General features: G+C 35.4%; 7 protein-coding genes, 1 long non-coding RNA gene and 1 other non-coding gene across 12 annotated transcripts in view; 8 read left to right on the forward strand and 1 right to left on the reverse strand.

Annotated features, from left to right (window-relative positions):
- The window catches only part of LOC113709856 (probable xyloglucan galactosyltransferase GT12), a 2374-nt gene extending 222 nt beyond the window's left edge, over positions 1–2152 (forward strand). Inside the window, exon 1 of the mRNA XM_027232709.2 lies at positions 1–2152. This exon is cut by the window's left edge and continues 222 nt beyond it. Within this exon, the coding sequence (XP_027088510.1) occupies positions 106–1833 (1728 nt within the window). The 5' untranslated portion in view covers positions 1–105 and the 3' untranslated portion in view covers positions 1834–2152.
- A 97-nt stretch (positions 2153–2249) lies between these two features.
- Positions 2250–2320, forward strand: TRNAG-UCC (transfer RNA glycine (anticodon UCC)). Its single transcript has one exon. It is a non-coding gene; the product is annotated as a tRNA-Gly (tRNA).
- Positions 2321–3691: 1371 nt separating this feature from the next.
- On the forward strand, positions 3692–7133 carry LOC113709876 (uncharacterized). Of its 3 annotated transcripts, none has more exons than XM_027232730.2 (7): positions 3692–4016; positions 4116–4178; positions 4287–4373; positions 4905–5145; positions 6280–6364; positions 6495–6593; positions 6864–7027. In XM_027232730.2, the coding sequence occupies exons 1-6, from the start codon at positions 3786–3788 to the stop codon at positions 6571–6573; spliced, it is 786 nt and encodes a 261-aa protein (XP_027088531.1). In that variant the 5' UTR covers positions 3692–3785; the 3' UTR covers positions 6574–6593; positions 6864–7027. The 3 variants fall into 3 exon arrangements, with proteins under 3 accessions (XP_027088531.1, XP_071916339.1, XP_027088525.1); XM_027232724.2 differs by having other exon boundaries at positions 3693–4016; positions 6280–6353; positions 6864–7133; XM_072060238.1 differs by lacking the exon at positions 6495–6593 and having other exon boundaries at positions 6280–6353; positions 6864–7133.
- Positions 7134–8480: 1347 nt separating this feature from the next.
- On the reverse strand, positions 8481–12651 carry LOC113709891 (uncharacterized). Its single transcript, XM_027232737.2, has 4 exons — positions 12136–12651; positions 10135–10238; positions 8963–9092; positions 8481–8842 (listed from the first exon to the last, which is right to left on the reverse strand). The coding sequence occupies exons 1-4, from the start codon at positions 12247–12249 to the stop codon at positions 8804–8806; spliced, it is 387 nt and encodes a 128-aa protein (XP_027088538.1). The 5' UTR covers positions 12250–12651; the 3' UTR covers positions 8481–8803.
- Positions 12652–18901: 6250 nt separating this feature from the next.
- On the forward strand, positions 18902–24852 carry LOC113709897 (oxysterol-binding protein-related protein 3C-like). The gene is made up of 10 exons (XM_027232743.2): positions 18902–19279; positions 19916–20009; positions 20718–20834; positions 20955–21027; positions 21127–21245; positions 21378–21499; positions 21967–22143; positions 22616–22760; positions 23439–23617; positions 24276–24852. Exons 1-10 carry the CDS (start codon positions 19182–19184, stop codon positions 24520–24522), a joined length of 1371 nt encoding a protein of 456 aa, XP_027088544.2. The 5' UTR covers positions 18902–19181; the 3' UTR covers positions 24523–24852.
- Positions 24853–32917: 8065 nt separating this feature from the next.
- Positions 32918–38976, forward strand: LOC113709903 (telomere repeat-binding protein 5-like). 2 transcript variants are annotated; one of them, XM_027232750.2, is made up of 10 exons: positions 32918–33297; positions 34950–35164; positions 35263–36106; positions 36185–36400; positions 36509–36571; positions 36669–36748; positions 37193–37434; positions 37773–38102; positions 38265–38328; positions 38448–38976. In XM_027232750.2, the coding sequence occupies exons 2-10, from the start codon at positions 35084–35086 to the stop codon at positions 38622–38624; spliced, it is 2097 nt and encodes a 698-aa protein (XP_027088551.1). In that variant the 5' UTR covers positions 32918–33297; positions 34950–35083; the 3' UTR covers positions 38625–38976. The 2 variants fall into 2 exon arrangements, with proteins under 2 accessions (XP_027088551.1, XP_071916352.1); XM_072060251.1 differs by lacking the exon at positions 32918–33297 and having other exon boundaries at positions 36515–36571.
- Positions 38977–39920: 944 nt separating this feature from the next.
- LOC140011432 (uncharacterized) lies at positions 39921–40936 on the forward strand. Its single transcript, XR_011818590.1, has 2 exons — positions 39921–40196; positions 40538–40936. It is a non-coding gene; the product is annotated as an uncharacterized lncRNA (long non-coding RNA).
- A 6453-nt stretch (positions 40937–47389) lies between these two features.
- On the forward strand, positions 47390–49755 carry LOC140021564 (GDSL esterase/lipase At5g03980-like). The gene is made up of 5 exons (XM_072072704.1): positions 47390–47692; positions 48341–48553; positions 48703–48851; positions 48959–49232; positions 49340–49755. The coding sequence occupies exons 1-5, from the start codon at positions 47413–47415 to the stop codon at positions 49546–49548; spliced, it is 1125 nt and encodes a 374-aa protein (XP_071928805.1). The 5' UTR covers positions 47390–47412; the 3' UTR covers positions 49549–49755.
- A 3359-nt stretch (positions 49756–53114) lies between these two features.
- On the forward strand, positions 53115–57119 carry LOC113729192 (scarecrow-like protein 14). The gene is made up of 2 exons (XM_027253516.2): positions 53115–53404; positions 54225–57119. Exon 2 carries the CDS (start codon positions 54246–54248, stop codon positions 56475–56477), a length of 2232 nt encoding a protein of 743 aa, XP_027109317.2. The 5' UTR covers positions 53115–53404; positions 54225–54245; the 3' UTR covers positions 56478–57119.
- Positions 57120–70040: the final 12921 nt, after the last annotated feature.

Genomic DNA, 70040 nt, shown 5'->3' on the forward strand with positions numbered 1-70040 from the left:
CACGAATTCAGCGGAAGAAGATGGATATCTAGATGGGTTTGACGTACCATAGCCATTGGAGAAGGGCCTTACCAAGAAATTTGTACAGGAATTCAGCGGAAGTAGATGGATGGTTCGATCACTGCAATGTTACGCAACAAAATTTGGTTTGTTTTCTGTGCTTTGTTCGTTTTCTGGTTCTTGTTGCTCTATGGTTTTGATTGGTCTTTCCTTCCCGGACTTGCAACAATATCCCACGAAAAATCTATTCAATCTCTTGATCCAAATTCTATTCGTGTTACCGATAACCATGAAGGGAAGGAGGATGTTACGTCTAATTTGATGAATGCCACGAATTTTGGAGTAGATAATTCAGGGAATACCACAAATGCTGTTGCTGGTACCAAAGAAAAAAAGTTCAATGATTGGTCGACAGAGGATGAAGTGAGTGAAGACGTTGATGATCTTGAGAAAGAATTGGAACCAATTTTTCTCAAAGATGATGCCAATCGAGAGAAAGAAGAACAACAGAATAAATGCAGAGGACGGTATATTTATGTTCATGACCTGCCGAGTCGGTTCAACGATGACTTGCTTAAGCAGTGCAAATCCTTGAATAAATGGACTGATATGTGCCAGTATTTTGTGAATAATGGGCTTGGATCTGAACTTGGAAATCCAGCCAAAATTTTTTCAAGAACCGGTTGGTTTAACACTCATCAATTCTCTCTGGAAGTCATTTTCCACAACCGAATGAAACAGTACGAGTGCTTGACAAATGACTCGTCAGAAGCTGCCGCTGTTTATGTGCCGTATTATGCAGGACTCGATGTTTCTCGGCATTTATGGGGTTCGAATGCGTCTGTCAGAGACTCTGATTCGCTGAGTCTTATAAAGTGGCTGAGAGAAAGACCAGAGTGGGACGTAATGTGGGGCAGAGATCATTTCATGGTTGCGGGCAGAATTACTTGGGATTTTAGAAGAGGGATTGATGATGATAATCATTGGGGTAACAAGTTAATGGTGCTGCCTGAATCAAAGAACATGACCATGTTAACAATCGAATCGAGCCCTTGGAACAGCAATGACTTCGCGATCCCTTATCCAACATATTTTCATCCCTGGACTGACAATGATATAGTCCAATGGCAGAACAGAATGAGGAAACAGAAGAGGAAGTCCTTGTTTTGCTTTGCAGGGGCGCCGCGGCCAAACATAGAAGATTCCATACGAGGTGAGGTCATGAATCAGTGCAAATCATCCAACCGAAGGTGCTGTTTGATGGAATGCTCCGACCAGAGAAACAAATGCCAAAAGCCAGTTCACATTATGAAGATGTTTCAAAACTCGGTCTTCTGCCTACAGCCTCCAGGGGATTCATTTACCAGGAGATCAACTTTTGATTCGATTTTGGCCGGCTGCATACCGGTCTTTTTCACTCCAGCTTCTGGTTATGTGCAGTACCTGTGGCATTTGCCTAGAGATTTCAACAAGTATTCGGTGCTCATACCCGAAGATGATGTGAAAAACAGGCGCGTAAGCATTGAAAAGAAACTGTCTCAAATTTCCAAGTCACGGGTGTCAGCAATGAGGGAGGAGGTGATAAAGCTTATTCCCAATGTAACGTACGCAGATCCAAGGTCCAGATGGCAAAAGTTTGAAGATGCATTTGATTTAACGGTAAAAGGAGTTCTTGAGAGGCTAGAATCATTGAGGCAAGAGATGGAGGAGGGGAAGAATGCTAGTCTGAGTTATGACGAAGAAGACAGTTGGAAGTATTTTACCTTCGGAAAAGTTGATAAGCATGAATGGGATCATTTCTTTTTAAGAGCTGACAGATCGAAGTACTACTAATTTGTCCTTGGATTTAGAAACAGGATTAGATAGGAAGAAAATGAGAGTTAGCATTCTACTATTCTTTGTGACTTAAATTTGATATGGTGGTTGTTAGTTTTTCTTTTTGGTAGTTTTAGTAGAGATATCGATGTAGCTTTAACAGGTGCAAGTTCTTCACTGAGTTTTTCTGGATTGTGTTACTGTTAACTTTTGGGATGATTGTTGTAGAGTGCTCGTATCCTATGCTTTCTTCCCGACATCCCATATTATCCCATGAACTGCTTATATTTTGAGTTTTGTTAATTTCAGCGCAACAAACACTCGCTTGAAGCGTGTGTCATTAAACATTTCTTGTTCACTTTGATTCATTCCGCCAACCAACCATGTGTTGCTATGTTTCTTAGTGATAGATTGTGCCCTAATAAATATCACCGGCGTTTGTAGTCCAACGGTTAGGATAATTGCCTTCCAAGCAATAGACCCGGTTCGACCCCCGGCAGACGCATCCCACATTTGGTTTGGTCCTTTTCACAATTTCCGCAACCAATGATCTCAAATAAATCATTCAAATAAACTCTTATCCAAACAAACTCATTGTTTTCATTGGATCATTTTTTCCTTCAATGCAGAAAGGCAGGAGATATATGGAAAATGACCCCCCTTCAACGGGATGGATTATATTTTTTTTATCAGTTTTGTCAATTGACTTTTGCTGATTAAATAAATCTAATCCCAGAACTAACCTCAAAAGCCGGCCAACTCTTGAGACAGTCCCAGAGACTTATCTACCCAACTCTTGGATTATATGACTACACAAAAAATTCAAGAGTTGGTGGACAAGACCGTCAAAAGCAAAGAGAAGAAAGAATGGCATAAAACAGTGGATATGCTATGCCAAACTCAACACACAGGTGAGCATTTCAGAAATAGAAGCAACTTTTGGACAAGAACAAAGGTATGTAGAAGAAGAAAATATACTGAAAATAGGTGTGGAAGTAGGATAACACAAGGAAGGTCAAAATATGGGAATTAGGGTTTCTGCTGAAAATAACCAGAATCAGTTGCAAGCAGCATGGAAATAGAGGGAAATAAGTACTAGTTCTATGATTCTAGACTACCTGCAGGCCTTTAAATTGGCCTTGAGTAACGTGAAGGAACAAGGGTGGGAGAGTTTTAAAGTCCACACATCTTGCAATCAAGTCCCAAGCCTAATCAAAGAACCATCCTCAATTGACATCAAAATTTCTACACACCTGCAGGACATCAGAGATTTGCTCAATGTTTAGGAAATGTTTATTTGATTGTTCATATATTAAACATAATAGATTAAGTAAAAGATTGAGCAAACTTGTTCAAAATATAGCTTTTGATGAGGAATTTTTAAATTCTAGGTATCTTAGTGCACTTTTGTACAGCTCATATCAAATCCTTACTCATTATTTAAGGAGGAGCCAAAGAGGCTAATATAGCTTTTGACAAGGAATTCCTAAATTTTAGGTATTTTAATACATTTTTGTATAACTTATATCGAGTCCTTACTCATTATTTTTTTCCCTACAGATAGAATTCAAACTCCTGACCTACAACACAAAGAATGATTTAATCCCTTTTTTATGGCTCTGAGCCAAAGCTCAGTGGTTGAGCCCTTACTCATTAAGTATATACTGTATATTGTACTTTTACTATTAATAAAATCTTCTACCGTTTCACGTAAAAAATTTATATTCAGAATCAAGATACGGTGCTGTAAGCTTTCCCATTCCGGCCCGACAATATCCGTTCCACAAAAATCAGATATTTGCGCGCGAAATCAAACCACAACCTCCATGGGCATAATTGTCATATTGTCCAGTCTATAAAAACAAGGCACCTTCCCCACTCCACTTATAATAGCCACTAGTTATATCCACGCTCATAAAAACATTTCGGTTTCCATTTGCAGCTTATCATTGGCTTCTGAGTGTTGGCTGATGGCCGGCACGTGCTCACCGGTCAAGCCTCACGTGATAGTATCATCGACGGCTATTGAACTTACCAGAAATTCGCGTGTCGGAGCTCCGTCATCCGTCCGGTATTCAGCTCGGAGATCCGTCTTCGCCTCGCCTGATGACCTCCTGCCCCTCGCCGACGGTCCGTCGTGTATATTCGTCGGTCCGATTGAAACTGCCAGTAAAGAAACCCTAGAAGCTCTCTATTGTCAAGTAGGTTTTGGAAGTTAGTAACTTTTTTTTTTCTCATTTTACTCCATTACTTCCAATTTCCGCGAATAATTTGATCTCTAATTTTTTGGTTACTTTTAGGCTAGGGATTCATATTATAATGGTACGCCGTTGATTGTAGATGACATGTTTGATAGAGTTGAGGTACCTCTCCCTCTACCTATGTATTTTCCTTTTTGAAAAAAAAAAAAACTTGAATTGTGTGGATTAGATTATGTGTTCTGATTTGGAAATATATGACTGCTGAAACAGCTGAAGTTGCGGTGGTATGGTTCGAAATATGTAGTGAAGTATCCGAGGTGTAGTCTTAGGCGGCAATCAACCTATGCTGACGCTGAGGTAATTTTTTAAATAAAAATAATTCGAGTTCATGGGCTAAGGCATTATGTTTTTGTGTTTGTGGAAATAATGGAAATTCGTTTGAGTCGAACGCATTTTTTTACTTGTAAGTTTAAAAAAGGTGTCTTGAGAATTGTCTGAATAAAACTTTTGTCAGCTGCTCCACTAATGTAGAATTAAGAGTATGCGAACTCTATTCAGTAAATTATTTTCACGCTCTCAAGCGTCGTCATTCATGTGTGTATGATTTGTGATGCATCTTAACTACAAACAGCAAATCCTGATTTACCACATCCAAGTTCTTGGGAAATCTTAGTTTGCTCTGTAGTTTAAGTTGCTTAATAATACTAAACTAAACAAGATGTTGTCTCTTTGATTTGATATTTTATTCTATGCGTGGGGTGGGTTTGGGTCTAGCAAGGGTTTGTACAAGCAGACTATTGTTGCTGAATATAAGTTGTAAGATGTTGGTCCTTGAGTGGAATTGTGCTTCTTCGCTTCCCTTGAATATTTGACATGGATGTAGGGCAGGAAGATCCTTCACAGGCGTTTGCATTAGCGAGCATATGGCTTTTGATTCTTGGTTTTGGTGGTTCAGTCTTTCTGCTTCCTGTTATATACACCCTTGGTCAAGCTTATCATCAAGATGCATTTCACTCTGCAACTTCACACACCAGTCAAGCTTCTATGCTACAGTTCCTTACTATACTTAATGGCATGATGTACATGGCATTGGGATCCATAATAGGTGTTCCAATTGCTTCAGCATCAGGTAATCAGTTTGGTGTCATTGGTTCTTTATGCTCGCTGGACTTCTTTGTCTGGTTTATTACGCTTGAGACTTCTGTATGAGCTATGCATATGGTTGCATTTTGTTGAAATTTAGGAATGGATGTAGTACATTAAACCCTTGTTTGGTGAACTGTCAAGTTATGTGCCTGAGTGTGCTTGCTTTAGTCTACTATGCATTAAGTCTCGTACCTTGTGTGACATTTGTTCAGTTCTGTGGTATTAATCGTGTTTAAAACAAAAATTGTATTTTGTTTCTTTACTTCCTTGAACTATTTCTCTTCCTATTAATGACTCTCTCCTCCATTCAAGTCTTGCTTTTCCAAATTGTCATATGGCAGAAACTCTTTTTACTATGGGTTTTAATCGGCTGGAATGGGAGATTTGGACTGAAAACATTCAAGCAACTTTCTTGGTTTTATACATTCTGTATCCTGACATGAGAAAAAGATGTAAAGCACTTCAGAGTTTTCTTTTTTCTTTTTTATTTTTTTAAAGATAATAGAAATTGTTGGCTGCTATAATTTTGGTTTATTGAGACAGAGTTATTAAGAACGTGAGACTATTTGCATAACAAGCAATGTAGATATATCTGAATTTAATGATCTGATATTTTGGCTTGTCAAACATGATTTGGTTTTAGTAATATTGGGCTTCAAAACTTTTTTGCTTTTGATATCCTAAGATCTGGTTGAATAAAATAATTTCCTGTAATGATGTAAGGCAGATCATAATTTACTTCCTTAAACATGAATTGTGTGGTTATTTGGATATGCATGGAATTTGATATTCATTAGTTAAGAATGGAGTTGAAGGCAATCTAAAAAAAATAATGTATTGGTTGTTCATATCTGGGATATGAGACTACATAATCTTTGTTTATTATAACTTATTGAATGTGCTTTATATTTTTCATTTCTTTTTCTGTCATCTTATCAGGCATATGTGGTAATTAATACTGTTTGCTCCTGCTGTCCAATTCTTTGTGCTTGTGGGAGAATCTTATTTTTGTTTTTAACTCTCTTGATGTATCATTAAAGGAAGCAGAAGAACAGATATACACTTGTTTCTGTCTTGTTATTCCCCAAATGTTTTGTAACTTAAAACCTTATTGCAGTTGGAGCATTGCAAGGGATTTGGAAGAATGACTTGGTCGCGCTAAAAGGGGTTTGCCCAAATTGTGGTGAGGAGGTCAGTATAAAGTAAACATGGTGAACCCTTTTGCACATTGCTTTCTCATTCAGTTGTTGGCGTGGATTTTTCGGTCTGATGACTGGACTGTACAACCATCAAATATTGCTTTTAGAGCTGTAATCGCATTCATCTTTACAGGTTTTTGCATTTGTTAGATCTGATCAGTCCAAGCTTTCCCGCCACAGATCAGAATGCCATGTGTGTGAGAGCTTCATAGAATTCCGCACAAGGGTTGAGGTACAAATAGTTTGGGATTAACAGGATGTTCTACAGAATCATGCTGCAAATTCCATAAGTGCCCTCACCCCACCTCCCACACCCTGATCAGAAAAGTCATAGGTTTATGTTCTTTTGTTCGCAACTAGGAATATTAAAGAAAAAGCCATTTGTCCTCAGCCTAAAAATGCAGCAGTAGTTCTTATATTCCATTAAACACCACTTGAAGAAAGACTGCATTTCGAACTTAAGTTTCTTGAAGCACTAAAATCTGCTCATGTTCTATTGCAGCAATCCATCTCAAGAGCAGATAGGCGGTGGGTTTATGGCCGGGTTTACTTGATTCGGCGGAGAGGCAGACGACACAAGTGGACGTAAAGGTGCATGTCAAAGATAGATGGATAGCCTTGTAAACTAATTTTTTCCCCATATCGGCAATTAGAGGACTTGGCCACGGGTTTGTGCTAATATAGAGACAACACCATGTCATGTAACACCATGTCATGTAAACATAGTTGAATTGCATAGTAAAGAGAAGCTTTTATATTCTGGAAAGAACAATCTTGTGTTGCACCCCACCCTGTTTGCGTTCAGGAGAATAGCCATGTATGTCGTCTTAGAGACTTGCTTGAATCGCTAGCGTTTGAAGTACGTTTATGTGGGATTATTAGGAATTCAAAGCAATTCAAAGGGGTTCATGCAGTCCGGTCGCACCTTGCCAAGTGTGTCTCGGTTTTGTCATATTCTCAATACAATGTTTTATCCTATTCTCAGTAGAGAATCTCCCCCGTGCGGAAAAAAAAAATTGACACACTGGAATCACCTTTCAAGTTTAGTAGGTTGCGCACACTGAGTAGTATATGCATGGGCAAGATGTTTGATTTGAATGGTGCAGGCACCATTTTTTATTTTTTTTGGGTATACATATAAAGTAGAGCAAAAGGTCAAAATAGTAAGGTTAAACTTGATCAGATGGTAGGAAGGAATGTTGCAAGCATCGGCAAGAGACCAATGCCAAGACCATATTGCCCTGACAATCAATGTCATGGGGCAAATATGGAAAGCTAGAAATAGACGACAATTTGAAGGAACAACGAGTGGAAAGTTGTACAGAAGCACTGCAAAAATGGTGGGAGTTTGAGGATGCAGGGAATGAATTGAAGGATAAGTGCATTGGTGAAACAAATCAGCCTCAGCCTCAGCCACTGCAAGTATGGGAAACACCCCCTGAAGGCGTGATCAGAATGAATTCAGATGCTGCTGTCTCAGCTCAAATGATCCGCACCGGATTGAGAATAATGGCAAGAGATTGAACAGGGAAGATACTGCAGGCATGAGGAATGCTCAGGCTGACAAAAGCTACAGCTTTAGTGGCAGAAACAGAAGCCGTTAGACGAACTCTAATCATGGCCAAGGGAGCTGAGTGGGGAGACGTACAGATTCAATCAGATTGCTAAAATGCCATTGATATGATCAACTCCAGAACCTGTGGGTAGAGCAGTATAGCTACCATCTTAGAAGACATACCGGACATGGGAGATTTGTTTAATCAATGCACTTTCTCCTTCATCAGTAGATCAGGGTACAGAGTCAACCACAAACTAGCTCAGTTTGCGGCAAAAGTTGTAAATGATGTCAAGTGGGAATTGTCTTCCCCCCTGTGGCTCTGTGAAGCGGCACAGGTAGATATAATGGCAGTTGCCCTCTTTTGTAGTTAAACTTGTGATATCAAGTGTTTATAACACTACCAGCGTTTGAAAGGAAAAAGTTTGCTTTTTATCTCATGCAACGCCTTAGAACCAACAAGTACACAAGAAGAACGACAAGGTTGTACCCGAACAGCATTAACTCACTCTAGCATCTTCAATTCCCTTGATTTATAATCGAAATATTGGAGCACAGCGCACATACAGAATTTGTTACTGTCACTTACCCGCTTCTAATTACAGAAGCAAAAGAAAAAGTATAAAAGAATTAAAGTAATTATTTGATTTGCAGAGCAAATTATCAGGCACAGCACAAAAATGCGCAAATATCTCATTGGGACGATTCTTGTGAACTAGAAACTAGTGTGTAGCTCACTGACTAATAATACAACTAAGAAATAGGCAATAGAACCACCAAGAATGTCAATTTCAGGCCATCAGAAACCAGAAATCATACATCTGATGATGGCTTCTGTACCAGGCCCTCCAGTGAGAAAAATGGTGCCACAGCTAAGAATATGGTGATCAGAAATGTGCTAAACTGTATACCAGAGTCCACGCTAGCTGGAAACAGGAAAAATAACAGTTAACACAGCAGTGAATAATTGGGTTACCCCATGATAAGTATGAAAGCACAAAAGAAAGAGATATAAAATATGCTGGGTTGAAGGAACTATAAAATACCAGAAAGAGTGAGAAAGAAGCGAATAGCCCCTCCTGGAGAAGAGCTGCATGGCCACCAAATTCCTCTTCATCAACCTTTAGTATGACAGCATAATAACCATAAACTATCCCAGAAGATAACACGAGGAACCTGGAAACCACAGTCAACACCATATTCATCACTAGACCCTTTACACACAGCAATGAAACAGTTACTGAAAACATGAGATGGAAAAGTTCAACCACCAGAATTTTCACTATGCTTTCAAGAGCAATTGAATGGTTCATTTATAATAGTCTGCATTTTCTCTTGTTCGACTTTAATTTTGAATGTGCCAGGCCCAGCTCCATTCATCCAGAAAAATCATTAAAATTTCAAGTAACAAGACGGTTTTATTATCCATTTTAAATATGGTACAAAATTTTGCACGTTGAATTAATCATATAAACCAAATACCAAATCAAAATATTTATCTTCGAGGAGATTTTGCAAGCTATATTCTGTGGCTGGATTTTTATGCTAACAAACTACACAAGCAGTCCGAGTCTAAGCTTCTCATATTTGTGTAAACCTGGTTTTCTTCACCCCAGTATATTACCATTTTCTTACATAATCCAGACCAACCACATGCATAATTGTCAAAAGAGTAAATTCATCAAACTAACAGTCAATTGCATAAAATCCCTATGAACTTTTAATTCTCCCCTTCTATGGTATATAAGTCCAATTTGTTAGACAGCCTCCAACACCCATTAAGCTCTGTCACGTGAAATAGAAGTTTTATCTCTCTAGCCAACTCAATTTTCAAAAAGTTGCTTTTTTCAATTTTGGTTGCTCCTTGCTTTTGTACCCTTTGTCTGGCAGAAGTTTAACCTACATATCCAAATGTTGCAGCTAAAAGGAAAATCCACCTCCTTTTTAAAGCAATACTTAAAAAAAAAAGGAAAAAAAAACCAAATTGAACTGTCAAGGCACAAAATACTGCCTAGAAATAATTCCACCAAAACAAGTTTGCTACTACTTTCAGCAAAAAACTTCAAAAAGGGGTGGGGGGGTGGAAGGAGCAAGGAGGTGTAGGGAGGACCAGATTTGACACTGCAAGTCCCAACTTAAAATTAACATGACAGCACTGTGGATTCAAAATCAGATCCATCAAAACATCTTCAGCAACAAAAAGGAAAAATTAACTTACAAAATTATCCATATACCCCCAACTAAAGGAATGGCACCCCATAATAGTCCACAGACCAAGGCCACCACTTGGCGAATCCAGTGCAATACATCTCCAAGTTGATCCTAAAACGAGACATGAGAAATATTCACTTCATAACAGTGATAATTGAGTGTAAATCAAAACCAATTAACAGCTAACATTACTCTCAAAATGGAAAACATAAGTTCCATATTTCACAAAAAAAGTAAATGGATGATCTCACATTATCATTATTCATAGGGTAGAAGAAGTGCATATTGTGATGTCTATTTAATTTTTACTTTTCTATATAGATCTGAAAATTGCTAAACTACATGCTTCCATGAGAATCACAGGTGGGCAGAGGGGATGCCGTAACTATGCAGACTGCTTACTCCATTGAATGATAAGAGGAATCCGACAGGTGGAATTAATCATCCAGAAATCCCCATAGGACATGGTTATATAGGAGAATTCTATTACAAGCTTTCGCATACTAAAACCAGGGTATACATAATACATTACAATTCATGAGGTGTAGGCAACAGATTTATTTCCTGTTTAAGAAATTTTTCCATATTGACATGCTTTGGAACTCTATCCACTTGCCTACAAATATGTGTTTGTATGGCATAAACATGCATGCATTTGTTTTATCCCAATGATGACATTATATATCTGAAAACTTAACTTGCTGTTTCTACTGCTTGCAATTCTCATTGGCACAGTATAAATACACTCAAACTCTGCATCCTCATGATGCCACAAAAAATGCCATAGCTATGGGATCTAAAGGCTTACCAGTTTCTTGTCTATTTCTATTAAGAATTCACACTTCCAGTTTTCTTCAGTTTAATAAGTAAAAACAGCTGACAAGTGAGTAATCTTGATTGGTTGGGAAATTTTAAAAAAATAAAAAAAAAAAAGAAGAAGAAGAAAAAGAATAAAAACACAAGTGTTTATAGGTATTGAAGTTTTTATAGTCACATATCCAGGAGAATATCAGTGAAAAAGAAGATGAGTATCTGGTTTTTGATTATAAAACAGGATGAAGCAATACAATACATAGTGAAATAGTTTTAAAGGATTAAAAGCTCCTGGTTTTTACTATCAAGTGCAGTTTTCTTTCTGTCCTATCCAGGTGATAATTATTGACAACTAGCCAACTTTCTGTTGCAGCTTAAATGTCTTTGGCATTTTTGTCAAAAAAAAAAAAAAATCACCATTTGGCTACACCTTCATGGAAGCTTCCAGTTGTTTTGGGTATTTATCGTGCCAGTCATTGCAGGGCATGATGATTAGCAAATATCACCCTCTAACACAGACTCTCATTACATGAAGTACCATTGTTATGACCTATATAGCACGCACGCCAGTCGCATACATCAAAAACTATCATTTTTATACAACTAGGGGGTTTCAAACCCGGCAGCTCTCATATCAAAGTCAATATCCTTGCCAACTCAACCGAGACGGCCAGACATACATTTTACGTAAACATATATAGTCATAGTCTTGCTTCAGCCAACATTTACAACTTTGTAACTAAATCAATTTCCCCTCTATATGCTTTATAGCGTAAAACTCTATTGAATTCGGCCGCGAAAATGAGGCAATCAAAAAGCTTACTCCTTGTATCAGTCTAACGTCTGACAATACAACAAAGCAGGAAGGGAAGGACAATCATGATCTCCTTTCCGCTCGTTTACCAATTTCAGGCACAATCTGATCCAGAAAGGTGGAATAAGACCAGACGCATTGAGCTAAAACGAATACAAATCCATGAATTACAAAGACGAAAGGACTATCCTTTATTCATAAACAGACTCAATCGAGATTTTGACTTAAAACGAGCAATTAAATTAAACAAAAAAAAAACATAAATTCCTATGTCGAACATAATAAGTATTATATATATATATAATAAAAAACTGAATATTTACATCAAAAGAATGAGAATTGAACCATAGAGAAAACGTAGAAGACGAATCAGCTTAGAACCTTGTCCCAAGAAGCATCCGGATCGAACAACTTGGCGAATTTAAAAGGAGACAAGTGACCGTTCTGCTGCTGCTGCTCTTGCAAATTAAACTTGGCCGATTTCCTTTCTCTCATGGTGAAAAAGGCAAGCTTCAAAATAAATCGCAATAATTGGGCACTCAATTCTGACTTGAAAGAATCTGAAACCAACCAGATGATTAGATGGGAGAGGAGGGTAGGGTTTTGAAGGAGCAAACTGACAGTATTTCTAGGTACAATCTGAAAGAATAGATGTGGTTGAACCAATTAAATTAAAAATTGTTGAAATAATAATTGATCTAATTAATTAATTTAATTAACGGAAGAGTGAGCAGAGTGCAGACTCGATTTAACTATTATTAATAATACTAATTATTATACTGATTAATAAGTAAGTAGCCCAAGATGGGATGGGTGGTATTAGATTAATGAAAGCTAGGGTTTTGTATTGTGTTTTGTGTTGGAGGGGAGAATTCGGTTTTCAGGAATGATGAGGATACACATCAGAGACACTCAGCAGATCAGAAATCAGAGCGTAAAGAGAGTCCCGAGTGTGACCAAGAGAACAAAAAATATAGAGCGAATTGCGCGAAATGTCACTAAACTATTTCAAAGTGCCGGTTCTGGTCACTAAACTTTTTTATTAGCGCGAAATGTCACTGAACTAGTAAATCTATACCGTTTTGGTCACTCCGTTTATTTGTGCCGTTAGGAGAGACGGAAATCAACTTTTTGAGGGGTAAATTTGTCTGCACAGCCTTTTCCTTGAAGCTTTTACATAATCAATGGTTCCATATCCGGCAAAGACATAAAGGAGATGGCTGATCTGAATGGCGGCACCATCAAACTTCAACCAAAAAATGCAGGCGAAATTTTTCATAGTTGTAAAAAAGAAGAAAATTCAAATGCTGCTGACTGCTCTGCTGAGTGAGTGACGACTGAGAAGGAAGGAAGAAGAGTAGAGAGAAGAATGGTGGCCGCCGCCTATTCGCCCTCTCATCTCTCTCGCCACCCACACCTCTTCTGTAACTCTCTTTATCCCACTCACCTCCACCAACTCAGAATCATCCCCCATAACGCCCTCGCTTTTCCTCCTCTCAAGCCCCATCCAAAACCTTCCCTCTCTATACCGGCTTCCCAACAACAATCCCCCTCAATTTCCCAAATTCCTCACCGCCCAGATGCTAAAACCATCTCTTCTTCCTCAAAAAGCTATATCTGGGTCAACCCCAACAGCTCCAGGGCATCAAAGCTCAGGCGCAATTCCTACGATTTCAGGTATGCTTCTTTAGTCCAAGCTTCCCAACAATTGGACTCGTGTGACCCTGTAGAAGCTGACGTTATTAGTATTTTGGCTAATTTGGGTGGCAAAGTTGTAGAGCAAGATGCTGCCGTTGTGCTCAATAACATGTCCAACTCTGAAACTGCGCCTTTGGTGCTGAGTTACTTTCTGGAAAGGCTTAAGTTGAAGAAAGAAGTGATTTTGTATAATGTTACCTTCAAGGTGTTTAGAAAATGTAGAGACTTGGACAGAGCCGAGAAATTGTTTACGGATATGATTGAGAGAGGAGTTAAGCCCGATAATGTCACCTTTACATACCTCTGGGGTTGGGAGTGGCGAAAATGACGATGCGGAAAGAGTGAAAAGAATGAGAAATTAAATGTAAAGTTCGGTGGTTTTGTTGCAGAAGTGGGTGGGCATAGAGAGCTCCGTCCGTCGTCGGCCTACACTAGACTTTGATGTCCATTCCAATTCTGTTGGCAGTTGGTACAATAACATTTAACAGATTAATTGCAAATCACTCCACAACTTTACATGGGTTGCAGATAGCACCCAACCCCAACTCCAACTTCAAAATTCTCGTCCATCCCAATTTTTTGGTTGCTGCTATTGCCTTTTCCTCTTACTTCATCTCCGTAGCATCCAATCTCGATGAGATATGGGACAGGTACAAGGCCAAGCAGCAGCCCCAGAGGACGAAAAGAACCCTTCTTCAGCGAATTCATCTCTTGATTCTTTGATTGCTGGTCCAATACTCCTCCTTTCCACCATAATTAGCTGCGCCAGGCTGTCTTCTTTACCTGAGAAAGCCGTCCAGTGGTTCGAAAAAATGCCGTCTTTTGGGTGTGAACCGGATGAGGTTACCTATTCTGTGATGATTGATGCGTACGGGAAGGCTGGGAATGTAAATATGGTATAGCACTATGGTTGTGGGTGAAGAAGAATGAGGGCATAAATTTTTTAACTATTGTGTAGACGAAATTACCCCTCAAAAAGTTGATTTCCGTCTCTCCTAACGGCACAAATACACGGAGTGACCAAAACGGTATAAATTTACTAATTCAGTGACATTTCGCGCTAATAAAAAAGTTTAATGACCAGAACCGGCACTTTGAAATAGTTTAGTGACATTTCGCGCAATTCGCTCAAAAATATATATGTGGCCAAGAGAACGAAGTTCTGGTGTTGGGCCTGTAGGTTGCTGGAACAGATATTATCAGATTTGTCACAAAGTGTTACTCTCACCAAACTAAGGCCTTTTTTTTTTTTTTTTTCTTTGTTTCTTAGTGTAGGCGATTCAATTCATTTCTTTTCCATCTTCGATTTAAGTTGAGTTTGAGTAATGCTAAATTTCTTTACCACTAGTATTTTGACCCGTGCTGTGCACGGGGCTATATTTCAAAATCAAAATAATATTTTATATATTTATATATTGTGGTACAAAATAATAAATATATATATAAATTAAAATTTTTAAAGAAGTGTATGCTTAATATCTCAAAAAAAAATTAATCTATAGTGATTTACATGATAAAAGAATTGTTAACGCATTTAAGAAGAGGATTAGATTGGATGATAAGGTTAGAAGAGTTTTCTAAAAAAAAGTCAATTTATCAATATCCGATAAAACATATTATGTTATACCCATATATCAAAACTTATAATATAAAAAAATAAATTATAACCAATTTATTTTCTTCCATTTTTAGAAAAAAAAAAATCTTTCTCTTATCTTGTGCCCCTAAAATTGTTGATTGTATTTAGATTAGCATTTTTCATAAACTTTAAGGTAAATTTAAAAAAAAAAATTCTCCATAATATGTGTTTTTAGAATTCTCAAAATTATTAAAAATCACCATCGTTTCTCTCTTCTCTTATATGCTAGTTAGTCATTAGATGCCTCCTACAACTTTCATATCTTCTATCATGGTACCACATTCTCTATATTTTTTTTTTTTGTCATTTCTGTCGTATCTTTGCAATCTCTTTTCTTCTTCTCTCCCTTCTCCGCCCACCCTTTTAATCCATATTTCTTTTTCAAACTTTCCTGCTACTTTTCAACACCTCACCATTTTCTTCCCTCTCTCCTCCTCCTATACCTAACCTCTAAATTCATATCCCTGCGACCCAATATATTTAACTTTACCTATCATAATGAAAATATAAAATTAAAAATTAATTACAATGGTTGCAATTATTAGCATCTAAAAATGAAAATGAAAAACTAATAATATCTATAATATCCTCAAGTACTACAATCAATTCATATATATATAAATATATATATATATATTTTAACATAGCAAATACATATTTATATATGAAGACAGCAATAAGAATATATAAAATAATTAATGATACCAAAAGTTATCATTAGTGTTTGGGTTTTGCATTCTTATTCAAATCTAATGTCAAATTTGGGCCAGATATATACAAATTAAGTAGTATTTTAGGGTTGAATATTCTATATCTTTCTCTTAAACTATAATATTACTTTTTAAAAATTTTTGGTAGAATTGGTGTTGTTATTATCATTATTTTTTATCAAAAATTAATATTTCAAAAGTACTTTGTTTTTTATTTAGTGATTTCATAATTTGGATTTCATGAATGGTACCATTCTTGATTTTTTAAAATTCACGACATTATTTCCTTTTTGTTTTCTATTTAATTTTGCCCTTTTACTTAGGATTACTAAGCTTAAAGATAAAATATTATCATTTACTTTTTTACTTTTACTAAGTTTTGCAATGTTTTCTTTTTATTTACCGTCCCATTAATAAATTTCAAACCAAATTCCTATATAAGTGGAGCCACTACTTTTTTAAATTAGAAAGGCATGGGAGCCACTTCTTACTTAAGAAAATGTTATTTGCACTCAATTTTTTATTATTTACAATTCCACCATTTGTTTTATCATATAGTCTAATTAATGAAAATTATATGATCAAAATGATTATCGAAGCGTGAATAACAAAAATAGAGTATAAATAATCTTACTTATTTAAATTAATAAGAAAGCATGAAAGAATGTTATATTTGTTATATCTTCTTATGGTCTTATAGAAGTTTTAATTGTTGTAGAATCATAAACAACGCAAGGCAATCGGAAACGTGATGGGTTGAAGTTCAAATAGGATAACATACATATTAACCAATAATTTAAAATGAAATGATTTTAAAAAATAACCAACAATTTCAAATGTAAAGAGTATATGTGGAAGTTGAGAGGAATATATTTTATAAATTAAATTAAATATGAAATGCTAGAAAAATAAAATTGATAGTGGGAAGATGCGTGGAGGCTTGTTGCTAAAAATTTCTTCTCAAATTTATATAGATATAGGTGTGTAATTAATTTTAGATTACATATATAATTCTAAACGTATTTTTATAAATGGTGTTGGTTCCTAATTCAACTCTAAACTCGTCATTTAACAAAATTTTGCACTCCACATGTGATTATGACCCCAAAAAACAAAATGTGAAATATTAGGGATGGATTTTATACTTCAAGAGTTATATGTGGTTTATGCTAAAACATCTTGCAGCTTGTGATTTATCCAAGTATATGAATGAGTAATTATTGATACTATCGGGAGTAATTAATTTTCCGTATGCTATCAAACAAATATCCTCGCAAAAAAAAAAGTTTAGTAATATATAAATATATTTTATATATAGTGAGTCTAATGGTGAGTCTAAAATATATAAATATATTTTATATCGTTTGGAAAAAAAAAAAAAAAATATATATATATATATAGTGAGTCTAATGGTGTCTAATAATCACCCGTTAAAAGAAAACTCAGGTATCACCATGCTCAGGCCCTATAGAAGGCCGAAAAGCTCTTCACTAAGCAACTGACCTCTAATTTGTAATCCCAATTACATCATTAGTCAAAAAATTTCTAACCAAACTTGGTAGGTCGTGAAAATCTTCCATCCCTGCTGAACTATGGATCTGGTTTGTTTGGATTGCTTCATATTTCCCCAATTTTATTTACTTACATCATCTTTACAATTTCCAATACACATTTTTATCTTCCCAATATCTTTTTATCTCACATACATCACATCACAAAAAGTGCTACAGTAAAAATATCCCAAATAATCTCAAATAACTTACAATCCAAACAGTACTAAATTATGCTGCAGTAGTCCATTCTCTCCGCGTAATTTCATACATGTTCTCACACACAGTACACATTTGTGTGTGCGAGAACGTGTATGAAAATATGTTATATGTGTGATCAACTTCGAACACGTTGTCGTTGTCGTTGCCGTTGCCGGCTCCCAATTGCCAGAGATGGAGAGACAGCCAATCGTGAATCTCTCTGTCTCTGTGTCCTTTAAATTGTAGGGTTGGTTTTGTTAGACTGCGAGACTCCCCAGGAAAATAACTTCAATAAGTGGAACAAGTATGTTATTTTCCATCCTTTTGAAGTAAAATATTTATCTCAGAAGTTATTTTTCCAAATTAATTGACAATCAAAAGATAAAAAATGTGTTTCGGAAAACATTTTTCCGGAAAAATATTTTTCATTCAAACAAACAGACCCTTGGGTTCATTTGGGAGTGAATGATTTGGATAGAAAAGAAGAGAAAGACTGATTTTCCTTTGTTTGATAGTTTTAAGTAGAAAAGAAAAGAAAGGAAATGAGAGGATGAATAGTGACAAAAATGTTTCCTCCCAAATTGGAAAGAAAGTTTGGAGAAAGCTTGTTAATTTTTCTAAAATGCCTATTTTGTCCTTAAAAATGCCTTGAATAAATATTTAATGACTTCCATGTCCAAAATCATTCCACTAATTCTCAAAACTCCCAAACAACATAACAATCTCTTCTCTTCTCTTCTCTTATCTCATAACTTAAGCTTTCCCTTCTTTTCTTTTCTATCCTAAACTCCCAAACTAAGCCTAGTGAAAAATTTTTTACTTAAAATTTTGTAAACAAAATAAATAAAAAAATTAAAATAGTTCTGCGTGAATTAATTAAGCGGAGTTATCAGACATGTCCTTAATCTGGATCAACGGAAATTTCAACGAATTTTGGCGTAAACTTGGCCGAGTGGACCCGAGTCGTGGTCAGAATGGAGGTAAGAAGTTTCAAAATTTCTTGCTCAGATTTACTTTCTGAAAGGGCAAAAGTGAAAAGGTATCCATACCTATCGCAATCCAATGGATTGGGTTTAATTTAGCACCCATCGCCGGCTGATTAATTATTAATGTCAAAATTAATCATTCCACAACATTACAGATCACCGACGAGTCCACGGCGACAAAAAAAAAATCAGACGAGGCAGCTGCTACCTCAGTCGCAAAAGTATTTTCTTAGTTGTACGCGCACATTCTACAGCTCACGATAGTCATCCCACGCCATCACAATAACCATATGTAGCGTACCAAATCACGCAACTATGAAACGCGTCAACTGAAAGAACAAAAGTGATCCCTAATGAAAACCAGCCGAGCTAAGCCAAAAAAGAGCAACGAAAAACCGCCAATTATTTCAGGGTGTTTTCTTTTCCCCCAAATCCAATAGTCTCGCCCATTTCCCTTCTCATTTCACCAATCACTTTGATTCTTTCTTGCATCCTTGTCTCTTGCAGATCAGGTTATCGATTTATAATTGATCCAATTTTTTGAATAATTAGATCCAAAGGATTGATGTTGAATTGTATTTGAATCGAATCGATCGAATTCAATCTCTTCCGATCGAATTAGGGTTTGCTTGAGACAAGCAAGATGGGAAGTCCGAATAAGGATCAGAGCAAAGGCTTCTTTGCCACCATGACATCTGGTTTATCCATGTTCGGAAATGCCATGCATAGATCCATCAACGGGTATGTACGATTTTGAATACGAATATATGGAAATTTGAATGCTTGGTTTCGTGCTTTATGCAGTACATATGCTTTTGCATGCTGAATGTTGCTGTTATTTGTGAATTTAGTAGTGTACCGGACCGTGTTTTATTTTGCAAACTTTGGATTTAGTATTAAATTATCAAAAATCAGATCAGCGTAATAACCGTTGTGATTATTTCTAGCTGTTTCAGTTTTTTCAGAGTTAAAACAAATATATATATATATATATATATATATATATATATATATATATATATATATATATATATATATATATATATATATATATAACTTTGACCTATTTGCATTGGTTGTCTGGTCTTTCTGTTTCTAGCTGTTTCTTGCTCTCGATTTATGCTTTTTGTGATGTGAAGAAGTGGCCTAGTTGGTACAATGAGTGTGTGCTCCTTTTGATGTGAAATTTGAAAGGACTGTATAGTTACTTGTCAACCAACTTCAAGCTGGGTTCTTGTTTTAAAATGGCCATGGTTTGTGCCATTCGGAATTTAAATCTGGGCTTATAGGTTTATCAAGCCAGCAACAATGTTAACTTTAGAAGTCATGCTTGAAGCCTTAATAATGGCTACTCTGACTTTCGTTCGATACATTCAGACTGCTAGGTTATGAAGGCTTGGAAGTTATAAATCCAGAGGGAGGCAAAGAAGATGCAGAAGAGGAAGCTCATAAAGGAAGATGGAGAGAAGAGGTTTGTTATCTCCTGACTTTTATACTCTTTGCAATTATGTTTATGCACTGCTTGCTCTCAAAAAAAAGTATTTTCATATATTAGCATCTTATAACCTTTCTTCTTATTTCTGAATAAAGACTAAACTGAAGTATCTTTTCCAATTTAAGGAAGTGAAAAAATTGTTTGTTGCACACACATGGTGGAATAGCATTGCTTATTGTCTCAGTAAATGCCTCATTAGAAGCAATTGGGTTGTACAGTAGTTACTTGTTTCTTTTGATGTACACGCTGCTCATTCTTAGACAGTTCAATAATTAGTAAATATGGCTACAGTTTGACGTCCTTGAAATGTATTACTATAATATGGATTTTTGGGGTTCTACTGAGCCATCCTGCTAGGAAAAACATGGTAATCAACCGCAAAAATACTAAGGGAGGTTTGAGCTGTACAACAGTCCCTGAAAACTGTGAACAGGGAAACAGGTGCAGAAGGAAGATGCAAGCAAACTAAGCTCTCCCTCATCATCTAGAGTTTCTTCATAAAGTTCCTGGTTGTCTGTTCTTGATGAGCCGTCCTGTTGGATTCTTAGCTTTTGGTGCAAAGCTTTGTAATTTAGATTCTAAGCAAATGCACAGTATCTTGTTCTGCTTAGTCTTGTTGTAAATACTGCTCTTTGACACGTGTCCCAACAATTTGTTTTTATTTTATTTTTTTAATTCTTGAAGGAACGAGACAGCTACTGGAAGATGATGCAAAAGTATATTGGAATGGATGTCACATCAATGGTGACGCTTCCCGTCCTTATATTTGAGCCAATGACAATGTTGCAAAAAATGGCAGAGGTTTTTTCTATTCCTTGCTTGTCATTTCTGTTAAATCTACCTTATGCTGTATTCTGTAAAAGCACAGGTGATTATCCAGTATGTAATTGTAATTCTGGGTATATCTGACTTTTATGGCAGTTGATGGAGTACCCCCACCTTCTAGATAAAGCAGATGAATGTGAGGATCCCTACATGCGATTAGTCTATGCCAGTAAGTATTTTTTGGTGATTATGATACTGGTTAATAGGCTCAACATGTAGCGAGTCATAAAGTTTAGTGAACAGTTTTTATTGCTCCTGATTGTTGCAGCATCATGGGCTATATCTGTTTACTATGCGTTTCAGCGTACATGGAAGCCTTTTAATCCAATTCTTGGTGAGACCTACGAGATGGTGAACCATGGTGGTATTACATTCATTTCTGAACAGGTGAGTCACGGTTGTCCTCCCTGGTATTGTATTTTTATCTGTGATTACTTCAGAATTTCCTGATTGAGGTGTCAGAAGTTCTAATCAAAGTTCTATAAAATTCTTTTAAATTCTAATTTTTTTCATTTACAGGTGAGTCATCATCCCCCAATGAGTGCAGGGCATGCTGAAAATGAGCATTTCACATATGATGTTACTTCAAAGTTGAAAACTCAATTTTTAGGGAACTCTCTTGATGTCTACCCTGTTGGAAGGTTAGTTCTCTGTTCTTTATTTGCTATGATTGTTTTAGTAGTGCACACTAAGAGATTGTCCCTCTGCACCTGCCCTTCTGTTTTGACAAAAAGGGTATTTTTTTGGGTGAGGGGGGATGTCATTCGATATTCCTACTTGAATGGCTACTTTTGTGCTACCAGCACTTTTTAACTTCTATAATAGGGCCGGTTTATGTATATTAGCTGTAAGTAAGGGTCAGTCATACTCAAGGAAAGTTAAGAGTAATGCCTCAAAAGCAGGGTCCTTTGCGTATCTTCAACCATTTGCATAAGTTTGGCTGATTTGGTAATAACATCTGCGAAACGTTATGGCTTTCTGTAAAATGCATAATGGATGTATATCTTGTTTATGGCTATATTTGGTCTTCATGCACATTTGGTTTACTTAATCAGCTCCTTAGTTTGTAAATGCAATCTATAATTTTCTTGCTGTATATTCTTTGCAGGACTCGTGTGGTACTTAAAAAAGATGGTGTAGTCCTGGATTTGGTACCACCTCCTACAAAGGTTAACAATTTGATATTTGGACGAACTTGGGTGGATTCACCCGGGGAGATGATCATGACTAATCTCACTACCGGAGACAAAGCTGTTTTATATTTTCAACCATGTGGTTGGTTTGGGTATGTCTGTGGTACTGCCTTGTTTGTTTAATTAATTCCCTCTCAACCATTGTTGCAAATGACTCTTATAATCTCCTTTCCCTTGGCAATTTTTAAGATCTGTTTACTTGGCAATAAACTTAGTTTGTCTTATTGCATTGGTTTTTTCCCTTTAGTATTCTTAGTTTGTTTACTTGGGTTTCCCCTTTAGTATTCCCTTTACTTGGCAATCATCTTAGTTTGTTTTCTTGCATTGGTTTTCCCTTTAGTATTCTTAATATTTCTCCATTTTGTATCAATGAAAAAAGTTTCTGTTCCTCCATTGAAGCCTTGTTGATGTCATGAGTGCATACGTGCCATTGAGGAGAGTAAGCAATGCAATAGATGAATGCTGCTCTTTCAACCTAGCACCAATTAGGGCAAACTACTCTGACCTTGAAATTCTTTCTGAATGCTTATTATGTCGGTGTCTGACATCTTTATATGGGTGCAGAGCTGGTCGATATGAAGTGGACGGTTATGTATATAATGCTGCCGAGGAGCCCAAGATATTGATGACTGGAAAATGGAATGAAGGAATGAGTTATCAACCATGTGACATGGAAGGAGAACCCCTTCCTGGTACAGAGCTGAAAGAGGTGAATTTCCAGGGTTAATCTCTCTCTGTTTGTAACATAATTGGTGCAAGATTAAGTTGGTTCAAGCCATATTTGTTGCTCTTTTTCCTTTCTTTTTGCTATAATGAGAGGGAAACTGGTATTCCTATATGTTAGCGTAGAACCTTACGACATCTTCCAAGAATCTTGGCTGTGTCATTCGAGGGCACTTCATCTTCATCATGTGGGGGTTGAGAAGGTTGAATGTTTAATCATATTGACCCTTACATCTGTGGCTTTAAAGTTGTTCTCTAAGACTTCATGGTGGAAACTTTTAGGCTGTTTAAGTTTTCAAAGAGTGAATTTACTATAGAGTGGTCCTTTTGATGAACTATTTGTCTTGAGCAACATATCCTCTTGCTTTAGCCCCTAGGTTTATGATGTAATAGTTTCACATGCCGATGAATATGGGTCAGTGGATTGTTGTATTCGACAACTCTTCTTTTGCCAAATTATCCCGACGCATGGTTGCTGTTTACTGCTTTTACTTAAATATCATGTATATTTTCTGTGTGGAATAGGCAACTATAATACTAGTTGTGAAGCTGATCCTACCTGATTCTAGATCTGGAGGTTTTCTGTCATTCTGCTAGCAAACATGTTTGCTTTTTGTTATCTTGATAATGATGAGAAAAGATAATTGGCTATGAATTTATTTAGGTTTGGCGAGTTGCTCCTGCTCCGGAAAATGACAAATTTCAGTACACACATTTTGCACATAAAATAAACAGCTTTGACACAGCTCCGAAGAAGTTGTTGGCATCTGATTCTCGTTTGCGTCCTGATAGATATGCCCTTGAGAAAGGCGATCTCATAAAAGCTGGCACTGAAAAGAGCAAGTATGTCTCTCTTTCCCTCTTCTTTAATCCTCTCATGTTCACTACAGTGTACGGGGCATGAGCTTTTTTGATGTTACACTTTCTGTTTTGTTCCAAATTCTAGTGAACATATGGTCCTTAAATATAAGTGGGACCTTATATATGTTGTTTGAATGAAAAATCGTCAAGGTTTAAGTTGCTTCTTTCTAACCACTTAAAAACATTTTCTTATGCATTGATATGCCAATCTTGTCTCTCTTGTTATTCCACATACATCATAATTCTGAAGCAACATAGTTGGAGGAAAGCATGTTTGTGTTTCCCCTTAAGCTGTGCTCTTCAATTGTGCATTTTTCACAAATGAAATTGCTACCCCTGTTCCTGTGGTTTTGGATCTCAGATTCTAGAACGGGCAATTTGTGTCATGGAAACGTACAGCTGGATGTGAGCCTCCCCACACACACACACACACACACCCAAAAAAAAAAAAGAAATAAAAGGACTTGTGTCGCTTCTTTGACACTACAAACAGACTGTTTAGTTACTCGGGAAGCAACTTATTCTTTCACTCATGGTGGTTGTGTTTGTGGTTGCTGGTTGATAAACTCTGGGGGGTGCCTTCTCTTTCTCTCTCTCTTTTTTTTTTTTTTAATGAAATTTTCTGTTCATACCCTTTTAGCTTGGAGGAAAGACAGAGAGCAGAAAAGAGAAGCCGAGAGGCAAAGGGTCATCAGTTCGCACCAAGGTGGTTTGACGTAACTGATGAGGTTACACCCACACCATGGGGAGACCTGGAAATCTACAGGTACAATGGAAAATACACTGATCATCGGGCTGCTATTGACAGCTCAGACAGCATCGATGGGGCTGATTTCCAATCAATGGAGTTCAACCCCTGGCAGTATGGTAATTTATCAGAGGAATGAGTTAATCTATGTTTCTTTCATGCAAGCTAGATTCTGCGGTTAAAGACAGATTTTTGGGGTGATGTAGAATCTTTTGTTGATTTTTGGGAATGCGTACATTGTCTTCTTTTTATTAATTTTGTTTTGGTTGATGTTAGCAAGGTTATTTTCTGAGACAGTTTCTCTATGTTATGTAACATGCTAGGCTGTTGTCGAGTTGGTAGTTCGTTTTAAGCTTTTGCTGAACTTGGAGCCCTCGTACTCTGATACCTTATGTAGCATGTGGGACAAAACGTATCCTAAACTTTGCCATCTGGTGGATGGCATTAATTTGGATGTCTGCTTGTTTAATTTTCTGCCGCTGTTTTGGATCTGCACGAAATGTGCTCTGAAATGCTCATTTGCGTTTAGTTAACTAATTATCTTCGAGTGCGATCTGTTCATTGATTGGAGGCAGTTATAGCAAGCATCAGATCTCAACAGGCCACTTGTGTCTTTCTCTCATATGCTGGAGACGTAGTTAGCCTCCAAATCACATGCACCCGTGATTCTTCAAATTCAAAGTGTTATTAGGATAATGATTAAGAAAAACTAGAAATATGAATTTGCATTTTAGGAGCAAACGATACTCAAATGATGGTTGAGAAATTAATTGACTGCCCACAGTACGAGAAGTTAATTGAGTGGAAGCCTGGAAGTTCTTGCATGGAATAAAATCAGAGAGATTCCTAGCTACGGCGCTGTGGGCGGGGAGATCGGGATTGAAAAGCCCAATGAGTCGGGGGCTGGCAGTCAGTTAAATGTCATTAAGACTCCAAAAAGTGGGGGAACACAGAAAAAGTCATAGTATACGCATTTTGACAATTGTTGACATTTGAGAAAAGCAGATGACTGCAAGGAGAAAATTTTGCTCAGCTAATCTGCATGTAGATGTTCAGTGCATATTCCACAATTTGGCAGCAGCATCGCCCGCTCCGCGGGCTCTGTTTGGATCTTGAGTTTTTCAAAAATTAGTTTTTTAAATACTATAAAATTTTTAAAAAATACTCTAAAAGGTATTCTAAAAAGTAGTCTAAATTTTTTTAATGTTTAAAAAATATCTCAAAATATATTCTAAAAATTCTACTACTCTTAAATATTTCAAAATATACTCTAAAAACTCTGTTACAGTAAAATTTGGCAAAAACAGCTAATCCAAACGGATCAAATTAAATCCGGATGAAGTGAAGTAATAAAACAACTAGATACGTATCCAAAGATATTAGATTCGTACTTGGTCAATAAAATGGTTGAGATCTGGTTCAATGTCCTCCTCTTTTTGTTCCAAAAAGTCCGTGCATTGAAAGGTGCCACCGAACAAAAGTCTGCTCGAGTTTTGTCATTTGCACTAAAAGCAAAGCTACCAACATATGAGTAGCCAAAAACCGAATATTTGGATCAGTGCTGTTGCTTTTACGGCAAGAAATGTGCTGTAATGAGAGTTTCGTGAACTTCAAACTCCCTCCCCAAACTTCAGAAGAAACGGATGGATATTGGATGGCTTTTTCAGTTTTTCCTCCCCCCTTTTTATAACCATTGGGACGGCATTTGTCAGCACAGAATACGCTGAAAATTCCTCCGCTCCCATTTCACCCATACGATATCTGTTCATTAACTTTTTCTCTGTCCCGCTGCTTGCAATAACATCTGAAGCCGGTGTGGATTACTTACGGGGTGGTTGCATTTATCATCATTATTATTATTTTTTGTGTTTCTGAAAGTTTTGTGCTAAGACTCGGCCGTCGAATTAAGAGTAGAGTTGTCTGTGTCCAGATTTAAGTACCTACAGGTAACTAACATGGAAAAGATGGTGAGCCAAACGCATACCATAAAATTCCAAAAGCGAGCGATAGGGGCCTTTCATGTCCTCCTCTCATTGCTTTTCTTCTTCTTTCTTCTTTCGGAAGAATGCAATTTCTCCGCATTCTTTGGATTGAATTGCTATCCGATACAGAGATGTCCATTAATTGTTGCTCAACCAGAAAACTAGATGACCATTAATTAATGGTGCATGGAGAAATAACATGACCCCATCATTCCTTGTCAATCAAGCACTTACATGTAGCTTTATTTACGATAAATTGCAAAACCAACTTCCTACGTGCATGGAAATTGAGATTCGAATTCATCCATGAATGAAAATATTCAGCGCAGGCTCATAATCTGATCAATTTCACTGCATAGACGTTGTATAGCTTCAACCGTCTAAGTTTCTATGCACATACAAGTTAATAGATAGTATACTAAGTTTGCTACCTAATTGGATCGATCGTTCAGAGGGAGGAGTTACTATCCCGTCGTACCAGCGGTAAAAATGCAACTTACTTACTGCTATAAACCTGTAATCACAACCCTTAGCTTTTGTTAGTTAGGTTTAGAGGGGTTTCGACCAAAGAGTAGATGATTAGCTGCTACCAGTGGATCGAAAATGGCAAGAACAACTGAAGAACAAAAAAGAGTACGGCCGACTCATGCTAAAAGGGAAAATAGACGAGAAACAAGAAAACAACTCACGCCACCCATTCCGGTGAAAGAAATAACCACCATAACTAGATAAACAGCTACTACGGTCCCAATATCCCATCACAATTTGACCGGATTAATTGATTTAGAAATTTGTAAGCATATGGGGGTGACGTGCCTGTCAGCACACCCAAAAAAAAAATGTTGCTTCTAATCAAAATTTGCTGTTGCCAGGTTTTCTTTAAGAAGAATAAACCAAAAGCAGCAGAGTCTTTTGACCTTGATCGGTCTCCTCCAGCCTTTCTGGGGGAAATAAAATTAAAGAAAAGCAAATTGGACGAACCTCAAGCTCAACTTCCGGTCCCCCACCAGCTAAGGCACCAAAATGAAGTTGGTCTGAAGCTCTTAGGGCTGTCATGTGCTCCTAAGTTTTTAGGCATCCCACGTTCCACTAATGGCTCGAGCACCAGCTAGTGACAAAATCGAAACACCCCGCGTTAGGGCCAAGTAGATAGTACTTAAATTTCATAGTCCTAAACTACAACGTAAAAGGTTTTTAATCCTTTTATGGGACACACACTTACGTGTGTATGTCTAGAAATAGACAACGCATATAAAAAGGGTTTCCTTTGGTCACTTCAACTACGTTATGCCCTTTTTCTAGTAATAATCGACATACACACCTTTTCGTGTTTCTCTGCAAGTCGAAACGGAGAGTTAGTAGCAGTGTACTTTCAAATTAAGTAGAACAAGTTCGTTAAACTAATTTCCAAGTGCCAAACTCGTGGATGACTTGTTTTTCTTTGGAGGCATTTGGATCAAACAAACGCTGCATCGATTAACTGAAATGAGGAGATTAGTGCATTTAATATTCAAACACTTGAAGCCATTCACGAGTCAGGAAAAGTACGTGTAATTATTTACTATGGAGTGGACTGATTAATCCTGATGGGTTTTTCTTCTTTTTAAGATAGGATTGATGTTATTATCTGCTATCTAACTTGATTTGAGATTATTTGGTCCGAAATTTCGATTAGAAATGTAATACGGCAAGCACGTTATAGTATATCATTTAGACTCGGATTCTAAAAGTTGGAACTCAGTTGACCACAAACAGGGTAAGATACTACTAGTATACTAGTATGATTGCTGATGCCATGTGGTTACCAAATTAAATTAATCTTGCAAAGTTTCTTTGAGTGATAAAAAAGGGAAAAAAAAAAAAACCCCCCGATTGCTTGAACAATACACAAGAAGAGACTGATCAGTTGGCTTCGCTTATGATGCATTGGAGATTACAAATTTGGTGGAAAGAACAGTCAAGTCCTCACAGCATTTTGAATTCAAAATTTAACTTGGTAGTGAAAACGATCTTTTCTTCTGAGGTTGTCAAAGAGGGGCCTACGACTGAGGAATTATTGATTAATCTCCTTCTTTTTTTTCTGTTTTTGTTTTTTGTTTTGCAGAATCATCATGTCATTTCCTAGCTTTTTCATGTCAAGATTGTCTTGGTGAAAAAATGAAAATTTAAAAACTTTCATCAATCAAAATCCGCGAATTTCTTAGAATAATGTTAAAATAAAAAATTATCTCAAAAGTGGAGTTAGTTGAGGAGCGTTTCTGCTTGAAGGATCGCCGCAAATAGTACGTGAGGCTTCATAAAAAAATTATTTTAATTTTCAGTTTATTTTGCCAATGAAATTAACGGAGCGGATACATTATTATTAATTTTTTTTTTTGGAAAAGCTTTGCCGCTCATTTCACAAGCCGCGAAGAATGTTATATTAAAAAGAAATTGCCACCAAGCTCATGTCCGGCGAATTCCTTTGTTTATTATTTTTTTCGTAAAATCCTTACCCTAACCCTAAAACCCTAGTCCCTAAACCCTAACACTAAAACCTTAATATGTAAACCCAAATCGTGGAAGCCTAAAATTTAATTTACCTACAAGAATTGTGCTAATTTCATAAGCGGTGATTAAGCATGCTATGAAAATTTGTTAAGGTTCCGGTTGAAAATACAAAAGTAATTAAAAATTAAATTTGGCCAAATCATCCATTTTTTAATACTTTGGTTTTAATGTTAATTTAAATAATGATAAATCATGCAACATTTAATGATAAATGGGTACAATAATTAAATAAAAACTCAAATGATAATAAAACGAGAGGTTTGAAAAGAAAATTTCTTAAAATCTAAATATCACTCGCCAACGCACCTCTTGCCCTTATCGTGCAGAGTGGTGGAACAGCCATATTTCTAATGTATCCTCCCGTGTGTGGTAGGTCTCATCCCAATTGTAGCTGTTCGGATCTTATTAATTAATTTTACTAAGATTTTACTCCGGCATTTTACTAGTACCAGTACTATTAACTATTTAATTTATACTATTTACTATTAGTTGCCGTAGTTACTAATGCTATTAATTTTACAGTCTTGACATTTAATTATACTATTTACTATTTACTGGTAGTTACCGTAGTTATTAGTGCTATTAATTTTACAATCAAAAGAAGCAACAAAAAAAATCACAAATTATGCATTTAATCTAAAAAAAATAAACCGACATTTCAGTAATGAGAACTACTGATACCATATTGAATATATAAAAAAGCTAATGCTGATACATTATATATATAGGTTAAAACAATTACTAATATTATATAACAATTATTAATAAAACTAATATTAGATTGCAGGTTTGCTCTATCGCCTCAAATGTAATTTGCGGCTAATGAAAGTTGTATCGTTTGACTAGTCAAAAAGCTTTTGTTGCGGCTAATGAAAAATTCAAGACCGTTGATGTGCGATTAAAGATTTTTCCAAAGGATGATCAACTGTCAAAAATTAAAGAAAAAACTTTTCCAAACCGCTGCAAATCAGGTTAAGGGAAAAAAATATTTTAATTCGTTCGCCGCAAATTAGTATTGTGGCAAAGGATTTAAAAAACATTTTTTCCCTGCTCTTTCAAATCATGACCCTTGATGATAAGTTAATCAATCGAAAATAAAAAAATGCAATTGAAAATCTTAACTTCAAAAATTCTTAAGCCGTGAAAAAAAATGAAAAAATAAATCGAACAACCTTTAAGCCGATATTGTGACTTGCAGCGACCCTTATAATAGAAACACTTCCTACAAAACACTACTTTTGTGATAATTTTTTATTTTAACATTATTCTGAGAAATTCGCCATCAAAAGCACGCTTTTTATCCGAGTGAAGTGTTACAACTAACTCGTGCTACTTGATAGTAATTAACTGGCTGCCTGTTATCCTAAAGTACGATTAAATTGTAGTCACGAAGTTGGTAAAATTGCTTTGTGTAATGAACTTTAAAGACAAATAGTGAGCCTCAGAAGGAAAAAATAAAAACATAAAAGATTTTCGAGAAAAATTCAACTTGATAGGACTTAGGAGGAGATTGAGATTTTGATAAATGTGAAGTGGTAGTAAACCCACTAAAATCCTGAGCAAGAATAGCAGAAAGAGTTTCTCCAACACAAGACAAGACCCTCAACAAACTCCTTTGTCCAATCATTTTTAAATACTAAAATGACGGAATGCCCATATTTTTCTCCCCATCTTTTTATCCAAAAAAAGAAAAAAAAACTCAATATTCATTTTATCCACATCTTGTCTCGGTCAAGTGTCAGCTGTGTCTGTGTCTGTCTGCGAGAGATTCTCTTTCTACAATTCCGCCTCCTAAAAATCGAACTCATCATTCGGGTTTTTACCTTTTTTAACCCAACAACCCCCCCCCCCCCCCCCTTCCATTAACTTCCACGTAAAAGCCAAAAATACATTTCAAGACACTTTTTAGAACACCCCCTTCTTCTTCCTCCTCAGTCCTCGCTCCCCGGGGGGATAACCCTCATGATTCCTGGCTGGCCGTATTTATCTGTAAACGTTCCGAATACTACAAGTGTCAACTGCCCGCCGATTGACGAAGAAAAGCAAACCCATCTTTGACGCTGTAACCGTCCCCCACACCCACACACACACTAAAAAAACAGTAACCAACTTCAAAAAAAAAAAAAAAAAAAAAGAGAGAGAACCCACATAATATATATATATAATTAATTAAATGTACGAGTAGGAGCCTTCTTCGTGGGTTTGTTGACATCTTCAATGTAGGAGAAAACTTTGTGGGACCCCACAAGTCCTCTCTCCTTTATGGCTTTATGTCTCCGCCTCTAACGCCGTTATTTATCTCTGGCTTTTCCGCTCGCCACGTAGCCTTATCGCCGTCACTCCGGTTTGTCCCCGCGGCAGAAGGAAAGCAAAGGCGGAAGGCCCACTCCTTTTTATTTTTTGAAATTGAAAAATGAAAATTTTTTGGAGATAATGCGGAGAGCAAAAAGCGCCCGGCAGAGGACTGCAGTGATGCCACGTTGGATTGTGCATTTGTCCACCGTGGCAACTGATGTAACTGTCAACACGGACACATTTTCTTCTTCGGTGAAAACGTGCAGTTGTGCTTATCGTGGAGACTGTTTTTAATCTTTTAGTTAAAATGACAGGACTGCCCTTGCTTGACTTGTTTATTTTCCGCCGTCAGATCCGATGAATCTTTGCCATCTGATGGGAAGATGGAGTTAAAAAATGTACAAAATTGGATGGGGATAGATCTAATGCACGTGCTTGAAAGGTTGTTAACTACTCCCTGCCATTTATTTTCTTTTGTCCGATGAGTATATTCTTATTCTCGCTCACAAAAAGAAATATTCTTAGAATAAATCATACTCATATTATCTTTTTTTTTTTGTTTTTATCTTTTAAAGAACACATAGCACATTACTAATTTCCATTGCTTAACCAAAACTAATCATTTTATACTGGTTTCACAAGTTCTTTTTTTTTTTTCCAATTTTTTCTAACACGAGAAGAGTAATATTTAAGAAATGAAAAGGGAGAGAAGAGATTTAAAACTAAAACCTTTAAATCTAAAAATCTCAATTTTAATAACTAAATCAAAATATTTTTGACGCGTTTTACAAGTTCTCTCAATATGCATGTCATTAAGAACCGGCACAAACAACGTCTAATGTCTTTATTTTTTTTTTTACAGGAACATTTCAGAAAGTAAAACCTCTTTTTTCTTTGGTATGTAAATTGTAATGAATGAAACAAGAAATTTTTTTTTTTCTACCAAACCCAAAGGCATCAATCAGAACTAACAATTGCATGGTATGCTATACTTAAACCTAACCTTTTAAGCTTTTTGTAAAAAATGAAAGAAATAGGACGGGTTCAAATAAAAATGGTATCCTATCAATTGTATTTCATTATCAATTTAGTAGTACTTTGTTAACTTTTGGGTTTGCAACAATTTCTTGCACTGAGACTGCCTTTGCTCAGCTAAACCTCAAACTAGACATCAAAAATGAAAGCCAAAAACCTCAAAACTATTTTCTTGGCTCGGCATGAATGTGGTAACAACCCAAGCCAAAAGCACCCAAGGACTGGTGAATATTAGTCGTAACGTTTCCACAAGTCGCATGACCACTCAAATATATTTTCTTTTAAATAATTATAACATCATGATAAAATCCCATGAAACAAAAATTATGCGAATTCCAAAAATAATGTGTCCCCACAATTGTTTAAAAAAAAACAGAGAGTTAAAAAATGGAGAGTATGTTGACAAGCACCAAAAAAATTAAATAAAATCCCCTCTCTTCGTGACCCAACGTTTTTCTCGATCGTGCAAGGCAGCGGTGGCCACACGATGCTCCTATCTCCCCACGTGGCAACATCCAAAAGCCCAACCTGGCATGAGTGTGGCCCACAAAGAGCCGGTCTTTAGGTGGTTCCTGAGAACAACTCTCTGCAGCCGGTAACTCCATGGGCCATTACCGATAGGTCCGGTACCAGGGGTCATTTGTATAAGAACTGGGGTTTAAGCAAATTGGTGAGGCGGTTTTCAGAGGGTTTTGGACCTTAGGATATAGAAAGGAAAGGAAAGGAAAGGAGAGGAAGAGAGGAAGGAGAAAAAGAAAACAGGAAACCAAAAAGCAGTTGAAGAAGGTAGCGTCGGAAATGATTCTTGTGCTTTCGAGAGAGTGACTGAAGCTAAAAAACATGGGTTAGAGGAGTTTTTTTTGTTGATCATCTGTAAATATATAAGTTCTGGTTTAGTTTTGTGGGTTGAATTATCTGCGAAATTCTCCGATCTTGTGACATTGGGGTTGAATTTTCTGCAAATTTGGAGGAATTGTGGCTCAAATTTTGGATATTTTGTGGGTCTTGAAGGAAAGTGATGGTGATTTTTGAGGAATACTGGTGCTCTGAAGGTGAGATGGTGAAAATTCTCTGCTTTTTGGTGTCCCATTTGATGAAGTTTGAATTTTTGGTGGACCACTTTGTTTCATTGCCACGAAAAAGCTAGAAAGATTGAACTTTTGGAGTTTTTTGGCTGAATTACATTTTTCTCTGCAACCAATATGGCCATTCTTTCATCAGTTCTTTTTTAAAAAAAAAAAAAAATTCTTTGGGAAAATGTTATTTTACTCAATTCTTTCATGTACAATTTGGATATTTTTGGGGAAGTTCTACCCATCCTGAATTCTGGGTTTGCTAGATTTGATCCGGGCTTTTTATATGAGGATGTCTGAAGATTTGTGGGGCTAAAAATGTTTGGTTATCTACTCTGAAATTCATGGACATGTCTTAGATCCATCCAGTTTTGATTTTCTATAAAGTAACTGAATTTTGTGAAGATTTTCTTGGTTGATCTGGACCCTGTTGTTCTAAATCATCAACCTCCACATGTTTACTCAAGGTTCCTTTCTCTCAGGGTTTTGGGAGGGTTTTTTCACTGTTCTGTTTTATCCTCTTCCTTTCTTTTTTCCTATTCTCCTTTTACCTTCCTTTAAAGATGCTTCTTTTTTCTCGGCATTTTTTGTTGTTACATGGTTTTTTTTATGCAGTCCGACGTCACATGTGTAAGAAATTCATGTATTTTCTAAGAATTATGCATCTTGTGGACGGTACCCAGTGTTTTTCTCCTGGAACAGGGATAATTGACTTAGATCGTAGTGATCTGGTTTATATCTATACGTTTGCAGAGGTTATGAGCTTAGTAAATTGGAAATATTTTCTTTTCTGTCAAGTTTTACAAATTTCAGGCTGCATAAGAGTTCATTGGAATATCACAGAGCGTTGATCTCCTTGTAATTTGTAGTGGGGTGTGTCATTTTGATGCCAGTGTTCTATGCTGTATGTACTTCAGCTTTTACTTAGACCCTGATGGTTGATTGAGCTTTTAAAAGTTTAAGAATTTATTTTGGTGAGATTTGGAAATGCTTTTGTTTTAATGGTTTTATGAACAATTTGTTTACCATTAGGAGTAATCTTTCAAGGGGTCTTAGCGTTTGTCCTCTGCTTTCACTTTCTAGCCATAGAAGGTCCTGACAAAATTTCATCCTTTTCTTCTATAGCTATCAAGATTTTTTGGTTTTCCCAGACTTGTACTTCGTGATTACAAGTTATATGGCATTTTGGATACTTGGCAATAATTCTACGTTCTTGTTCATGCACTCCTTTTCTTCTGTTATCCAGCCATGTTCAGGAGTTTCCAGTCGAAAGTGTGGACTCTTTCCTCCTCCTCCTCCTTCTTCTTTTTAAAATAATTTTCTCTCTTTTTCTCTCTCTTTCTGGTGCCAAATGGATCTTTTATTTTGGAAGGCTCAATTATGTATAACTTGTTTTGCGTTTTCAGAATCCATCATTTCGCTGAGATGCTTATATATATAAAAAAAAAAAATTTTGTCAGCATTGTGATTACCTTGCATCTATAATAGCGCTGCAATGTTTGTTTTATAAATTTCCACTCTTTCCATGATGCTTCGTCCATTATTTGTAATACATCATTCAAAATATTACAAAAAATTCTAAGTCATGTTATTTGGAGCTTTTCTCATTTTGGCATTTTCTTTGTACGTAGGTTCTTTTATGACTAAACTTTTCAGCGGAGGTTGATTGTGCATGCTTAGTGATGTGGGGATTTTACAGTACAGAGTTGCCAAAGATGCAGAAGCTTTATGTTTATTGAATTCCTCTTGACATGGTTTCTAAGATATGGTGTTGCAGAAAAGGTTAGACTATGGATTTAATGGTTATCAGGTGCCTCCCACTCCTCGAGGAGCTAGATCAGCCAGGGTATCTTTTTTCTTTTTTTTTTTCCTTTTTTTTTTCCAATTGTATTTTGATTGTGCTTCTAAGTACTGATTGCTTTCCTAAATTTTCATAACTTGTAGAGAAGGGGTATAAACAGAAGAATAACTGATGATAGCCAGATGTGTGCATTTGACTTGTTGGCTACTCTAGCTGGCAAGCTACTCTTGGAGGGGGAAAGCTCTCCTAGTTCTACGGATATGGGTAGTAGTGGTAAAGATCAATATGAAGCTAGCAAAAGTTTGGCTAAGGAGGGAATGCTGGAAGAAAATAAGCATGTCAGCAACTTTTCTAATCAGGACTGTAGCGATAGGAGTTTCATTGTTTCTGAGCTAGTCTTACAGGCTCCCAGTTTGAATAACTGTCCGAAGGAGCTTGCACACACTCAAAATGATGCTTGTTCAGGACCAACATCCGCAATAACAACTTCTGAGTGCTCGGAGAAGGTTGGATCTGCTGAACGTTTAATTAGTGATCAAAGCAATTTTCAACATGGAAAAGCAGATATTGAGCTGTTTGGTTGCAGGGTTTCTCCTGGTTGTAAATTAGATGGTGAAAAAAAAAGACAGATAAAGGTTGAGCCAAATGATTTGAAGTTGTCAATTTGTGCAAGGGATGACATTTGCAATTCTGAGTCTCCAATAGCTTGGGACAGAAAACCTTCCTGTCTTGTGAGCTCAGATGAGAGTGTGAAATCCTTGTCCAGGGACCATATACCTAGTGGGTCTCTCCCCCACAACCGGGAGAATGTAAATTTAGTTACTAGAGATGATGACGAAAACTCTTCTGGGTGTACCCAACCCAGCACTGTAAATAATGCCTTCAGGCCATCATCCCATATTGGAGATCGCAGAATCCGTAAATTACTGGCATCTAAATATTGGAAAGTAACTCCAAACCTGAAGGCCGGGGAACATTTTAAAACTGGTGAGTTTGTCTTAATGGGTATTTTTTCTTGGTCTATGAATATGTGCATTGATATGGTGTCATTATTTGCTATTGCAGTGATGTCATCAGATGCTGACATGAAGTATGTTCATCACGATGGGAAGAATGGTTTCAAGCGCCAAAGATCTCAAAGGGATTTCCCATTTAAAAAGAGGAAGCTGTATCATTGCAGTTCATTATCCAACTTGGATGGAGACATTTGTACTGATGAAATGTATAATTCACCAGGGAAATTCTCTAATAGAGATGCTTGTGCTTCAATGTTGCCAAAAGGTGCAAAATCAGATATATTATTCTTATCTTTAACCCTGTGTGTGGTATTTTATTCTTTGTGATTGCAATGTAATGCTGTCAAATCATTAATTCTGGGACATTGTGCAGTAACAGGGCCATCAATTTCTGGAGCAAGTGAACATGCAGCATTCAAGTCTAAGGACTCCCAAGGTATGAGATCCTTCAACGGAGTGATTCAGAAGGGGTATTTGTTTAACCAGTGCCTGACCTTTAAAGAGTTTCTCTAACACGTTTTTCTGTTGTTCAGTTAAGCTAAAGATCAAGTCTTTCAGGGTTCCAGAATTCTTTATCGAGATTCCAGAAACTGCAACTGTTGGTTCTTTGAAGGTATGAAAAATCTATTTCAATGTTCGTGAAGTAACATCCTGCATAACAGTGTCACAGATAATTACAGGCAATGGGGTTTGTCATGTTATGAGCTACCTCAATTGAGAAACTGCATGCATGAATGGGGCAAGATGCTTTCCTCTTATGGTGGAAACTGTTGCTTCGAAGGGCAAGCTTAAATGGATTCTGTTAACTGACAATACAGACCTTGGAATCTTTTGGAATCATCTTCCCCTGAAGAATCCAAATTGATTTGAGAGTGCATTTTAACGTTGTTATCTTTCAATCATCTGGGTGCCTTTGCTTCGTATACATTTTTCTGAAGCATCCGCAGGACATGGATTTTTTTTTTTAATTTTTAATTTGTTGTTGAACCTCACCCAATCTTTTCCAAATCTTTATGTCAAAGTAGTTATTAATGAATGCTGCTTTAATGATCTGCAGAAAACAGTTATGGAGGCAGTTACTGCAATACTTAGCGGTGAATTGCGTGTTGGTGTACTTCTTCAGGGTAAGAAGATCAGAGATGATAACAAAACTTTATTGCAGACTGGAATTTCCCATGATAACAAGCTAGATGCTCTGGGTTTTACCTTGGAGCCAAACCTTTCTCAAGCTCCCCCACCTGTGTCTCTAGAAGATCACCCATTTCTACTTTCTTGTGATAGCCCACAACCACTATCAAGGTACTCTAGATATTCAATATGCCTTTCTGGAAGTCGTATATGTGCTGACCCTGTATACTACTGTTGCTTTCATTTTCCTCGTATTATTTCTGTTTGTATGGAAAAACGCCTTTAAACCTTATGTTGAGAACTTACTATCTGAAACTTTGCATACTGTCCTTTCTTCACCTGCCCACTTGCTGCTCAGCAACTAATGTATGCCATGCCTGCTACGCTAATTGATGTGCCAGTTAGGCACTGGATGGTATATTGTCTGTTCTTGATTGGAATTTGATAGCTTGATGGAACCATGGATTCCCTTCTTTTGTCTCTGATGAGATATTGCGCTTTATCTTTAGGTATCCACCTACTCCAAGTACAACTGCTAATGCTGCACCGCTTCGGGGGACTTCAGATGCCTTGCCAGATCCTCCAGGAACAAATTTCAGCAACTTGGTTGAAAGTGATCATGATTCGGCTCCCTCCCCTCCTGAAATGTCATTGGAGAAAAGCACAGTGGATTCTAGAGCATTAGTTGCTGTTCAAGCTATGAACGTGGAGGCCCTAAGTGTGGTTCCTATGCGGAAGTCGAAGCGATCGGAGGCTGCACAGCGTCGCATTCGTAGACCATTCTCTGTTTCTGAAGTTGAAGCTCTAGTACAGGCTGTTGAGAAGCTTGGCACGGGAAGGTGTGTTGAAATTAGCTATGTTTTGTTACGAGAATGCTCTGGCTTTTGTAAATTAGCACATTCTCTTCTTTGAAGTGCGTATTGATCTATGCTTCCATAGATGTGTGTCTCTTATGTTTCTTTTCTTCATTTGGCCCCACAAGTTGGTTTTTCATGTTGCAGATGGCGTGATGTTAAGTTGCGAGCTTTTGACAATGCCAAACACAGAACTTATGTTGATCTGAAGGTAAGATTCATTTTCTTCTACATTTAGATTGATAGGCATACTCTCTTTGCAGTTTCAAGGCTCAGACTGCGAAGTTTCATTGTTCTTCCTGTTTAATTTGTATCCCTATTCTCCTTCAGGATAAGTGGAAAACACTGGTGCACACAGCAAGAATATCTCCTCAACAAAGGAGAGGCGAGCCTGTGCCCCAGGAGCTGTTGGACAGAGTCCTGACTGCCCATGCTTACTGGTCACAGCAGCAAGTCAAGCCACAGTTCAAACAGCAATCTGAGGCTTGCCGCCTTCTGAGTACCTAACACAGCATACAGGGGGAACAGCAATAGCAAAATAGAAGGCCTTAGAGAGGGGTTTTCTAATTGATTTTCTCGTTAATACAACTATGTAAAAAGTATGACCACTGTAGTTTCCTGCATGGGGAGGTTTGTCACTTTTTGTAAATGGTTGATATAATAAGAGCTCTCGCTAACAGAAACATTTTAGTGCCTAGATATTGCATTTTGATAATGCTCAGTTAGTTTACGAGGATAATTATTTCTTAGGTTGGGAGGTGTCCATTGTTTGTAGCATATATTCCATTGTAAATTTGTTATGATGCGAGACTTCATCTGTTATTAAAGAATCATGGGGAGTGTCTGTTTATCCTTGAAACTATTTCTATTTTCTTTTAATTTGCTTTTCTCTGCTTCATTGTGGTTCTTGGTGTTTTGGCAAATTTTGTTACCCTGTCCTGCATGCGGTTTTATCTTTTCTTTCTCGTTGAAGCAATCTGACATAGTGACTCTGCCCATTTGACAAGTGATGACATATTTTTGTCTTAATAAGATTTACCAAATATGGCTGCGCTTGAAAAGTCGATTACTCCTGTTGGTGCGATTTTTTGGTTTTGCCCCAACAACTCCATATGAAAGGCCAATATACACGATCACCGCTGCTCTTTCTGCCTCCTAGCTACTTGAACTTGGCAGAATCTGATTATGATCTCCTTCTTATTAATCCAGTCCCGAATGCAAGTTGAATCGAGCAAAAGCTTTAGCTTCCGCTACAAAAAATGAGTCGACCAACAAGATTCTAATTACTGGAGAGGATCTAGCTGGTTAAGGAAGATGATTAACAAATGCAACCTTTTAAGCGTGATGGTCAGTAGACACGGTTGGATTTGGCATTTGATCAGCAGGGCGTCGGGGAGCGGTTTGTCGAATTGCATGCTATGCTTCAATCCCATGCATGCACGTAGTATGTATTTGTTGCTATGGACAATGCTACAGTGCCTATAGTTATGGTAACGATATTAGAGAAACCTACTATTACAGGTTTCTATTACCTTTAGTGATAGATCCAATTTTTTAGCGACTTTTGAAATATTATATTAAAATAATTAATATTAAATTTAGTAAGTTTTTAATTAAAACAAGTAAATTTATGCCTGAAAGATAAGTTTTTGTCAGAAATAAAAATTTACACTTTGAGTAATTTAATTTACTTATTTTTTGACGAAAATTACTTATTTTTGAATTAAACTTACTAATACTACAAGTAAAAAATGTTCATATTTAAGTAAAAAAATTACCAGTTTCTAAAAACGGTTTTGGGTTCTGAAACACTTTCGGATATCATCTTGTCAAAGTCATCTCCCTTCTTATTACTTAGTTCTCAGTTCCAACATACGATTGAAGGCAAAGATTTCCACTTTGGTCCACACTTTCTCTTGGTTACAAGCGAATAAATTTTTCCACTTCAAATTTTCATCTTCAGATCCCACTTTCCCTCTATCCTTTCTCATCGATAGATTGTTTTTGGGTGCTGCCAAATGCAGACACAACAAAAGGGTTTTTCGACGGTGGTAGCCAATCAAAGATAGCAGTGACGAGGTTAGCCCATCATGTCCTCTTGAAATCGTTTGATTATATTGCTGTAATTTATTTATATTTCATTTGTTTTGTTTGTCAAGATTTTCTTGCGAAATCAAGGCTGAGAATTTGAAGATTTTATTGCAATTTTGGGGCTGAAAATGTCCACTGAAACATCTAGCCTTGATTTGGTTGTAGTTTGGATTGTCTACTGGTAAAACATGCTTAATAGCCATATGAAGCATCTAGGACTTGACTAGACGTTTAAGTTAAATGTGATTAATTTGTGAATGCATATAAGATGTTTGGTGAAATGTCAAAGAGAAATCTGTGTGTTATGATTGCTACTCTGTGCTCTTCAGCAGCCAGAGATGAGACCAGCTCTTAAAGAAATCACCCTCGTCAGTCGACAACAGCGCTCAAGATCACCCTTGGGATTGGCTGAAAATAGACCTACTTCTGTTGGAAACTAAATAATCATATTAGAGACAGTGATTTCATCTTCCTTGTACCTGCTTTCTTCCTCTTCTTCTTCTTCTGTTTTCCCCCCCTTTTGTCTTATGGGTTTTTGTAGCTTTTCTTTTTTTTTTTGTTGTTGGGTTTAATCAGATGTACATATTTAGATGAGAAGCACTAATACTCTCTTTCCAGTCTTGTTTGTGGTGATGGGATGAGTGCAGCTTCATCAGTTTCTTATAATATAACTTGAAATTTTGCAGAGAGGAAAAGATATTAATATACCTCCTTCAATTTTGCATAAAGGGATGTTTTCCTATCTTCCTTTTTTGCTTGATTCTGAATTTTTTGCCTTTTTAATTTCTGGTGTTCCAATATATATATATATATTTTTTTTAAGCTTTAAGTTCTTGAATCTAAGGTTGTGAATTTGCTGCGTCCTGATTCTTCCTCCAACCGACAAAACAGAGGTCCTTGCTGTTTTCTTTGATTTTAATTTTTTTGTCCTTTATTGTTGTGGCTGTTTTGCAAAACGTGGAAGTTAAGGCCCCCTCAAGGGTGGGTTTGGCCGGTGCAATTCAATACTAAGAAATGAAAATCAGTAGAAATGACTTGCAGACAATGACTACCTATTTCCTGGAAAACGGTTTTGTCCTTTTTCTCTAGATATTTTTTGATCTTTCATTTTGTATTCCCACTTGAAAAATGGAACCCATTAATTGTTAGTTATCATATTGTCTCTGGTTGGCTGCCCCTTAAATTTTAAAAATTAGAAGTCATAAATCAGACTTTGATTTTTCTTTTCTATTAATTTTCGGTATGTATAAAAATTACCGCAATTATTTTCTATTAAAATATGCCTAAGTATCCGTTGACAGCTTTGATGAATGAATTCTGTACTTATTTTCTATTAAAATATGCATAAGTATCCGTTTGTATATCCTCTTTCCTTTCCTCTTGCTCTCAATCCAGTGATCGGTAATGGGGTAGGTTGGTACTGATTGAAATAATTTTCTCGCAAAAAGTCTTCAACCAGAATTTTAAAAGGAAACCTAAGGTTTTGATGTTGCATTGGTCTTTCTTTTGTGTTTTATACGCTCGAGTTGTTGAGGCCTCCCTCTTTCTATCTCAGTCAAGCCAGATTCTTTGCTCCTGCGTTGTATGTTCTTGTTTCAGAAAGAGGGTTTATCAGGTTGGGTAGTTTAGTTCATGTTCTTGATGCTAGAGGGATGGAATTGTTTTTCTTATCAAAATGGCATGTTGTAGTTCCCTTTTCGTTCATTGTTGTGCGATAGATTTAGGTGATGAATAGCCGAGAGCTACGGAAAGCTTGTAAATGTGATTTTGCAGAGAAAGGTCCTGCTGCATTTTTTTTCTTTTGCTGATTAGTTCCCTTTGTCCCTGACAGTCAGCTCAGATTTTTGCTTTAATCCTGCAACAAAATGTAGCTTTTGATTTAGTTGATAATTGAGAGTTAAGATCCTGGTAGTTGGTGAACATGTCTGCATGCTGAAATGGAAAGAAAGTTGCGGTATGGAAACTTGCAGAACCTTGCGGATAAGAAATTGCAAAAGCATAAGAAAGCTTCGTAACATGCATGCAACAAATTTCAGAAATTGCATGTTTAACCCTCGAATTTTGGCTTAATGTTACTAAGGCCCATAACAATTAGGAAAATACAATCAATTTTGTCACTTCAAAATCTGAATTGTTGTTGGCATGCTTTAATATGTTTTTTGGACAGATTTTTCGTGAATTTTAGGATGAAATAGGGAAGGTTTAATAATTTTGAAGAATTTATAGTTTTGATTTTCATTTGATTAATATTTTAGCTAATTTTGTCATTTAATCATAATAAATCAGTTTCCATTCATCATTTTGTGAAGTTTAGCATTTGATCTTGACAATGCTACAGTGCCTATAGTTATGGTAACGATATTAGGGAAACCTGCTATTATAGGTTTCCATTACCTTTAGTGATAGATCAAATTTTTCAGCGGCCTCTTTTGAAATATTATATTAAAATAATTAATATTAACTTTAGTAAGTTTTTAATTAAAACTAGTAAGTATATGCCTGAAAGATAAGTTTTAGTCAGAAATACAAATTTACACTGTGAGTAATTTAATTTACTTATTGTTTGACAAAATTTACTTATGTTTAAATCAAACTTACTAATACTAAAAGTAAAAAATGTACATATCTAAGTAAAAAAAAATTACCGGTTCCTGAAAACGGTTTTGGGTTCCTGAAACACTTTCGGATATCACCTATCTCTTTAGAGTCATCTGCCTTCTTCTTATTTAGTTCTCAGTTCCAACGATTCGATCGAATTCCCAGGCCAAGGTTTCCACTTTGGTCCTGCTATGCATTGGTGGTGTGGTGTTGTTGACTTGTTATTTTCATAGCTAATTTTCGATCGGGTCATGATATTAACCAGAAATTGTAACCAACTCTCCAATTTAAAATAGATAGACGACAAAAGACCAGTGAGATCCTTATTGCGGGGGTATCCTCTCCAAACCCTGCTTTGGGTTATGTTTATCCGCGTTCCAGGAAGGATCCTCACCGACTCCGCTTCTTCTGTTATCGAATGGATAATTTGGAAACTTTCAAAACTAAAATCCTACAAGAGAGAGGATTATCGCCTAATCCCAGAACAAACCAGACGATTTCTGGTTTCCTGATCCCATCGTTCTTTAGAAATAGCTCTTTTAGCTCTGTATAAACGAAATCAAGACCTCGTCCACCCCCCTACAAATTTAACAGAAGTAATCCAACATATTAACATTAACAGCATCAAATGATTAACAGCATCAAAAAATTTAAGAAAACTATATTTTAATAATTGTTGTCATTGACACTTAATTGAAGTTCATTAAGAATAATTGAAATATGTAAATATCAATACTCTATTCAAATGTAAATATTCAACCTAAGTAACAAAATAAATAATAGCTAAACAAACGAAATATGCGTTCAATTGATCGTGTTCAAACTACACATTCTGTTAATAGTTAGTATATATGAAATTGTATTTTCCATTTGTAGAAAATTAATATGCATTTTATATCTACTAACGAATATATTACCTATGTTTTGAACAAATCAAACGAAAACTTATGGTGTGATATGTATATAGTTGCTCACATTTATACGTATGCCATCATCCTTTCTTTATGCTGCAAATTTCTTTTGATTATATTTAGGGGTCGCAATTGTAAAATGTCGACCTGAAAAAATGATATGAACCTAGCACGAAATTAATTGATTCGGATTGAGGTTTCGCGGGTTTGGGTCAAAATCGAGTCGCATGCGACGAACCCGAAATGAAAATGGGTCGAATTCGGGTCAAACCATGTGTGATCCGATACGACCCGATCACCTGTTTATGAATGAAAATTTTTTTTACCTAACTAACCTACGTTATTCTTTTTGTTTCAAAGGCATTAATCACTTAATCCTAAATGAATTTATTTAACTTATTTGAAGTTGAAATTATTATATTTGGACAAATAATGTATTATATTATTTTTTACTTTTATACTGCTTATATTTATTTTATATTTGGTTTGGAACAAAACACTTTTACGATGTTTTTAATTTATTTTAGATTTGGTTTGGGATTATTTATTTAAATTTTTATTACTTGATTATGTAATTAGTCTTGTGTGAATTACAAATTACAGTGGTAAATTAATAAATTAAAATTAAGTTTTGGGTCATTCGGGTCGTCCCGCCAACCTGACAACCTGGAATTTTCAGATTCGGGTCGGATATCCTGGCCCGTTTCGGGTTGGGGGGTCAAAGTTCGGGTCAGCCAGTTATCTATTATACCTGGGTCTCAACTCGACCCGTCACTCCGATTTGGATCCGATTGCCACCCCTAATTATATTGTCAAAAAAATAACATATTTTACAAATTATTCCAATTTATTTACAAAATGTTACTAATTTCATTAGAAATTATGAAATGTAATCATGGTTTATTAATTTTTTACTAAATATAAATACAACTTATATCAGGTAAAAATATTTGACTTTGTTTTACTTTGATCACAAAAACTTGTGGTAGAAATAACGAAATAGTGACAAGGGTGCAAATTTCAAATCAACAACCAACGTACACTTAATTACGCTAATTTTTTAGTTGATCAAACTAATATATGCCATAAAGTAACTAGATTTTAGCATTTATAAATTGGCCATTTTAGCAGTTTATATACCATTCACCAATAAAAAATATGATTATTATAAAATGACATTTTATAATAATTTACATACTATTTGCCAATTAAAAGTAAGTTTGATAAAAAAAATATATATGCATATAAATCCATATTGTAAATGATACAAAATATATTTGAATCTCACGAAACTTAATCTATGGGTAAATTTACTATAGTTTTCAAAGATTATGCCACATTAGTACAAATTTAACTTTTATGCTTGTGACCTAGAAAATAAATTTATTAGAACACATAACCTTTGTAAATGATACATACATTTATTAAAATGCTTAAAACACATAACATTGATGAATGATACATACAACCATATAAATTTTCAATCCTTAACAAAAAAATCTTAGCATTATTTTAAATAAACTTTCTAATACTTGTTTCATATAAGTTTTTTTAAGTAAAATATTAAATTTATGCCACAAACTAGTAAGTCTTGATGATTAACCAAATTTACTATTCTATCAACAGGATTTACTATTAATCCGTGAAAACTTACTATTACTTGAACTAAACTTACTCTCCAAAAAGAAAGTTTCGAATAAAGGCAGTAATTTATTTATTTTTTTAAAAAGTAACTTTCAATTTTATTTCATTTTACTTTTTAAGACATAAACAGGACAACAAATTTCGTTACCATTTTCGATTTATTTTTTATTTGCTTTTAGCGACCATTTGATTATTTGATCGGTCTATCCACCTAAATAGGATAACACTTAAAAATAAGAAAGTAAGTTTTCTATCTCAAATAATAAGTTAACAGTAAAAAATTAGTAACTTTTATACTTCAAAAGGTAAGTTGGAATAAATATTAAACTTACTTTTTAAATAGATAAATTACTACTTTATTTCCCAAACTTACTTTTTAGAGAGTAAGCTTAATTCAAGTAATAGTAAGTTTTTATACATAAATATTAACTCTTGATAAAGTAATAGTAAGATGATAAAGTTTTAATAAATTTACATCTGAGACACAAGAAATAATAAGAGTTAAGGCCTAAACAAAATGAGAAATAATATAATAATAAAAATGACAAAATTAGTATAACAATTAATATAAGAAAATCAGTATGATCTTGATTTTTTTCCTTGGGAGATTGTTCATAAGAATAGGATCCAATAATTATAAATGAAAATCACATGCATGTATAATCTATTGTATAATTTAAATTATATTTAGTTCACCTATAAAATGGTTCTAAAATAATTAGTACACTATGATAAATGTTATTTTAACAACAAAATTTTTTTTTTACTAAAATTCGGAAGTATCCATGACATATGTATGAGGGATATTTTACCATTTTTGTATCTCACATCCAATCATTAAAGTTAATTTGAGAAAAACTATTTTTGACAATCGAATTATTGTGAATTTAACCAACAAGTTGAGATTTTTTAAACAATAAAAGTGAAATATTTTGGGAACTTAGTTGTTTATTTTCCCGTAATAAAAAATTTAAAATATGACAAATTATTCTTACATATTTTATAAGGTCATATGCAAAAAAAAAAGTTTTCATAGTATATTTAAAATGCTTCGAACATATAACATTTATAAATGATACGTACAATTGTAAGTTTCTTTAAGTAAAATAGTAAATTTATGCCACAAACTATTAAGTTTTGATGATTAACCAAATTTACTAATCTATCAACAATATTTACTATTAATCTATAAAAACTTACTATTACTTGAACTAAACTTACCCTCCAAAAACTAAGTTTCAGATATAGAGTAATATTTTACTTCATAAAAAACAAAGTTAGTTCCATATTTATTCAAGTTTACTTTTTGAGACATAAAAGTTACTAATATATCGAGTTAACTTACTATTCTTTATGGAAAACTTACTAACCACCATTTTAGGTACTATTTCATTTAGATGACCAGTACAACAGGTCATCAAATGGTCGCTAAAAGTATTTTTACCTGTTATATCAGGTAAAAATAGTTTCGTTACCATAACTATCGTTACTTCAGACTTTTGATCAGCAGGGCGTCGGTTTAGTAGACACGGTTGGATTTGGCATTTGATCAGCAGGGCGTCGGGGAGCGGTTTGTCGAATTGCATGCTATGCTTCAATCCCATGCATGCACGTAGTATGTATTTGTTGCTATACTTTCAATAAGCGTAGGATAAGGATTAGGATTAGGAGATGACCTGAAGCTAAAAGAACTCGAATTCAATTCCGTCAGTAAAACTGGTGGGTGAATCTGAGAGTTGCATCTGGAGACCAACTCCACAGTTGGTTTCCTATAAGAATTCAAACGTTTGTTCCAACGTACGCCTCCTATATTCGCATACGTATGTAGTAGCACTTAAATTACCATCCTCTAATTCCGGTTAGTTAATTTAATCTTTGGTTCATGACCAAACTCCAGTTTGGTTTCCACTTTCCAATCCCGCTACGATTCCAACTTTTGTTCCAACAGGTTTACATATGCATCCTCTATAAATACCAAGCAACCCCGATCGACACTACGTACTAGTACTACTGCCACGGTTGGTTGGTTGGTTTCTTCTTTGGGAGCAATAATGGCTGTCAAGGGGACCATTGTTGTTTTCTTTGTTATTGCATCAGCAACTTTGCTTTTTGTTTCTCCTCCACCATCCGCTGACGCTCATCCTCTGGCATTCTGTCACTTTGATCAAATCTACCAACTCGGGGACTCCATATCAGACGCTGGGAATTTGATTCGGGAATCTCCGCTTGGAGCCTTTTTACCTTTCGCCCGAGCCCCCTACGGTCAGACCTTACTAACCCACGAAGCCACCGGCCGTTGCTCCGACGGGCTTCTTATGATCGACTACATTGGTAAAATAACATCCTTTGGTCTCCTCCCTGTTAATTCTTATAGCTATTGCCAACTTGTTATTGCGAATTTTTATTTAATTGTGTTTAACGATTCAAACTTATTTTGAATATTATTATTATTATTTTGGTATAGCTTCTTCTTGTTTTGAACCTGCATGCACTTGCTTTTTATCAACACAGTCAGTATTTGTTTTTCTGTTTCGGGACATAACCTGGTTTTTTTTTTTTTTTAAACAATTTGCATGGAGGCCGTAGATGCCAAATTAGTAGCACGCATGACGGAAAAATTGAAACTATTGCCGTTTTGCGCGGTATAAGGAAATTAAATTACAAATTATCCACTACTATTACAGTTCTCAGCTACCTATATCTGCAAAACCATGCACAATTTTTGTCCCATCCACTAAGACATTTACTCAGTTAAGCCTACAGCGTAGTATTATCTGCTGTCTGCTACTGATGTTTACTGGTGATTCCTCGATGTATGCTTTCCGAATCTTTTTCGTCTCTTCTTAAAGAAAATATGCATGGAATTGGTAAGGTACGACAATTGTCACACTGGGATTGCACTTTGTTCTTGTTTCTGGCCGTTATACCTTGTTCTGAAACCAGTGCTGACTGCATATTTGATGTATTGCTTTAATACAGCGCTGGCATCAGGTCTACCTCTTGTGAATCCTATCAAGGATGCAAAGGCAAGTTTTATGCACGGAGCAAACTTCGCGGTGGCCGGTGCTACAGCGCTGTCATCAGCTACTCTCGATCGTCATAAGATTAGAAATCCAGTGACCAATAGTTCCCTCGACGTCCAACTGGAATGGATGAAAGATCATTTTTACGAATTTTGCGGCAGCCAGAGACGTATGCAACTTAGTATTTACTTAGTTTCTATTCAATTTTTGTCCCAAAAAAAATACCAGTTTATATTATTAACTTTTTCGTGCATGACACTGAATTTCTCTCTTTGTTCCCGTTCCTTTTTTTTTTTTTTTTTTTTCAAATATATACAGACTGTGAAACGAAGCTAAGAAACGCTCTCTTTATGGTGGGTGAAATCGGAGGCAACGATTATAATTATGCATTCTTTAGCAACAAACGCAAAGTTGAAATTCTAGACTTCGTACCTCAGGTTGTTGCCTCAATCAAGAAAGCTGTTGAGGTTAGCTTCTGCAGCCCTGGTCTTCTTATTAGTAGTATTGCTTACTTTTTAATTGCTTTTTTTATTTTCTTTTTCCTCCTTGTCTTGTCCATGATATATTTATTCAGAGGGTCATTAGTTTTGGAGCAAGGAGAATAGTGGTTCCTGGGAACTTTCCAATTGGGTGTCTGCCAGTTTATCTCACAGGCTTCAACACAGACAATCCAGACGACTATGACGAGAATCATTGCTTGAAGGGATTAAACAGCTTTGCCACACTCCATAATAGTCTGCTGAAGAGGGCAATTTCAGAACTGCAAAAGGAGAACCCACAGGTAACAATTGCATACGGGGACTATTACGGTGCATTTCAACATCTTCTCCAGATAGCTAAATCTAGAGGTACGTCTGCAAGCCTGTCTCTGTACTTAGTACCAATTTGACTTTCTAGGAGGGTATATAATTATGCGAAACATCATGTGGATATTGTGGACAAATTTTTGGACTAGGTTTTGAGCTACAAAGAGCTTGCTGTGGAGGAGGAGGGGAGTACAACTTCAATCAGACGAGAATGTGTGGATATCCAGGGGCTACAGCTTGCCCTGATCCCTACAGATACGTCAGCTGGGATGGAATTCATATGACTCAAGAGGCTTACCACATAATGGTGGATTGGTTACTTGCTGATTTTCTCTGGAAGCTCCATTGCCACCGTTGAACAAGTCCATACTTTTCTATATTCTTCTACAAGCTCCTGGCTAGTGCGGTTATGTTTTAGACCGAGTTTGCTTCTTCTTTTTTTCTTTTTTTCCAGTCCAGTAATTTAGTTTAGCCTAAACGGGAAGCCCATTCGGCTAATTTCTTCAACAATTATGCAAGTATTCCAATTCTTTTATGGAACTTCATGAATTATTTTTGGTTATCATACTTAGTTCGAGATGATGATGGATGCATTCTCTGAACCCTAATCTACTTCTTGGCGAAAAATTAAAAAGACGATTAAAAGATACATTTACAAAACATAAACGTAATTACAGTTCAAACCAATGTATTCTTGGTCGAAACTCTGAGTACCATATGTTATCGATGGCGCCTATTATGTTAATGTCCGATGGCGTGTCTGCTGACATAAAATATTTACTTCCCACGAGATTCCATGTGCTTTTTTGAAATATTATGATAATTCTTGTCCAGGCGCAGTTTAATTAATTAAAACTGAATTGTCAATTACACAATCCATTTCCATGTTCTATAATACTGCATATTACAGTATTTTTTGTGTTACTTGCTCTATAGATATCAGTACTTGATTCGTATATGTATATATATATATATATGTATTTTGTGTTACATGATCTATAGATATTAAATTGTCGACTCCCAGCAATTTTCTGGGGAACTGACCAAGTACTTTAGGCCTTGTTTGGATTGCCGGTTTCTGTCGAAAAATTATGTCGTTTTCCGTGATCACATTTCCCTATTACCTTTTTCCCTCACATATATCAAATCGCTACAGTAATTTTTCCATGAAAAATCACGAAAAATGCAATCCAAACACAACCTTACTTTGGCCCATTGACTTTTCAACTCAAGAACGTCAGCTATTCAAAGAAACTTGGGCAGCAAGATCTTCTGTCTTCCCAAGTCGCAACAAAACAATGGGCTGCCGGGGTCGTTTCTTGACTCCTCAATTCTCTCTCTCGCACCTTTTTCGTCTCGAATCACTCAATTTTCCTCTCTCCTCGATTTTCAAATGGTTCACAGGTGTTTTATTTTTTTCATTTTTATTTTTATTTCATTGAAGCATTTTAGCCGTGGGCAAGGTTTAGGAAGGAATTGCTAAATTTTGAATATTAGCTCTTGGTATATATTAACCATCATTATACTTGAAATAATTAATTCCGATGCTTATGGATAGTTACAGTCATGCATGTCTAACGGATGCTCATTTGAACGTTCGTCCCCTTTTTATTCCTCTCTTCGATTAAGACCGCCACAAATTGTGACAAATTTGTGGGAGGCAGGGATTGAACCCCTGATCTCCAACATCACCTTTAATGGTGATGACCACTAAACCAAATGGCCAATGGCATTTTTCTTGGTTCATTTGATCGAGTAGTTTTCATGCAAATCATCTTACGTGGAGCGAACCTATAAAGATATACTACATAACACCGTCGCCATTGCCATGGCACGGAGATTCGCTAGACATAATAAATTAGTAGTACAAAGTACAAATTGGAGACACTCCCTTTTTTTTTTTTTTTTGGCTTCATCTTTTGATTTCTTAGGATCATAATCTTTGAAGCTAAAGGGTACTATCGACATATTGAAAGACGATTAGCTCAGTTGTACTGAAAACAAAAAATAGAAACAAACTAGAAGAAGCGATAAATAGCAACATGGGGCTGAATGAATTAGTTGCATACTTTGTCCAAATTAACAAAATTGGATTGACTAAACCTAATTGGTCAACTTGGTTATATTAACCACATCTTTTGTTGCTTACCCCTTTTGAATTCTATTTTTCATATAAAAAAAAATTTGGTACCCTTCACTTTTTGAGCATTATTTAGTCTTATCTAGTTTGGTTAGAGTGGAGTGGACTCGTCAACGCCGAGACCAGATCATATTTCCAACTCAACGCCCCGCTGAATTTTGGAAAAAAAGCAAACGGGTCCGGGTCCCAACTGACCCTGTTGGACCACAAAGCATGTGGTATTGAAAATCAAATATTTTGAGAAGAAGCAAACAAGGCCGCCCAAAAGGGACTAAATCTCACTTTAAACTGTAGGTCCGGGGTTCGAACCCTATTTACGATCAAAATAATTCAAATATTCATTTGGTTTAGTCAGATCTGTATATTTACTATCTCCCTCTTTCTCTTTCTCTTTCTCTGTTCCCTTATACAGCCTCTTTCTCCTCTTCCCTTCCCCTCTCACCTCAAATTTATTAGCATTTTTGACCCAAAAGCTTTTATATTTTTTGTAAATACATTTTCAACTATCTTTTTACTTTACATACATCAAATTACTGCTATACATTTTTCAATAAAAATTTCACAAAATAGGAATCCGAATAGTCAATGTAAGGGCATTTTAGAAAAATGATAAATTCAATTTACTCTTCCAATAAAATTAACTAATTTTCTTAAACTATGTAAAAAAAAAAAATCAAGACTATAAAAGTGAAACGGAGGGAATAAATTTTTTTTTCCATTACAATGGGACTCACAAATATTGACTCCATTTTTCACCGAATTAATTTCAGGGCACAAGAATGCGCTAATTTCATCGCAATTTCCCTTCCTTGAAATTTTTTTTTTCTAAATATTTCTCAACACATTCACACTCAAACAACGGAAATAGCAGTCTCCAAAGTGTCGCTGTCAAAAAAACATCAACACTAGACAGCTATTCATTTACTAGTGTCCAAGATCCAAATACTGACCTCTAGTTATGCATGGACCGATGCAGAATAAATACTCATCAAAGTGAGTTTCAATTGTTAATTTGTTGAAATTTGTAAAGATGAGATTAAATTGGGAAAATATCTAAATTATTGGACAGTACAAGAGAGGGTAAATTGTAAATTTGGTAAGTCAGGTTTGACGTAAATAGGTCACGTTTGCAAATGAGTTTTTTGAATATTTATTTAAAATTTTACTGTAATTTTTGTAAAAGTTGTAAAAAAATTTTTTGAAGTGTGTAAATGTTTAGATATTTTGAAGTGTATAGTTTAAAAATTTTGAGAATTTTTTTTGAAATTATTGTAGCTAAAATTGTTAAAAATTTATAAGTAATAAATAAATTTGATCAAAAACTTGTTTGACAAACACCGTAAATCCTAGGTGCAATGGCAACTTAGCAAGTGTCAAATTGACACCTTATAGCCAAATACAGCTAATGAGAGGACGAATTTCAATTTTCCAGAGGAAAAGTCAAAAGGTGGGAGATAACTACTGAGAATTATCTCATCCCTATCTGTCTCGCGCAACAAGTAACCCCATCCTCAAGCCACGGGACCGAATAAATTTCCATACGATGACCCGATCAATCAAACCCATACTAATTGCTTCAAAAAAAAAATCAAACCCATACGACTTTTATTTGATAGGCCATGGAAAGTGGAATCCAAATGCTTCCAAGCAACAGTGAATGGTGGCTGTGTGATTAGCAGTAGCTGGTGATATTATATATTATATTATATTATATCCCAAAAAAGCCCCCTTTCTGCAAATCGCTATAAAAATCACCGCCGGTTTACAGCTTCTCTTTCCCAGTCCCAAACATTCACCATTCACCATTGACCACCCCCTGCTTCAGCGAATCTTCCTCTGATTACAGTAGTGGTAAATCTATCTCTTCAACTTTTCTGCTCTTCCCTATCTCTATAAATAGGGAAAGTTGGATACAAGCTCCAGTTTTAGTTGTAGTCTCTAGTAAGACTATCTTTTTCTTTTTCCCTCTTTATTTTCTTTCTTTCTCCTGAAGATAATCAGCTTAAAGTGCCCATTCCACTGCCCTGATATTCGGTCCTCTCCTTTCTCTTTCACCTCTGGAAGCCTTGTCCAGGTACGCACAGCTCTGCCCTGAAAAATATCAATAAGAGCGCCAAATAAAAAATAAAAAAAAAAAAAGCAAGAAAGAAAGAGATGAGAAATTTATTTTACGTTTTGGCTTCTGTTTTGTTTTTAGCATCATGTTTTGATAGTTTAAGAATCATGTCTTTGTAGTCGGGGATCAGTTTGGTGTTTGTTTTAGGGGTTTTCTTTTTATTATTTCTGGTTGATTTAGTTCCTGAAATTTGTGGGTTTGTCTTAGTTGTAGTTCTCGGTGTGTTAATTTTTGGTGGGTTCTGTTACTTCTCCGTTCGCCATGTTTTATGCTTTTGGTAATTGATGTGTGGGAATTAATTTTTTTGTTCATGAAAATCATTTTAGAGATTCGATATGCACGTATAATTTCGATTAAATTTTAAATTTGTCATTTAATTCATGGCTCTTAAATTCTTTGATCTTATTTTAGTTTCTTCATTTTATTGAATTTGTATCTTTTTTTTTGTTTCTGAAACGGTAGAGATTTTATTGACTTGTATCTGATGTCCTCCATGCTTTAATTTTAGTGCTCTAGTGATAGAAATGATTTCTTTTTTAGTTCACTATTTCATTTAGTCTAACGTAGGAGTACAAAATTAAATATGCGATTAAGTGTTGAATGCTTGTGATTGGACTATCTTTGAGCGAATACTTTAGTTGTTATTTTTTTAATTATTAGTCTTTTATTGGTAATTTGATAGCTAGGATTTATTTGGCCGCGTTGCTAATTTTGTGATTAAGGATTAGGGCTTACTTGCTCATCGAACTATTTTTTTGGTTGTGTATTTTGAAAACAGGGTTTCAAGGGTTATGCCAGCATGGATCCACGGTTTAACCAATTGCCTGATTCTGTTAACGGTTTCAAATTCGAGGATGAGATTGTTTTACCAAGTTACGAGGAGTCTCCTAATCTTTTGAATGGCTTCAAATTTGGTGACAATGCTTTAGATCTTAATTTCGTGGATACATCTTCTTTCTCACCCAGTCCTGGCACTGGTAATCTTCCTGCTTTCTCAAGTGGGAGCTCTGAGGTGGATTCTCCAGATGATGGTGACTCAGATCCCGTGCTCAGGTATCTGAACCAGATACTCTTGGAAGAGAACATGGAGGAGAAGCCCAGCATGTTCCCTGATCCTCTGGCTTTACGAGCTGCTGAGAAATCCTTATATGATGCACTTGGCCAGAAGTATCCTCCATCTCCGTACCGGGTTGACCAAAACGCAGAGAGCCCGGACAGCCTGTTTGGAAGCGCGAGCGAGCATAGTGCAAACAGCAGCAGTACTTCCAGTAGTTCTGTTGAGCCTGGAGAGTATAAATCTGCGGCGGGGCAGAGTTACTCTTTGGACTACTCTTTCCCGTTGTCTTCTGAGAACAGTTCAAATCTTTTGTTTAATTCTGTGAGCAGCTTCGGTAATCATATGAATGGGCAGTTGAACTCTCTTGCATACAATAACCCGATTCCGAATATATTTAGTGATAGTGAGTCCATTTTGCAGTTCAAGAAGGGGATGGAAGAAGCTAGTAAATTTCTACCAAGTGGTAATCAATTGATTATTGACTTGGATAAGTATGCATTGCCTCCAAAGTCGGAGGAGATTTTTCTGGAGTCTAAGGTCAAGGAAGAGAAGGATGACGGTGATCATTCTCCTAATGGCTCAAGGGGAAGGAAGCATCTTCATCGACAGGAAAGTGATATAGAACAGCAGAGGAGCAGCAAGCAATCGGCAGTTTACGATGAAGAGGCTGAATTGTCTGAGATGTTTGATAGAGTGCTTCTTTGCACTGATCTAAAATGGTGTCATGCTGCTGCTCAGTTACATGATGAAGCGAACAAGACTGGGCAGCAGAATGGACTTCCAGATGGAACTGGTGGTGGCAAAACTCGTTCTAGGAACCAGGGAAGTAAAAGTGAAGCTGTGGATTTGAGGACGCTCTTAATTAGCTGTGCTCAATCTGTTGCGAATGATGATCAAAGGACCGCACGTGAACAATTAAAGCAGATTAGGCAGCACTCATCTCCCTCAGGTGATGCGTGCCAGAGGTTGGCCAGCATATTTGCAAACGGTCTTGAGGCACGTTTGGCGGGCACTGGAACTGAGATATATGCGGCCTTAGCATCCAAAAGGATCTCAGCTGCTGAGAAGTTGAAGGCTTACCAGGTTTATCTTTCAGCCTGCCCATTCAAGAAAATATCAATTTTTTTTGCCAATAAGATGATCGTGCATAAAGCATCAGATGCCAAAACCCTGCACATTGTAGATTTTGGTATCCTTTATGGTTTCCAATGGCCAATATTAATTCATCATCTTTCAACCAGACCTGGTGGGCCTCCCAAGCTCCGCATCACTGGAATTGAGCGGCCTCAACCTGGTTTCAGGCCATCAGAAAGAGTTGAAGAGACAGGGAGGCGGTTAGCAAGGTATTGTGAGAGATTTCATGTGCCGTTTGAATATCAAGCCATAGCAGAACAAAATTGGGAGGCAATTAAAGTTGAGGATCTGAATATTGCTGAAGGTGAGGTGCTTGCTGTTAATGCTTTGTTTCAATTTAATAACCTTTTTGATGAGACAGTCAAGGTGGACAGTCCAAGGGATGCTGTTTTAAGGCTAATCAGGAAGATGAATCCAGATATTTTCGTGAATGCTGTGACTAATGGGTCCTATAGTGCTCCTTTCTTTGTAACTCGATTCAGGGAGGCCCTCTTCCATTACTCGTCATTATTTGATATTTTTGATGCTACCTTACCACGTGAAGATCTTCAGAGGATGAATCTTGAGCAACAGTTTTTTGGGCGTGAAGCTATAAATATTATTGCTTGTGAGGGCGCAGAGAGAGTCGTGAGGCCTGAGACTTACAAGCAATGGCAGGTTCGCCATACACGAGCTGGATTTAAGCCTCTTCCTTTGAATCAAGAACTTTTAGAAAAGTTGAGGGGTAAGGTAAAGGGAGGTTACCATAAAGATTTTGTTTTTGATGAAGATGGTAGTTGGATGTTGCAAGGTTGGAAAGGTCGCATTCTCTATTCTAGCTCGTGCTGGTCACCTGCATAGAGGACTCTATCCTATTATCCTTGTTTGGATGTAGATATTCAGCGCACCCGGAATTTTATGTTAATGCGAAAGACCTCGAAGCTTGTCATCAAGATTCAACTTCTCTCTTTTTTCGTCTCTCTCTCCTACATACACGAAGGCACACACATGCACATGCACAAAAGAAACTACGTGCACATGAAAACCCACATTCTGTGGTCTCCTGCACAGGCATGTTTCTGAGTATCTCTATATGCTGGCAGTCTCCTCCTATGTACGGACAATACACGCTTCCCACCATGCCCATCTGCTATACAAGTGCCAGTTAGATCTGGAGTCAGAAATTTCCGGAGTTTGAGCTTGATACTGGATGCTGCAATTCTTTGACAGCATTATAAGTTGAAGATCAGATTAGGATCGCCAGTTTCTTAATTTCATCAACTTGCCCTCTAGTTTAGCTCGTCAAGATGTTTGTAGAGAGCTGATTAAACTCCTCCACTCTCTTGGCAGTGTCTCTAGCTGTTTGCGTAGCAATGATAGTTTTACCCTGTAAAACCTCAGTACGAGGTAATGCTAGTTTTATTTTATAAAGGCTGCTGTTATGGACCGCTATGACCTAACTATCTACAATATGATGACTATGTTCTTGTGTTTTGTTCGGTACTTGTCAATTTGCTGAGGTGAAGATTGGTTGTTTTTTTCTTTTTGACTTGATGCTTTTATGGGCTGCTCTCTTTGTCTTTTCGATTTTTTCACACGGAGATTCTTTCCGTAGGACCGGTGAGCAATGTTGTTGGTCTGGGCAACTGATGCTTGTTGTTGCCAGTGTAGTTTGACTTTTTAGGTGCAGTTGTCGAACATGTTCCCAAAGTGTTTGACGCCTTGTGACATGGCCCCTTCAAGGTCTCTGACTGCTGTTTGGATTCCACCAGGACTTAGGTCCCCATGAGACTTATTAGAATTTTGGGATAATGGACATATGTTTGGATTGAGCTTTATTTTTCCAAATTTATTTGCTTACATCATCATTACAATTTTCAATATACCTTTTTACCTTTTCAATTATTTTTTTATTTCACATACATCACATCACAAAAAGTGCTACAGTAAAAATATTTCTAATAATTCACAATCCAAACAGACTCGACGAAAAGTATACAGTTAATTCACATGGTTGAACATTGTCGCAACTTCGCGGTTGACGTGATATTTATTAAAGAAAAGGATGTAGCTTAATGGCTAAGATCTTTTTGACAAAAACATAATAATGGCTAAGTGCCTGTTTGATAATATAAAAAAGTGCTGAAACTGAATTCATTCAGACATTCAGATGTTATGGGTGTTTGATAAATAAAAATTCACCTGCTGAATTTATTAAGTGGTGCTGAATTTGTATGTATTTTTTTCAGCACAAGAATCGTAGCTGAATGCTTAATTTGATAAGAATCACGAGATTTACTTCAACTACTTTATCTTATCTACCAAATATATCCCTGTTTGTTAATTACATTCAAAATTCTTATCTAATTAAACAACCTAATATTCCCTATTCAAAATCCTTATCTAATTAAACAAAACAACCTGATATTCTCTATTCAAAATTTTTTTTAACAATTGTATTTTTTTGCAGTAATTTTCATCCACAAACATTTATATTTTGATATATATTTTTTTTGTGCAGATAAATATTATTTATGTGATGTAACTTATCCACACACACGTGGCTTTATGACACAATATCGAAATATTAGATATTGGTTGTCTGATTTTCGAAATGCTTCTCGTCCAAGATCAAAAGGAGAACGCTTTAACCAAGCACATGCAAGATTGAGAAATGTAATTGAACGTGCTTTTGGAGTATTAAAAGCTCGTTTTCCCATTCTCAAAACGATGAAACCATACCTTTTTTCCACACAAAGAAACATTGTCATTGTATACATTGCTCTTCACAATCATTGTCATTTTCATACCTAACAATTTTAAGTTAATTAAATCATAGGTTCTATTTCCTTTTTGGATTAAAAGATAGAAGGGTAAAATTGTACAATTTAGCTTATTAAGCATTAAGTTATGAATATTTATCAAACGGTATAAATAGATTCAGCATTAAGATTCAGACATTCATATATCTCTTTTCAGTGCTTAAAATTCAGCAAATTAATTATTTCAGTATTCAGAATTCAGAATTCAGGTTCAGTGTTATCAAACAGAGCCTAAGATCTTTGTTCTAAGGTTCCGTGGAGAACGCGCTTTGGAATTACTCAAAGGGCAGGAAAAACAAATTACGCCCCTGATTCGAATAGTCTATTCCCATGCCACATTTTGACAAACCGAATTCGTTATCAAGGCGGACTCTACCATATGCGTTAAATATTTAGCGGAAGGGCCACTAAAACATATTAAGCATTGAAAAATGTTATTTGCACTTTTATTTTTGTTCAATCACACTTCTACTATCATTTTAATCATCTAGTTTTCATTTATTAGATTATGTGATAAAACAAATGGTGGGGGTGTAAATAATAAAAAATGAAGTGCAAATAACAATTTTTTTTTTAATTTTTCTTATAGCAGCAAATTTTTCATCATCGCTTTCTGTTTCCTTATGGAGATTTGGGGCGTAGCTCCATCATCACGGGGCATCCAATCAAAATTAGGTAATAAATTTGCCAACAATAATGACTTTCTTTTTTTATGTTTCTTTTAATCAATCTGGTGTTTAAGACGGTCTGCATTTATCTTGGAACAATCTAGTCCGGATTATAATATACCAAACCATCACTAATCTGAAGTTTTGTGTTTCGTCACATGAATGTGTGGTGGAACAGGTCTGTACGAAAAACTAAATTGAAAAACAGATAGCAATAACCAATCAACTCCCTAGATTTCCACATTTTGTGCAGTTTTACAACATTTAGAAAATAGAAATTGGTTGCCAAACAAGGTATGAAGAAGAAAACATGACTTTACCTGCAAGTCTTGATGTTCCGGAGCTTACTTGTCATTTGTTGCTTGACGGTTATTTTTACATGTGATGTGTCGTTTTGACGGTTCCGATTAATAACTTTGTTTTTATTCCCCCCGTTTTCTTTATCTGGTTGTGGAACCTTGCTGCAATTCTTTCTTTTCCTTTCTTCTGTTCTTCAAATTTTAAGAGTGAAACGACGCACCAGAATACCATCAGCTCGGAGGGTTGAAACTAAAAACTGATAGTGTGCTGGAGAATGACTGAAAGAAGGTTAGATTGTCACTGTGACGGTTGCAAATATCTGGATTATGATGTAAAACAACTTCATTAATATGCTGGGATCATTGATTAAACCTAATCTTCCTATTTTGCGCTTGGGGTTGATGATTCAATTCTTGAGCTTTGATATTGGTTTTATAAGAAGGTTAAGCTAGTTATGGACAATCTGTGGACTTGATGATGGGATTGCTTTCTTCCAAATGGGGAACAATTGGTTATCGGTTTGGACGAGTTACCATCAAATCTTGGAGAATGTGAAGCTCGTGGCCAAGGGGAAAATTGATGACACGGAGAAGTTGGATAAAGAAAGGATTGAAGGGGAAGGAAGCATCAATATCATGATGATAGCGATTCATGCGTTGGAAGAAGCAACAAGCAGCGTGCAGCGTTATAAGGAAGAGGTTGAATTATCAGAATGACTTGACAGAGTATTGCTTTATGTTGATTCCAAGGGGCTAGAAGAGTGCTGTGTTCTTGATGTTGAACAGCCAAACCAAATGGATCGTCCGAGACCAAGTATCAAGACCAATTGCTTCATGGATGGATTATTCAGGGATGGAAAGGCAAGAATATCAGTAGTGCTTCCTCTTGCTGAGTACCTGCAAATTAAGAACTCTCTCTCTGGTGGATGCATGAGAAGAACAGTGTGTGTGTGTATCTGTATATGTTCTTTTAGTGGGCATTGGCCTTAGACTACCTTGCTACAATGAAACTAAGTATGCGCATGTAACTTTTTTCTTGATTAAGTTGTCAATTTGTCTATGCAGATTGCTTGGAGCCACAGCTCGTATTAAAAATACCAGTACTTCTTTAAAACATAAATATATATATATATATATTGAAGCTTTTTGCCCTGAACAGGCAGTTTAAAAAGTCTAAACTGGTAACGTTACTTGATCCCGATTGTTGAAGTAATTTTCATGAGGTCCATGCAGCTAGGCAACTCAAAAATTTTCATGCAAGTTTATTGAGAATGAGCACGTGATTTGCACGTGTTAGCGGTGGCAAAGTGCCATATGTGTACTATTTGTATTTACACAGAAAACTAGTTGTTATTAGCTAATCTCTATTTACTAGTACACAGTTTCCAAGTGTTCTGAGTGGGACAAATGCTCCATTACTATGGAGCCTGGCTGCATCTTGCAAGGCTTTCTTTGGTGGTGAGCTTTTACTCCTTTTAGGCTTTTTACTCTTTTGTCCCGCAGGCGCGGGATGTCCATCAAATCTTTCATTCCTATCTGTGACTGCCCTGAACACACGCAAGAAGCTTTTAGAATACAGCAATACTAGTGGGAATACCGTGCTATGCACGGTGCTGACATTATTGAAAAAAAAAAATGGTAAACAAATAAAGGTGAAAAAATTTTACCAATAAAATTAAAATATAATATTTGTTTAACAATAGTTTGAAATATAATAGAATGTATATATCATTCAAGAACCATCATTTTTCGGTTGTATGAGAATTTTTTTTATCATTGTATGAGAATTGTTAACAAAAAAATACAATAGTTAATATAAAATAGCATCAATAGAATTTAATACAATTGTGTTGTAATCAAATGAAAAATACGCACCAATTGAATTATTATTAGCACCCATAGTTAATGAAGTAATCCCTATATAAATATATTTTGGTACATGTAGTAATTGGTAATCTATAAAATAAAATAAATTGCTAATCTATAAAATTGCTAAGTTGTCTATAAATAGCATCAATAGAATGTAATACAATTGTATTGTGATCGAACAATTGTAATACAATTGTATTGTATTGTATCTATAGTTGATTTAGCAAGATAGTGCAGTCAAAAAGTGTGTATGTAAGATGAGTATGACGATATAAGAACCTGTATATTTACCATGATCACGCAAAATCATTGGTGATGTGGATGCCTGGCGATCTTGAAGACAGTTAAATTTTTCATTTCTTTGATCTAGAAATAAAATATATATTAAATTAAAAATCAATAGTTTATGTATTTATTTTATGTGTAAATAGTGATACATTGTATGAGAACTGTTAACCAAAAAATACAATAATTAATATAGAAATAGCATCAATAGAATTTAATAGAATTGCATTGTAATCAAATGAAAACAATTACAGAGAAGTGGTTACCTGAACTAAGGAATGCAGTTTTAAATGCTCAAAAGTGCCTTGACGATTGCACATATGTCAGGGGCTTGGTGAATTTTTTGCTCCTCTTGAATCATTTTCTTTTTTCTAATTGTAATATATTACTTGCAGGTGTTAAGTAGGACTTGGCTCTAACCTTTCGTTTAAATACTTTAAGCAATGAACTATTTATTCCATGAGTTGAATTGTGCTGTTGCTAGATAGATGAATCACGTAGTTGTAATTGTCATTGTTGATAAAGAAAAGAAAGGCTAGAATGCAATTTTGCCAAAAGGATTTCTGACAAAATTAAAAATTAATCCAATTTTAATAATGGGCGTATAGTGCCTTAGTTCTTAGTAGTATCTGAATTGTTTTTCTCCAATTATAAACCATTTTTAATTAGTTTTTTTAATTATCAAAAAATCTTTTTTTATTTCATGCACGATCATTTTTGGAATAAAATTATGAAAATAACTATCGTAACACCTATTTTATGTGATAAATGTGCAATAAAAAATAATTAAAAAAATTTCAGTAATACAAACAAATAAATTTTTATAATATACAATTTATGTTAGAAATGGTAGAACCCTCAATCATGAACCTATACCATCCGCAATTATATAAGCAAGCAATACCTTTTTATCTTTGCTTTACAGTGTAACAATAAGCAAACAACCGTTCAATGGATTTTGTAAAAAATTTTCAGAAATAATGGATGATCAGAAAATCAATGCAATATCATTCATGACAAAAAGCAAAGCAAAAGCAAAACATACTTAAAAGGCAGAGGGGACTGACCTGGAAAATTAAGCCGGCCGCAAGAAGGTTGATTTCTGCTGGAGTCTCTGCACATAATATCTTCCACTACTGCTCACAAAAGAAACAAAATCAATAGAGAACCCAAAACAAATAAGAAACTGAGAGAGAGGGAGAGGGAATTAACTCGATAAGTTAAATAAGTCAATCAGTGAAAGGGTTGGAAAAAAATTATAGACATATTATATTATTGGAAATAATCGAAAATAAAAAAAATTATAATATGGGGAATAATATTTAAAGAAAACACGGTACCGAAATTTTTAATTTGATGCGAACGACGTTTTAATCAGTGTAGCCTGGATTTTGTCCTTCGGATTTGATTTGAGATTTTTCTTTCGTCAGCGCAAACTTGTTGAAGCTTTTCCAACTGGTGTGTGAAATCGTTGCGGTGTATGTTTCGTTTTCTAAGCAAATATTTTAGGATGGGATAGCTTTCAGGTATTTTCCTATGTTATGTGAAGACGCAATTTTGAATTAAAAAAAAAAGGGTCATTAAGAGATAGTTGGAGTTGACTCTTAATTGGAGTGAGAAACGTGGGAGAATTTGTAGGAGTGATTATAGGATGAGTTAAGATAGTGGGAGTGAGATAGTGGGAATATTGATTGGTGATAAGGTGATAGTGGGATAGTGGGAGTGAGATAATGGGAATATTAATTGGTGATAAGGTGGGTTATAACTCACTACTTTTTCATGTATTAAAATAAATACAAAAATCTAGAAAAAAGTATGACAAGTTTAGAAGGCATTAAGAGAATTTCTGTTAAAAATTCCTTCTTGAATACATATAGACTAGTGGGAATACCCGTGCTATGCACGGTGCTGACATTATTGGAAAAAAAATAAAATGGTGAACAAATAAAGGTGAAAAAATTTTACTAATAAAATTAAAATATAATATCTGTTTAACAATAGTTTGAAATATAATAGAATGTATATATCATTCAAGAACCGTCTTTTTTCGGTTGTATGAGAATTTTTTTTATCATTGTATGAGAATTGTTAACAAAAAAATACAATAGTTAATATATAATAGTATCAATAGAATTTAATACAATTGTGTTGTAATCAAATGAAAAATACGCACCAATTGAATTGTTATTAGCACCCATAATTAATGAAGTAATCCCTATATAAAAATATTTTGGTACATGTAGTAATTGGTAATCTATAAAATAAAATAAATTGCTAATCTATAAAATTGCTAAGTTGTCTATAAATAGCATCAATAGAATGTAATACAATTGTATTGTAATCGAACAATTGTAATACAATTGTATTGTATTGTATCTATAGTTGATTTAGCAAGATAGTGCAGCCAAAAAATATGTATGTAAGATGAGTATGACGATATCAGAAACTGTATATTTACCATGATCACGCAAAATCATTGGTGATGTGGATGCCTGGCGATCTTGAGGACAGTTAGATTTTTCATTTCTTTGATCTAGAAATAAAATATATATTAAATTAAAAATCAATAGTTTATGTATTTATTTTATGTGTAAATAGTGATACATTGTATGAGAACTGTTAACCAAAAAAATACAATAATTAATATAGAAATAGCATCAATAGAATTTAATTGAATTGCATTGTAATCAAATGAAAACAATTACAGAGAAGTGGTTACCTGAACTAAGGAATGCAGTTTTAAATGCTCAAAAGTGCCTTGACGATTGCACATATGTCAGGGATTTGGTGAGTTTTTTGCTCCTCTTGAATCATTTTCTTTTTTCTAATTGTAATATATTACTTGCAGGTGTTAAGTAGGACTTGGCTCTAACCTTTCGTTTAAGTACTTTAAGCAATGAACTATTTATTCCATGAGTTGAATTGTGTTGTTGCTAGATAGATGAATCACGTAGTTGTAATTGTCATTGTTGATAAAGAAAAGAAAGGCTAGAATGCAATTTTGCCAAAAGGATTTCTGACGAAATTAAAAATTAATCCAATTTTAATAATGGGCGTATAGTGCCTTAGTTATTAGTAGTATCTGAATTGTTTTTCTCCAATTATAAACCATTTTTAATTATTTTTTTTAATTATCAAAAAATCTTTTTTTTATTTCATGCACGATCATTTTTGGAATAAAATTATGAAAATAACTATCGTAACACCTATTTTATGTGATAAATGTGCAATAAAAAATAATTAAAAAAATTTCAGTAATACAAACAAATAAATTTTTATAATATACAATTTATGTTAGAAATAGTAGAACCCTCAATCATGAACCTATACCATCCACAATTATATAAGCAAGCAATACCTTTTTATCTTTGCTTTACAGTGTAACAATAAGCAAACAACCGTTCATAAGATTTTGTAAAAAATTTTCAGAAATAATGGATGATCAGAAAATCAATGCAATATCATTCATGGCAAAAAACAAAGCAAAAGCAAAACATACTTAAAAGGCAAAGGGGACTGACCTGGAAAATTAAGCCGGCCGCAAGAAGGTTGATTTCTGCTGGAGTCTCTGCACATAATATCTTCCACTACTGCTCACAAAAGAAACAAAATCAATACATTTACAAAATCAATAGAGAACCCAAAACAAATAAGAAACTGAGAGAGTGTGTGAGGGAATTAACTCGATAAGTTAATTAAGTCGATCAGTAAAAGAAGAATTTGTAGGAGTAATTGTAGGATGAGTTAAGATAGTGGGATAGTGGGAGTGAGATAGTGGGAATATTGACTGGTGATAAGGTGATAGTGGGATAGTGAGAATATTAATTGGTGATAAGGTGGGTTATAACCCACTACTTTTTTATGTATTAAAATAAATACAAAAATATGAGTTAAGATAGTGGGAGTGAGATAGTGGGAACATTGATTGGTGATAAGGTGATAATGGGATAGTGGGAATATTGATTGGTGATAAAGTAGGTTATAACCCACTACTTTTTTATGTATTAAAATAAATAGGGTTAAAAACAAAAAAGTCTCCTGTGATAAACCTAATACACAGAAAAGCTCCCCATAGTTTCAAAATATACAACACGACCCCTTATGCTTTGAACTAAATTGTAAATGTGACGGAATCCGTTAAACTTAACGGAAATGACATATTGGAACCTAAAAAAAAAAATTTATACCTAATTTTTATCAAATATACCTATTCTACCCCTTAACTCTCAATTCTCTCTACTCAGCAAATAAAATAAATGATTTTTTGAGCTGTTTTTTTGTTGAATTATATCAGGGTATTTTGGTCATTTTGACCATTTCCGTTAAGTTTAACGGATTCCGTCACCTTTACAATTTAGTTCAAAGCATGAGGGGTCGTGTTGTATATTTTAAAACCATGGGGGGCTTTTCTGTGTATTAGGTTTATCACAGGGAGCTTTTTTGTTTTTAACCCAAATAAATACAAGAATCTAGAAAAAAGTATGACAAGTTTAGAAGGCATTGAGAGGGTTTCTGCTAAAAATCCCTTCCTGAATACATATAGATATAGATATAGATATAGATATTGGTATAGGGTAACCGGTAGGTTTGCATAAGTTTTTGACCTTTTCTTGAGCATTGGGCTGCATTAGAGGTGGCAAAATGGGCGGGATGTGCGGCATTTGCTTGGGTTTGTGATGGAATCGGGTCATATGGGTTTGGGCCCAATCTTACCCATATGTATTTTGGGACTAAGTTGGGCGGGATCACTTTGGGATGGGTTTAGATTGATCCCGCCCAATACCCAAATCTATTTTCTACATATTTTTTTCCTTTAATTCATTTTTATTTTTTATATAATTTTAATATTTTTGATTTATTAAATTTTTTTTAATTTTATTAAATAAACATGCAAGTGCTTTATACTCAGGATTCCCATCAAAAATTGGATTAACAAATAAAGGAAAAAATAGATATACAGTCATATTCCAACATATATCAAGATGGCCAGGGTACTTAAGGTATTGAATATTTATTCTCATCATTGTCCAAAGATGACAGGTCTAAATTGACTGAAATGTTGAAAATTCTTGTGGATAATGACTAGGAAAACTACTAGATTATATTCTCTAGTATGACTATAAAAATTGTTAAAGATAATTTTTGAATCTAAGACTCCATTTGGATTGGCTATTTTTTCAAAAAATAATTTTTTCAAATACAATGTTACAGTAATATACAATAACTCAAAAAACATCCCATCCATATTAGTATATCAAATATTTCAAAAAAAATTTATAGTAAAATTTTTCATATATACTGCTATAATAAAATATTTCAAAAATACCCCCCAAAAATAGTTAAACCAAACAGAGCCCTTGTTATTTGAGCCCAATGGGTACCCAAGTATTTCCCAAGTATTCCCATCAATTAATGGGTACAATTGGGATTTGTCCCATTTTAAACCCAATATCAAAATCCAATACCCATCCCGCCCAAAGTCCCCATGGGCATGGGTAACCCATTGGCACTTGGAACAAATTGCCACCTCTAGGCTGCATTAAAAGTAATCCAAAGCACGGGAGAATGATGTACAAATGGTGCACTGATTTTCAATATATATTCCGGCTTTGCAGGCTACAGCCCACAGGCCGAGAACAAATTCAATTATTTGTTTATTTATTTTTCTTTTCGGAAACATAAACATTACTGTATTACCATTGAGCAACCAAGTCGAGTATTAGTAATCAGTGACTTGATTTTTCAGCAATCCTATCCCACAATAAAAAGGATAAAGCCAACTCTTTTTTTTTTTTTTTTTTGTAGAAAATTGGTTTAAGAGAAAAATGCAATTTTCATCTCTATTGTTTGTGGATGGACCAATTTGTCCCCATTGTTTAAGTAGAAACACATTTTACCCCTTAAGTTTTAATTTTTGACCAATTAAGACAATTGATGTTTAATCACAAAATTTGGCAGAAATCAATCGTGTTTCTTCACTTAATTTGGACAAAGTAAAACGCGTGAAGAGAGAAAAAAAAATTATCAAATTAGACTCTTTTCACCTTCCATATAATTTCTACGTCCAACCGTTCAACAACATTTGTCTGTAATATTTTAAATATTTGATGAAATTTGAGGGTTTAATGAATTTGTTTCCCCTAGGCCTTTTTAGTAACGATGCATGCCCCTCACACATTTTTATTCCGTCCAAATTGAGTGCTTAAATGTCAATTTTAGCTAAAATTAGGGGATCAAATGTTAATTGTTCTAAATTGGTCAAAAATCAAAACTTAAGGGTTGAAATGAAATGTGTATACGCTAAAACAACAGGGACTAAATTGGTATAACTCCAAACATTAAGGATGAAAAGTTTATTTTTCCCTTGGTTTAATGGAACGGCACCATTGTGATTTTATGAGGTCCACTGGTCCAACACCTATATTCAACCAGTTGACCAAAAACCACAATGGAACGGAAATTGCCAAAAAAAAAAGACATTAAAGATTTCTTAGGATTTGACAAAATTGGATTAGATAAAGAGTATTTCCTAACAAAGTAGCTTTAAGCGATCACATGCATGTCCGTCCTTTCTCGGAGCATCCCAAAAGCTCCTTTCCAAAGACTGGCGAACGATTAGGCCCTGTTTGGAATGTATTTTTTACGAAAAAATTACCGTAATGATTTGATGTATGCGAGAAAAAAAATAATAACAAAATGTGATCATGAAAAACGACGCAATTTTCTGGCAGAAAATGACAATCCAAACAGGCTAATTGTTTGGATTGTCTCTTTTTTTTCATCATTTAAAAAAAATATATATTTTTTTAAATTATTTTTTATTTTATACACATTAAATTATTATAGTATATATTTTTTTACAAAGATTTTAAACAATAGTAATCCAAATGGGAACAGGGAAAGAATTCTTCTCAATTGATATTCAAATCAATGAAAAAACGACAACACGTTTGACTATGAGGCGTGCTCATTGGAAAAGAAAAATTTACCTTGGCGAAGTAAAACAGCTTATTGAAAAATCTGCCCTATAATCTTATGATCTGATTATGTTGACTGCATCTGAACCGATGCAAAGAATCCCCTTTTCATTTGTTTTATCAATTAATTAATACCAATAATTAGGAAGTTGGGTTGGTGGAGAATGGCGTAAATAATGTCGTCAGTCGTCACTCGTCCAATAGAATGCAGCACAAGCAATGATTCGCCCCCACCTGGATGTTAGCGGCTGCTGCCCATTGGGCCCACTACAAGTGGATAATAATCCAAATCCCCACCCCGCCCCTCCCCCCAAAAAAAAACCCCAACCGCCACACTAATTTACCATCTGAACACTACCCCAATTTGGATATGAATTTCCGTACCTACATAAACTGCAAATTCTTGTACCTATAACTAGAATGCGAACGAGTCGAGTCGAGTCGAGTCAAGTTTTGATATAATCGAATTGTGTTTCTAATTAATTTTATAAAACTCAAATTCAAACTCGAGTTCGACGAGCTCAAAATGTGACTCTCGGGCTTAAAAAAATAAAAAAAAAATTTTTTATTTTATAAAAATAAAAAAAAAATTATTTTATTTTAAAAATGAATAAAATAATAATTTTTCTAAATAAATAATAAAATATTAAGAATATATATGTAATTTTATTATTAAAAATATATATATATATATAATCGAGCTCGCGAGTCGCTCGCGAACCAATGAGGTTAATGTTTTTGAACTCGAACTTGACTTGATTAGCTCAAACTCGACTCGACCTCGATATTGACCGAACTCAATATTGACCGGCTCGATTCGTGTAAAGTTCTACACATAACAACACAATTAGAATATATAGAAGTTGATTTTTGACAAATAAATAAATAACAACACAATTAGATATTTTGGAACTTGAGATTTTGGATTTAAATCCCTCTTCCTCTCCAATGACGGAGCAAAGGGGGGGCTGAGGGGGGCCATAAGTTTTGAAAAATTTAATTCATAATATGTAAATATATGTATAAGACAAAGTTGGCCCCTCCTAATTTTTTATAATTTTAGTTTATATTATGAGAGTTTATATATATATATATATCTCTGTGTGTGTGTATATGAATTAGCCACATTTGATTTAATTTTTTTCTTCAAAAAGAGTTATTTATTTTTTATTGTACTAATTATTTAAAATTCAAAAAATTAAACATATAATTTGATGATCCATAATAAATTGACCCAATTTGATGTATTATAATAAAAGACTCAATTCATAATTATTAATGGGCTAAAACAAAAATAACTACTTTATTGGTTCATATACAAATATACAACTTAGCCTAATTGATAAAAAATTTAAAATTAGTGATCTATCCTTTTGTTGACCCATATACAAATATACAAATAATTACTTGAAGGTTTGGTGAAGACAAAAAATTGAGTGATATATGCTGTTATTGATAGATTGATTATATTTGTTCTCACTCTTCCTGTATCAACTGCAACTAT

Source organism: Coffea arabica, chromosome 1e, assembly GCF_036785885.1.
Source record: "Coffea arabica cultivar ET-39 chromosome 1e, Coffea Arabica ET-39 HiFi, whole genome shotgun sequence".
Lineage (NCBI taxonomy): Eukaryota > Viridiplantae > Streptophyta > Magnoliopsida > Gentianales > Rubiaceae > Coffea > Coffea arabica.

Bases quoted from the DNA above. Each gene is read 5' to 3' on its own strand.
- LOC113709876 (XM_027232724.2), top strand. From the start codon at position 3,786: ATGGCCGGCACGTGCTCACCGGTCAAGCCTCACGTGATAGTATCATCG. The intron at 4,179-4,286 runs GTACCTCTCCCT...CTGCTGAAACAG, and splicing joins ACATGTTTGATAGAGTTGAG to CTGAAGTTGCGGTGGTATGG. The intron at 6,354-6,494 runs GTCAGTATAAAG...TCATCTTTACAG, and splicing joins GCCCAAATTGTGGTGAGGAG to GTTTTTGCATTTGTTAGATC.
- LOC113709891 (XM_027232737.2), bottom strand. From the start codon at position 12,249: ATGAGAGAAAGGAAATCGGCCAAGTTTAATTTGCAAGAGCAGCAGCAG. The intron at 10,239-12,135 runs GTTCTAAGCTGA...GTCTCGTTTTAG, and splicing joins CGGATGCTTCTTGGGACAAG to GATCAACTTGGAGATGTATT. The intron at 8,843-8,962 runs GTATTTTATAGT...TCCTGTTTCCAG, and splicing joins CTTCTTTCTCACTCTTTCTG to CTAGCGTGGACTCTGGTATA.
- LOC113709897 (XM_027232743.2), top strand. From the start codon at position 19,182: ATGGGAAGTCCGAATAAGGATCAGAGCAAAGGCTTCTTTGCCACCATG. The intron at 19,280-19,915 runs GTATGTACGATT...CGATACATTCAG, and splicing joins ATGCATAGATCCATCAACGG to ACTGCTAGGTTATGAAGGCT. The intron at 22,761-23,438 runs GTGAATTTCCAG...GAATTTATTTAG, and splicing joins CTGGTACAGAGCTGAAAGAG to GTTTGGCGAGTTGCTCCTGC.
- LOC113709903 (XM_027232750.2), top strand. From the start codon at position 35,084: ATGGTGTTGCAGAAAAGGTTAGACTATGGATTTAATGGTTATCAGGTG. The intron at 36,749-37,192 runs GTATGAAAAATC...AATGATCTGCAG, and splicing joins CAACTGTTGGTTCTTTGAAG to AAAACAGTTATGGAGGCAGT. The intron at 38,103-38,264 runs GTGTGTTGAAAT...TTCATGTTGCAG, and splicing joins GAGAAGCTTGGCACGGGAAG to ATGGCGTGATGTTAAGTTGC.
- LOC140021564 (XM_072072704.1), top strand. From the start codon at position 47,413: ATGGCTGTCAAGGGGACCATTGTTGTTTTCTTTGTTATTGCATCAGCA. The intron at 48,554-48,702 runs GTATGCAACTTA...AAATATATACAG, and splicing joins ATTTTGCGGCAGCCAGAGAC to ACTGTGAAACGAAGCTAAGA. The intron at 49,233-49,339 runs GTACGTCTGCAA...TTTTTGGACTAG, and splicing joins CCAGATAGCTAAATCTAGAG to GTTTTGAGCTACAAAGAGCT.
- LOC113729192 (XM_027253516.2), top strand. From the start codon at position 54,246: ATGGATCCACGGTTTAACCAATTGCCTGATTCTGTTAACGGTTTCAAA.